Source organism: Manis javanica, chromosome 5, assembly GCF_040802235.1.
Source record: "Manis javanica isolate MJ-LG chromosome 5, MJ_LKY, whole genome shotgun sequence".
Lineage (NCBI taxonomy): Eukaryota > Metazoa > Chordata > Mammalia > Pholidota > Manidae > Manis > Manis javanica.
This window is the reverse complement of record NC_133160.1, coordinates 54,434,539-54,506,627: the sequence shown is the minus strand read 5'-3', so window position 1 is coordinate 54,506,627 and position 72,089 is coordinate 54,434,539. Positions and strand designations below refer to the sequence as shown.

General features: G+C 39.7%; 1 long non-coding RNA gene across 1 annotated transcript; it reads right to left on the bottom strand.

The window, feature by feature from the left end:
• Nucleotides 1-39,077: 39,077 nt before the first annotated feature.
• Nucleotides 39,078-69,881, bottom strand: LOC108384951 (uncharacterized). The gene is made up of 4 exons (XR_005058648.2): nucleotides 69,645-69,881; nucleotides 49,031-49,225; nucleotides 47,408-47,549; nucleotides 39,078-39,151 (listed from the first exon to the last, which is right to left on the bottom strand). It is a non-coding gene; the product is annotated as an uncharacterized lncRNA (long non-coding RNA).
• Between the last annotated feature and the right edge of the window lie 2,208 nt (nucleotides 69,882-72,089).

The window sequence follows — 72,089 nt, the reverse complement described above, 5'->3', positions numbered from 1 at the left end:
GGGTCAGGAACATATGCCCAACATATGCGCTGAACTGCTTGCTCCACTGCTTGCTCTTCAGCTGGGGTCCTCCAAAGCTGGAGCAGGATCAGGAGGAATATGGTCTGCATGACGCACCAGCCTTTCTGGCAACCACCTCGGGCCCTCAGCATCCTGTGGAAAGACACAAACGTGTCCTCACCCCCAAAGAAGGACGGGATCTGGACCTTGCCACACCCCGTCAGAGGATCTTCCCACCGCACCTGTGCAAGGGGCGGACAACCACCAGAGCACCAAAAGTGCTCTGCAGAACTGCATCCCGCAAGGTCTAGAGTTAAAAATTTTAAATATAGAGTGCATGGGATAAATAATTCAAAGGTGTAACGGGGTATAACTCCCCCTTCTTAATTTTATTGAGCTGGGCTTTCAAAGTGCCATGGGCTCTTTCAACAATGCCTTGGCCCTGGGGATTATAGGGGATGCCTGTCTTGTGGGCAATACCCCATTGCGCACAAAATGTGCAAAAGTGGCTACTGGTATAGCCAGATCTATTATCTGTTTTAATCAGCTTGGGAATGCCCATAACAGCAAAGCAAGAGAGGCAATGGTGAATAACTTGTGAAGTGGATTCTCCAGAGAGAGCAAGAAACCTGAATAGGTGTCAATGGTAACATGAACATATTTTAATTTTCCAAATTCAGGGATGTGCATGACATCCATCTGCCACAGGTGATTTGGCAGGCACTGTTGGCATTCTCATAGGCCAACTGTGTGACTAGGGTGGTACTAGCCTCTGATTCTCCAAATGTTCTCCCTGCTGTCTTCAATAGGTGAGCTACAAATTCTTGAAATGGCTCATCAGACCCTTGCCTGATTTTAGAGACCTCCTCTGTTCTACTAGTACTTTCTGGGAGAGCCTTCCATGCTCTTCTAGCTGCCGCATTTGTTTGAGCATATACTGCTAACTGAAAGACCAACTGTTGATCTACCTCAGCATATTGGCCCTCTCCCGCCAACATGTCAACAACAATGGGTATTTGCTGAGAAGCATTAGTCCTAGCTGTTTTCTGACAATTCTCATAAAATTCTGATTTCCATAGCAGATAATCTCCCCCCATAAGACATGCATGTGCTAAGGACTTCCAGTCTCCCGTGGGCAAAGCCTCTGTAGTCATAGCTTCTAAGGTGGTTAATGTAAACGGAGCAGTAGGACCATATTTATTGCAGGCCTCTTTCAGCTCTTTCAACTGTTTGAAAGGAAATGGCACATGTTGTCTGAATACCTCTCCGTTGTCACCTGGACATTCTAACACTGGATAGGCAAAAAATTCTTGTGTGTCCTCTCCCTGATCTTGAGCTTGTTGTAGTACTGCCTCAAGAGGAGTAACCTTTCTCTGTCTCTTCTGCATATTAACTGGGAGCACATGAGGCTTTTCTTCCTTAGACTCTAAGGGCTGTTTTTCTTTCTGTTCTAAACCCTTCTCTGTCTTTCACTCCACTGTTTTCTCTTTAGTTTGTTCTGAGGATATAGGCTGAACAGGATCAAAACCTGCCCTTTCAAGGGGAGCTGTTTCAGCCTTACTCACAGGGAAGTTTCTTCTCTCGGGGTGCGGCTGTCCCATCTTTTGCTGTGCTTCTAAGGCTAAAGTAAGCCGCTTCAGGGTACCCTGAATCTCATTCCACCACTCTTTGAAAGGTATTCCCGATGGGTCTGCGGTGACTGTCTGAGTTGCTGTGAGCAGAGATGGATAAACTTTCTTGCTAGAGCCTATGGAGGCTATCCCTATTGTTTGTATCTCCTTATCACAAAGTTGAACTAAAGCTTCCTCCACTAGAGGGCTCTGTTCCTCCTCCATCTCCTCATCCGAGCCACTGTCCAGTTCACGATAAGATGGCTCCCACCCTTCCGGTGCTTCTAATGGCGGAGCAGATGGGGAGATGGCTGGAGAAGCAAATTGCTTTCGTTTTCCTTAGTGGCTTGACCTGTACCAAGGGCATGCTCTTTCACATTTTCTATCTTAAATCCTTCATGCCTAAGATCTAAAGAATCTCTAATCAAGGTCCACAGTCCAAAAGTATCTACTGGAACCTTCTTTGGTCCATGGGCAGAATAATAAGTTTGTAATCCCTCTCCTACCTTAGTCCATAAATCTATGTCTACTGTCCCATCTCCTGGAAACCACAGGCAGACTTCCTTAATAAAGTCCAAAAATCTTTCTAATTGGGGCTTCCCTACTATAATTCCCCTAATAGCCAATAATTTCTTCAACCCGCAGACATAAAGCTGTTTCCTTCCTGCCTGTCCCATACTGGACTCCCAGAAAAATCACTTACCACATCCACATTGCTTGCGCGCCTCTTCTCTTGTGCATCTTCTCTGGTTACCCTGGCCAGGGCTTTCTCTTCTTGACATGGTGGCCCTCACCTTCTCCCTCTCCTTCAGGTCCCTGTTCGGGTGCCACTTGACGTGGTCCAGCCATGCTGAGTCGAGCACGTCCTGAAGTGCGGAAGGGGGGTGAAGAAAACAAAGAAAGACAGAAAGCACTGGGAGGGCTGATGCTCCTGCGTGTCGCCAACAAAGCTTTATTAGAGTCCAGAGTATTTATACAGCAAAGAAAGCACACTATTCCAGGAAATAGCATTATCCAATAGACAATCAAGCACAGTATTGACGTCAATGGTAGCTGGGCAAAGGTAGCACAGCAGGGCTCCTTCAGTTGCTCATGGAATGCGTAAACAGGATGTTCTTTGTTCCCCATTCCTGCCACATCAGCAAGTGGGGTAAGGGGCATCAGCCTGCTCCCCACAATGGTCCCTGTGCAAGAAAGCTGGAGCACCGTAACCAGATTCCACGATAGCAACAGAGGATAACAACAACTTAGGGATAATAACAAAAATTAAGAAAGAACAAGACTTTGATAAAGGTAACAAAAATTATAATAATCCTCAAACCAGAGGAGGTTCCTAATAACAAAAAAAATCATAATAATCCACAAGCCAGAGGAAGTTCCCAATCCACAAAGACATTAGGGCCAATAAGACACATGTGTTAATGACACCAACATAGGCAAATTTTGTCTATCAGGTAGGATGCATGCAAGAGAATGGTCCTGTGAAATGACTGAAAGAGGGTCCTTCCAGGTCTAGTATACTATACTTTTACTCCTTTCATCTGGGGGTTACTGAAGGTTCCCTGTGCATGCACATGGTCATAATGATAAAACAAAAGTCCCCAGTAAGAAGCTCCTACCTTCTGGCCATTCAGGATATACTACTGTGATCTTCCTGGCCACTCTGCAGTTATTCAAGGAATACACAGGAGGTCAGCTTCCAGGCGTTGTCCCCAAGGTGCCAGGAGAGCCAGCCATCATTGGTCCATGTGTTGAAAGGTCCAAGGCCACATCCACTCAATGGAGTCTCCAGGGTTCAGTGCAGTTGGTACTGGCAGCAAGAGATTACTTTGGTGGCCAAAACTCGGCTTCAGTGATTCTTCCTTAGTTTGTACTTGCAGTTGTATAAAGGAGGCAGCCATATGTGTTAACATGTCTATGGGGCTCAGGGATCCCTTTTGGGGTCTCTCATTCAAATGCTGTAGCACAGTCCATACTGACCATCCCCACAAACTATTGGTATCTAACTTTAGTCCAGATTTTAACAAGCCATTGTGCCTCTCTATCATGCCTGCTGCAGTAGGATTATATGGCACATGAAACTTAAACTTGATTCCCAGCTGTCACACCCATTCTTGAAGTGTATGTCCAGTAAAATGGGTGCCCTGATCACTCTCAGTTACCTGCGGTCAGCCATAGACAATAAAGAGACACTCCAGGCCTCTTTTGGTCATCTGCTGGTCTGCACAATGGACAAGGAAAGTGACCAGAAGTCCAGTAGCTGTGTCCACACAAGTCATAGCATACCAATATCCTTCTGACACAGGTAGAGGCCCAGTATAGTCTATCTGCCACCTGATAAGGGGTATAGATCCCTTAGCTATTGTCCCATGTTGCTGTGGAACTCAGTGTAAGTCCCTTTTGGAGCAAACAATACACTCCTGCCGGGCTCTACTAACTTCTTCAAAGGTCAAAGGCAAGCCCCACTGATGGGCTACAACCCACATTGTCTTTTGCCATGCATGCAACAAATGCTGATGTAGCCATTGTGCTACATCAGAGGCAGGCTTTCCTTCTAACCAACGTATCTGGGCCAATTTATGTGCCTCATCATTTCCTGGGGATGCCACTGGCAAATAACCTGTCACATGGTATACTATAATTATTTTAGTCTGACCCATAAGTTTTGTCCCAATTCTTGCTCCCAAAGGGGTCTGTAACCAACCAGGCAGTTGGCGTGGTACCAGATTGGTAGCCACAGGGTCAAGCTCCAATAGACAGCCCAACCATCAGTGCTGACAACTATATGGGAGGGCTCCATGCTGATCACAGGCCATACAGCCTGCAACTCTGCCCACTGGCTGCTCTTCCCCTCACCATCTTCCAGCTCTTCCCCTCACCATCTTCCATCCATATTATCTCAGTCTCATGGGGTGGGGCCCAGTCCTCTAGGAGGCAAGCCATCTCAGACCACATGCCAATTGAGGGACAATTCACTGTCACCCCATTCACAGGGGCAGCCTACTGAAGCACCCCTCCAATAAGGGCAGCCTGTCTTTTTCCTTGGTCAACAATGAACCCTGCCGACTTTTACCAACTGCCTTGCTGATAGGTTTGGGCCCCAGGCAAGTGCACTTTGGATTCGTGTGACCAAAAAATTGACAGCAAAATGTTCTTTGGGGTGAAAGGGTTTATTACCCATCTTGTTCTCCCAGTGGCAGGTCGAGCACTTGCGTCTCTGGCTCCCCCCAGAGCACCTGGAGGAGCTCTCTATACCTGTCCCACATGGGATAAAGTTGGGAAGTTGCCACTCTGTCCTAACAAGAAGTGAAAAGTTGAACAAACTGAACAACCAACGATTGTTATATCATTAAGAAAAGTGAGCACACAGAGCAATCTGCGGTCACCAAATTCACTGACAGAGAATCACAACCTACCAGAGCCAAAACACAGAAGTTGAACCTCTGTAAAAACCAGTACTGGAGTAAGACATTCTTAACTGTAGTTGACTGATTACTTTTCAGTGTGGATAAGTCTACAAGATTAAAAACTCCAGGCAGACCCAGTCATAAGGAGGAACCCACAGTTTTGTGAGTTTTAACTTGTGGAGTTTTACCAGATTCTGAGAGCAAATGTCTGAGAAAATTCCTCTCATGCTTATAGCAGAGAGGAGGAAAAGACACCACCTTGAAATATAGCAGAATATTCTGCTATAAATAAGGCGTGCCCTCAGGATAAACTACATAACCAGAGCCTAACTTGCTCATTTTATCAGGGTCAAACTGACCTGAGGGAAGATAAATACCTAATTCCAGGCCACTCTATCCAGCCTGTTCCACTTGAGGGAGGTGAAGATGGGAGCCAGTGATAACTGGTTTGTAACCCAATTCAGAGACAGAGGCTCAATAAAAAACTTAGACCTAGTCAAAGGACCATAGAATACTTCCCCTCTTCCAACACGTCACCACACTTTACTAATGGCCTATTTACAACAGTACCTTTTACCCAACTGTGGGGAAGTTGGGGTTCCCATAGCCAGGATACTCACTGTACTTAAACCACCTGAAGATGTAACTGGCCTGTTGCTAGGCTACCGCTTCCACACCTTTAGGCAATAAGCTATTGTTGCGCTATATAGAGAGCTCAGTTCAGTGCTCTGGGAAGAGGCAGAGTCACTAGTGCTTGACCTACCACCGAGAGAACAAACTGGGTAATAAACCCTTTCACCCCAAAGAACTTTTGCTGTCAATTTCTTTGGTCACATTGAATCTGTAGTGAACTTACCTGGGGTGGAAACCCATTGGAAAGAAATTTGGTGAAAGTCAGCAGGGTTCATTGTTGACCAAGGAAAAAGACTGCCCTTATGGGAGGGGTGCTTCAGCGAGCTGCCCCTGTGAATGGGGAGACAGTGAATTGCACTCCAATTGGCATGTGGTCTGAGGTGGCTTGCCTCCTAGAGGACTGGGCCCCACCCTAGGACTGGAGGCAAGTGGTGGTGACACCTGAGGCTGTAGGGGTGGCCCTTGGTATAGTAAGTAGGTCTTTTGAGAAACAGAGTGTCCGTGAGGCAGCAGGAACTGTTGGTAGACTGCTTCTCACAGTATTAAAAATGTCTACAGAAGAGACCCCAGAAATGGCGGCACGAGAACTTGATCTGTAAACTTCGGTGGATTCCCTGAGGAAGGAAATGGCTTTGATGTGAGAGGAGGCAGCACGAGAACACTGGCAGCAAGGTGCCACTGAAGAGGTAAACTATTCCTTACAGAATGAGATGGCAGCACTGCCAGGTGCTCTGAAGGAGGAAGAGGCCATCAAGGAAAAAGATGAACTCCTGAGGGAAGCACAGGTGGAGGTGGCACGAGAACGTCAGCTGCAAAGCATTGAGGTGAAGGTAAGAGAGCTTCTGAAGACTGAGGTAGCATTGCTGTGCAGCACAGTAGAAAAGGTAAAGGTTGTAGCAGAGGAGGCACTTGGGGGAGGAGAGAGAAAGGTGCCATCAGCCCCAGAAATGGAGGAACTAGGGAAGGATGAAAGGGTGGTGCTGGAGGCACTGGCCCCTCCCCAGTGAAAGCACACCCACTGGTTGTAAAGAAAATAAAGACCCAGCAGCTGAAAGTTCCCAAGGAGAGGAGCAGCCCCCTCCCCAGGTCGTGGAGCACTCTATGGTCCACCTGTACACTCAGCCTGAGCTGGTGTATTTGGGCTCCCGGTTTAGGCAGAGTTGTGGGCTGTGAGGCTAGTGATCAGCCAGTAACCCTCCCCAATAGTTGTCTTCACTGACAGCTGGACTGTTTATCGGGGCTTGATCCTGTGGCTACCAACCTGGTACCATGCCAACTGGCTGGTTGGTCACCAACCCCTTTGGGAGCAAGAACTGTGGCAAGACATACGGGCCTGTGGTCAGACTAACATAACTACAGTATACCATGTGACAGTTCATTTGCCACTGGCATCACCAGGAAATGATGAAGGACATAAATTGGCCTAGATACATTGGTTAGAAGGAAAGCCTGCCTCTGATGTACCCCAATGATTATATCTGCATTTGTTGCATGTGGGGCAAAAGACAGTGTCGGCTGTACCCCGTCAGTGGGGCTTGTCTTTGACCTTGGAAGAAGTTAGTAGAACCTGGCAGGAGTGTGTCGTGTGCTCCAAAAGGGACTTACACCGAGTTCTACAGCAATATGGGACAATAGCTGTGGGGTCTATACCCCTCATTAGGTGGCAGATAGACTATATTGGGCCTGTACCTGTGTCAGAAGGATATTGGTATGCTATGACTTCTAAGGACACAGCTACTGGACTTCTGATTGCTTTCCCTATCCATTGTGCAGACCAGCAGATGACCAAAAGAGGCCCGGAGTGTCTCTCTGCTGCCTATGGCTGACCACAGGTAATTGAGAGTGATCAGGGCACCCATTTTACTGGACATACACTGCAAGAATGAGTGCGACAACTGCGAATCAAGTTTAAGTTTCATGTGCCATACAATCCAACTGCAGCAGGCATGATAGAGAGGCACAATGGCTTGTTAAAATCTGGACTAAAGTCAGATACCAATAGTCTGCAGGGATGGTCAGTCCACTTATGGACCGTGCTACAGCATTTGAATGAGAGACCCTGAAAGGGAGCCCTGAGCCTCATAGACATGTTAACACATATGGCTGCCTCCCCTATACAACTGTAAGCACAAACCAAGGAAGAATCATTGAAGCTGAGGTTTGGCCACCAGAACATCTTGCTGCAGCACCAACTGCACTGAACCCCAGAGACCCCATTGAGTGCATCTGGCCTTGGACCTTTTGACACATGGACCAACAATGGCTGGCTCTCCTGGCACCTTGGGGATAATGCCTGAATGCTGGCCTCCTGTGTACTCCTGGAATAACAGCAAAGTGGCCACCAAAGATCACAGTAGTTATATCCTGAATGGCCAGAGGGTAGGAGCATCTTACCAGGGAGTTTTGTTTTATCATTATGGCCAGTGCATGCACCTCCAGTGGCACTATATATAGAACCTTCAGTAACCCCCACAGGGAAAGGAGTAGAAGTATGATATACTAGACGTGGAAGGGCCCCCCTTCCTGCTACAGTCTTATCACAGGGCCACTCTCTTGCTTGCCTCCTACCTGATGGACAAGATTTGCTTATGTTGGTGTTATTAAAACATGTGTCTTATCGCCCATGAAGTCTTTGTGGATTGGGAACTTCCACTGGCTTGAGAACTATTATAATTTTTTGTTACCTGTATCAAAATCTTGTTGTATCTTAATTTTGTTATTATCTCTAAGTTGTTGTTTTCCTTTGTTGCTATTGTGGAATCTGGTTACAGTGCTCCAGCTGTCTCACAAAGGGACCATTGTGGAAGATTGAAAACATGTAGATTGTAATGCAAGAATCCTGGAGGGGTGGAATGTGGGGAAGTTTTGGTTCCTATGACCAGGATTCTCACTGAGCTGAAACCACCTGATGATGTAACTGGCCTGTTGTTAGGCTACTGCTTCCCCACCTTTAGGCAGTAAGTTATTATTGCGCTATATAGAGAGCTCCACCCAGTGCTCTGGGAGGAGGCAGAGACACTAGTGCTCAACTTACTGCTGGGAGAACAAGCCAGGTAATAAACTCTTTCACCCCAAAGAATGTTTGCTGTCAATTTCTTTGGTCACATTGAATCCATAGTGAACTTGCCTGGGCATGAAACCCATTGGCAAGACACCAGCACATGACATTGGGCTACCAAAACTATTATCAGACAAACTTCAAGGTAAAAACAGACTTTGAAGAGGCAGAACCAGCATTAAAAGCAGATATGGCAGGGATATTGGAATTATCATACCAGAACTGAAAATAATTATCGAAATGCTAAAAGCTCTTAAGGGCAATGTAGACAACATACAAGACAGATGTGTAATATAAGCAGAGATGGAAACCCTAAGAAACAGACAGAAAGAAATGCTAGATCAAAACTACTGTATTGAAAACTACTTCAGAAATGAAGGATGGCATGGGTATGCTTACTAGTAGATTGGATGCCCCTAGGGAGAGAGTGGCTGCACTTGAAGATATCTCAGTGGAAGTTTCCAAAGCTGAAAAACAAACAGTAAAAAGACTGGAAAAAAAAAAAGAAAGAAAACAGAATAGAAAAATCCATGATCTGCGGAATAGCTATAAAAGGTGTAACATACACATAATACACATAATAGAAATACCAGAAGAAGAGATAAATGAACAGAAGAAATATTTGAGATGATCATGACTGAGAATTTCTGCAAATTAATATCAGACACCAAACTACAGACCCAGAAATCTCCAAGCAGGATGAATGCCAAAAATCCTACATCTAGGCATATTATTTTCAAACTACAGAAAAATAAGATAAAGAAAATATCCTGAAAGAAACCACAGAGATAAACATGTCACCAAAAGAGGAACAAATATAAGAATTATATCCATCTTGCCAGAAACTAGCAAGTTGTAAAAGAGTGGAGTAAAATATTTAAATTATTGAGACATGTAGCAATGACCCACATCTGTAATCTGTACTCTGCAAAATTATCTTCCAAAAATGAATGACAAACGAAGACTCAGAAAAACCCTAAGGTGATTGATCTATGGACTCTGGGTGATAATGATGTATCAATGCGGGTTCATCAACTAATAAATCTACCGCTATGATGGAAGGTGGAAGGTGTTTCTAACATTGGAGGCTGTGAATGTGTAGGGGCAGGGGCTATATGGGGTATCTCTGTACCTACCACCCAATTTTTCTGTGAACTCAAATTCCTCTATGAAGTCTATTTTTAAGAAATGTAATCTAGGCTTCTGCAGGTAACTCTAAAACATTGTCTTTGGTGTAAATATTCAATTAATAAGATATCAATGATCTGAACTCCTCTTGACCTGATTCTCCATGGGAAAGCTTTTGAGAGCTAGAAGTTGCTGGCAGGTCACCACAATAAAGGGAATGGAGGAATGTGTTTTACAAGAGCACTCCTCGGGTTCCAAAGACTATATCACCCTCCCTATTAATCTTTTAAAACTGCCCTTGTTCTCTGTATCCACAGCTGATGTAAGTGTTCCCATCTGGCTTTTATGGATGAGCAAGCACCCTTGCTCATGACCAGAGACACTAGCACAGTCTTGATGTCTTTGTACTCTCTTTCCTCTTTATCACAATCCCAGGCCTCCTATGGTCGTCTAATCTTTGCAATCATATGTTACCTATTAGAGCACCATAGAATTTCTGGATTTTCTCCACAGCATGTCTTTCAGAACTCAGATGCCGCAGAAGTTGTAATCCAAGCTTTCTTCTGCATGAAAATGCAAAACCTTCATATAAAATGCTTTGGTCATCCCAGTTTGGGAGCATTTTAAACTCTTGCCTCCCAGATGGGAACAAAGACAATGCTCCAACTCCCTGAAATTACCAAAGATATGGGAGAAGGCTTCCCTTTGAAACCTTAATGCATTCTTCTTTCTCTTGCTCACCTAGTTGAGGAAGGATTTTTATCTAATCCCTGTCTAGCAGGAAATTGCTTCTAAATCATCCTTCCTATTTCACAGTAAAAACTTTATGTTCAATCCTCCAAACTTTTGTTCCTGATGTTTCAAGGGAAAGTTTTAGAATTTAGCAAACTGTTTTCAAGTGTTTGTCCTTTGCCATTGAAAGCCCAGTTTTAATCATGTAATCTATGAATTAGATTTCAAGAACCTATTTTAAAGTGCAATGGGTTGACCTTGACTATCTTGTCCTCCTCATTCCAGCTGTAACTATCTAAATGTGGTATTATTCTGATCTGCAGCAGATTTCTTACTGAATACTTGCATGCATTATCTATTTTACCTTCATATTATTGAACAAATGACTACTGAAATACAGGGAGATTAGGACACTCACTCAAGACTGCACAACTGGTGATGGAATCAGGAATTGAAGCCAGACATCTTGCATCCAGAGCACACAGTCTTTGCCCTCTGCCCTCTATGTTGTACCATTTAAAGACAGTTTAATCTAGTCCAATAAGGGATTGCCCACATACAAAGTGAAAAAAAAGAAATCCCATGTCAAAATATCATCTGTATATATACATATTTATTAATGTCTAATTTAATGTGTAGTAAAATTTCTAGTTCTAATTCTGATTGAGCTTTCAATCATTCTCAACCAATCTTTCAGTCATCTTCAGAAAGTCTGGGATTAAAGAACTTCCCTATACAATTACCTATTATTTCCAGATAAGGAGAACTTTCCTAGGACTGCACCAGAATACCCAAAACTACGTAAGCATATCCTCTTATGTCAGTCATCTTGCTTTCACCTGGCGTATTTCTCTCTTGGTGTTTCACATGTTTCACTGATAATGTTCCTAAAAATTTAGCTTTTCTCCTATGACTAAAATTATGTTTCCACTTTTATATGTATTGTTTTTCTCTGTAATTATGTGAACAATTCAAAGGTATACATAATCACATCATATCCTTGAAACTTCAATGGAGACATAGGCTATTATAATGCAAACACAATCAGGAAACAATACTTGTTAATATGTACATTGTGACAAGTCATAAACAATCAAAATTTGAAACTTGGATTCTAATGAGTAATATTAGAAGAGATTTCTAGTCTAAAAGTATAATCATATTTTCTTCTCCATATCTACCAAATAAAGAACTTCTAGGAGAAACGAAGAAACATTTACTTATCATATAATTCCTATCTTGATCTAAGTTATTATTTATCCCCCATGTATCAAATTCCAGGAGAACTTCGTGCATTTTGATACATTAAAAAATACAGAATTTAGTATTTTTTCCTGATTTAATATTATTTCTACTTGATATGTTTTACTATGCAATGCTTATGTATTTGTTTATATGCTATGTATTAAATCAATGAGAGGATTTGTTCTATATATGTAAATTTAAAAATACATAATACTAAATTAAATTAAATATAAATAAATGTAGACCAAAAAAATCAAAGGAAAAACTGATTTGGTCTCTTCATTATTGTACTTCTATCGTGTGTCCACTATCATTCACTGTCCTACCTACCAGAAAGGTGTTGGTGTGGAGAAGTTGTGGTTCCCGTGGCCAGAATCCTCACTGAACATTAACCACCTGATGATGTAACTGGCCGGTTGCTAGGCTAACGCTTCCACACCTTTAGGCAATAAGCTATTATTGCACTATATAGAGAGCTCAGTCCAGTGCTCTGGGAAGAGGTAGAGATGCTAGTGCTCGACCTACCACTGGGAGAACAGGCCAGGTAATAAACCCTTTTGCCCCAAAGAACTTTTGCTGTCAATTTCTTTGGTCACATTGAATCTGTAGTGAATTTACCTGGCATGGAAACCCATTGGCAAGACAGTTGGGTTTTGGCTTTCTCTTCCTGCCTTCCACTCACCTTCCAGTGCTTCTGCCACATTGTCAGAGCCTAACAGAAGTCAGCTTGCCAAGAAATCTCTGTAAAGTCATTTTCAAGAATCCAGCTCTCTCTGATGCAGAGCAGCTCACGAAAGATCAGAATGAGCAGAAAGCAAATGGACAAATGACCATATCCCAGCTCCTAAGTCATTGCTAAATGTATCCTTTTCTTATTGCCACTCTTAGCAGTTCCACAGATTTCTTACATGGTTTTATGTTCTTTCTCTTCTACTAATTTTGAAAGTAGAAAATATATTTCTATTCTTTTAGCAGTTTCTGTAAAATTTAAAATTCTTCATTGTTATATAAAATAAAATGCATAAATGTAAAGTTCTATCCAACAATCTTGCTAAACTCATTGATTTATTTTAATAACTTACAGATTCTTTTAGGTACCATGTATACAATAAAATCTTTAATGAGTAAAGGGCAACTTTTCTACCTTCCAACATAGAATTTCTTATGTATGTATTTGTGTATTTACATTTCCTTTACTGCACTGGCTATATTGTATCTCAAGCACAATAACAAATAGAAGTAATAGAGGGCATCTTTATATTCTTTTCCTCATATAAGAAGAAAAGATTTCAATATTTCACCATTAATATGATGCACGCCATAAAATTTTCTCTTCTAGAAGCATTATACAGAATAAGGAAATTTAATTCTTTTTTTTTAGTTTCCCAATGATTTTTATCATAAATGGTTGTTTAATTTACCTATTTTTTCAGTACCAATTATGAATATTGTAATTTTCTCTTATTCTGAGGATGTATCAATTAATTTATTTCCAAATAATTAATCTAAATGAACACACCTTCAGGAAAGACTAGGAAGTGAACTCACTTCCTCTGATAGAAGCATAGACTTCAGCAATCCATACTGAATATAGAAAAAATAGGATAATCCCACACATAGATCATAATTATTAATTCAGTCCATTTAATGTTACTTAATATGAGGTTGCACAGTACCAGTCATTTTTGGTCGTTTGTGTCTTTCTAAAAATGTATGCATTTCATTTGTTATCTTCTGTTCTTTTTTCTTTATTCCTTTTTCTCTATTTTATTTGGAACACAAAATCCCTATCAGTCTATCATAAAGTTGAGATTCTTTATTTTGCCAGTTTAAATCTGCTGTTCAGCTCTTCTACTGAATTTCTCATGCATCTATTATACTTTTCAACTCCTGAATTTCTTAGGTTCTCCTGTTTTTTAATTTCTTTAACTATACTGATATTGTCTATTTGATGATGCATTTTCTTACCTTCTTTTACTTATTCAAGCCATTCCTTTATTTTTTAAACATATTATTAAGGCTTCTTTTAAGTCTTTGTTTAACCGGACATCTACTCCCTCTCATAGGCAGTAAATGTTTCCTTCCTTTTTCCTGTATGTGGATCACATTTTCCTGTTTCTTTGATGGTATCATAACTTTTTATTGAAAAATAGGCATTTTAGGCAATGTAACAATTCTGGATAGTGATACATATCCTCCCCCTGAACCCCTCTGCAAAAGCCTGTGTTTATTGTTTGCATATTTATATTTTGGTGACTTGGTTTGACTCTTGCAGTGAAATTGGTTTCTATCTCTGTTACCACTGGTTGGGAGCAGCTCTGGGTGGGGCACAGTCACCCTGGGATAACAGTTTGAATAGGGCTCACTTTGTCTCCTCCCACGATGTCCTTGGTAAGCTGTTGGATTCATTTGGTGTTAGACCCTACGCATTGGACTTGTTGATTATTGTTTTTTTTAATATCCTCAAGACATTAGCAGTATAATCCAATTGCATGTGGTCTCCTTTGTAGGGGTATTTTTTAAGGTCAGTCTTTGAGCTTTCCTTCTTATCTTTGGAGGGTTCTTTGGTGTCTCTTGTCTGTTGAGCCAGGTGGCCTATGGTTTAGTGTGTTTTTCTTAATTGAAGGGAACTATTGTTTTCAGTGGCCCTTCTTCACACTCCATTTCAAATGAATTCCATTCCTTTGGGAAGAGCTACAGAGCTTTCTTTTCCTGAGCTGACTCTCCCACTGGGCAAATTCTCTGAGCCACTATTCTGAGCACAGGGCATGGGGCTAACCTCTAGTTTTCTCAGCTTCCTGTCCCATCATGGAACCATTGTCCTGTAAGTGAGCTGGATGAGGTCAACCTTGGTCCAGGTATTCTCAACATAGGGTAGAGGTTTCACCCTATGGATAGGGACAAGGGGGAGGAAGGTAGCCCCTGACCTCAGTCATATCACCAGGAATTCAGCCTCTCCAGCTAATAGTTGGAGGGAATGAGAAATGCTGGTGACTTTCCCTCTCAGTGCCATAGAGGAAGCTTTGTTGGGAGTTGAGCAGAAAGGGAGGCCCATCTTATGGCCACAACCACCCAGGGTGAAGCTTTTGTCAATCTGAATTCAAATGGGGGAGAAAGAGGAAGTGAGCTGTGGCACAAGTACCAAGGGATCACATTTCTTACTGCATTTTAGTAGATTTTATTGAATGAATGTTTCTTCCTTTCCTGTCTTGCTGTATGGCCTTAGGGCTTTTCCAAAAACTTTAAATGTTTATTTGTTTGTTTTGTATAGTTTTCTCTAGTTTTATTTGCTTTACTGGAGATTAGGTCCATAGAACTCTTACTCTGGCATCTTGAAAGTAGAACTCTCCGCAGTTTCAGTTTTAACCATAAGATGATATAATGATGATCTGAATGATGATCTGAAATTATTTATGGTCTTTATATAGAAGCCATATTTTTCATCCCTAATTTATTGACATATCCCTGGTATTAAGAGCATTATGGCTAAGGGTATTGATATTTCTCTGATACTCATTTAAGATAAAAAAATTATAAATATGTTTTTGCATCAGGACTAACTGTCTTAATACTCTATCACTACATTTCCAACATAATAACAGAAGAGTGTTACCAGAAATGAAACAAAACTTCAAATTGCAGAAGACACCAAGTAAAAGGAACATTTATGCTGATAAATAGCTGTGTGATCTTGGGTTTATGATGAGAATTACATGATTTTAAATAGCATCAATCCAATTCTCTAAGCCCAGGTAATTATTTCTATCAATTAAAATAATCCAGAAGAATCTTTGGACAGACCAGGATCATATAATTGTAAAGTTAGAATAGATTTTACTGGTCTTTGCCCTAACCATTTCTTGATAGCAGCAAATATGGGGGGTTGCTTCTAAGTGCCAGAGATGAAACCAAATTCACATCTTTTGATCAACAATCATTATAATTTCTTCTACCCTGCTGCCTTTTCTATTATCCTCAATTTAATGGCTGTCCTAATATAATGTGGCTAAAAAATTAATTTTAATTTGGTTATGAATGAGGATACACCTCCCTGCTCCTATGATTTATGTTTAACATACAATCTGAAAAATCTCATTTAATATCTGCAACTTCTAATTTGATATATCTCTTATATCTTCATTACTATTTTCTAAATCCCTGTCTTTTGGATGTTGTATGTTATATATCTTTTTCAAGTAGAATTTAACATTTAATTTTACCCTTTTTAATATAGTGTCATTACTGATTTATCCTAATTGGTATGATTTATCCTAATTTGCACAACAATTTATGGAATTCCTCAAGTCTGTTGTCACAATTTTTTCTCTCCTTTCCCAACTAAAGATGAATGAGTAAGGCATATAACATTTCCTTTATTATATTTTTCTAGTTGGTTGTATAGCCCTTTCTCATTACGTTTCAGTTTATAGGCATTCAGTCTCACCCAAACTAAAAGACTGCCAAGTAATATTACACAAATAAAATTTCAGATTAAAACAAAGTTGCATTTTATAGACAAATAAAGTGCGCATATTTCAGCTATAACTTTCCCTTTTTAAAATAATGTCACTGTATGAGGTCAAAGTATAGTAGCCTCAATTAAAATGTTTTAATTTATTGCCTACTTAAAGCTATAACCCATCTCATTCCCCTTCATGATTCCTTTTTCTTGCTCTACTTCTTCCTCATTACATTGATCCTTTTCTAATAAAGTGTATTTTCTTCTTTTTTGTAATGATTGTGGTTTATTTTTTTTCTTCCTATCCTTCTACACAAATGTAATCTCCACAAGGGTAGGGATCTCTATATAATCTGTTGACTGAGGTATTGTATGTGATTAAGACAGTGCTTGACTTTGATGACTGATTGAATAATGTCTATTTACTGCCATCTACATTTAAGGCATGGGCTAAGCTAGTAAGGCACTGAGTTACAGCCCTCAAGACATACACATATAAAACATAGTTGATAAAATTAGCCTTTATAATAGCACTATACCAAAATATTAGCATTGGTAGCAAACCTGGGTACTTCATCTTCAAATTAATTAAAGGGGATTTGTAAGAGCCTGCATCATTATAAGAGCCAATATCTCTTGGAAATGAGATCAAAGTTATGTTAACAAGAGGAATAGGATTATCTAACAGAGGAAATTAATCTCCATAGTGTAGGATGTTAGATTTTAAAAAGTATTTTTGGGTGGGGGAAGGGTGTCTCCAAGTTGGATCATCTGACCATCTCTTCTCCACCCAGGGATCATTCCATTCCCCAAACAGGTTCAGAAATCTGGCAGGACTGGAAGCACTTCAACCCATGGCTTATTCTGGAGCATGAATTCATTCATTTATTTATTCATTCACTTGGCCAATTTTTCTTAATTCTTATCTATGTTTTGGGAACTGTTCTAGGTTTAGGGGATATAGTAGTGAACAAAACAGATGATATTATTTGTCTGGAATTTATGAGACACAAGAGTGGATTGGGGACTGAATGGTTTCCAAAAATGTGTGCATGATTATTTTGCACAGAGAGAGAGACAGGACCATAGGACACTCAAAGACCACTTAAAAAATATAACACAAAAGAGATACTGAGGAAAGAGGGAAGAGGTACAAAAGAAAGAGGGTTTGTTCACACAGCAAACCTCTGGAAGCTTGTGAATCATTCTTGGGGGGCTCTCTTAGAAGATAGAGGCCAGCATCTCCTAATAGCAACTGGTGATATGTGGGCACTGAGCACTTAAAATGTGGCTAATGTGGCAAAGGCCTAGGCAGTAAGGGCAAGAAATACTAATATATGAGTCACCAGATCACTAACTTTTCCCCATTACACATTTATCCAATTCTGATTTATCGCTGTAAGTCATAAGAGCTTCCAGGGATTGCAAAAGTCAACAATTTTTAGAGAATGAAATATAACAGGATTTAGTGAACTTGTTGCAGATTCTCTTGTCCACCATTGATTATACCTTCAAAAGCATTAAAATTCAAAAAAGTCCAAAATTTTATTAGCAAATTAAAAATATGCTATAATTATGCAGGGATGCATAGTTTGGCCTCTGGTTTAATGATTCTCAGATTATGAAAACATGCTCATGTTTGTGTATAAGTAGCTCCCAACATACCTGACACAGGCAAGTTCCACAGAGCCTCCCTCATCCAGCCCTACCAGGCAGCAGCAGGGACACTTTCATCTTGAGGTAAGGAAGGAGCAGTACAGGAACCCCTTGTTAAAACACCAACTTGAACAAATCATACAGTTGACAAGTCCTCGCCTAATAACTACCACCATCTTGTCACTTTATTTCAGAAATGCCCAAGAATACTGTCTGATGGAACAAAAGAAAAGAGTATATAATAAAAATAACATATATTAATTTAACCTGAATAAAAGCATCTTTACAGACATATTAGTCAAACTCCAAATCTGTCCTTACTCTTAACAGGTGGTGGTATGATCATTCAACTGCCAGTCAGCACAACTCTCAGCCTCACAAATCTGGCCAGGCAAATCTGCTCTGAATATTTTGTAGTCCTAACATCTTCCTCACTCAGAGCTCCACTCTATCAACCTGAAGCTTCCGCATTAGCTCCAAAGGTTTCACTGAATCGCTGTGAAACGACATCAAATACATCTAACTTATCTCCCATAAGAAAATACTTCAAATATGTCACATGTTATGAACACTCTCTCTCCTGATCCCTTCCATATCTACAACAACCATCTTCTAAAATTTAAATATTCTTCATTCTGTTAACACTTCTTACCTGGTTTTAACTTAGAAGTGTCTAATGTTTAGCAAATTGATTTGAATTTCTTAGTTTTGCTTCTGGTCTTCTCTGAATCCAAAATTGTAGTTTGGAATTTTAGTTTTTTTGTATCTAAATGCTAGGTTTATTTATTCCTATTGATTTTACCACACTTAGAAAAATAGATGCTCCCAAATTCTTCAGTATCACATTTTGAATACTGCTTTTATCATACAATAGTTTAGCTATACCTACAGTTTTTGCAACACCTGTAGACTTTATGCATCTGCTTTCCCCATATCGCTGAGCTGTTGAAAACATGCTGAGTAATATGTCAATAACTAAGAACCTAGATAAAGCATTCCACCAGAAATCTTTCATTATGATTAACAAGGATACATTATCCTCTCCTGATAAGCTGTTAAAATTTGGATGATAAAATATTTAACAGACATGTCCAGACTATTTGCTATGTTCTAAGTATGCTTCTAAGAATATGGTTACTAATATGAATAAGATAGAAATAACAAGCTAATCTTATAGTACAGACTTCACCATGGTGTCAATATATAAGTAGGAAATGAGATCAGTGTCAGTTTTATAATATCTAGAAATACATAACACTGTATTTCATTTAGGATCTTATTAAGCTGCAGGTAATAAAAACCCAACTATAATGGCTTAACCAATTAAAAGTCGGTTTTTGTTTTGATACATATGTAAGTATAGTAGGAGTTCCTTGCTAGGCTGCTTCTTAAGCTTAAGAATAAAAGAAAACAGGTCTTTGTGAGTCTCTTGTCATTTCCACAGTGCTCACAGGAATGCCAGTGTAGTTCTAACGATTATGCCTATGTTGAATGCCAGAAGAAGAATAGTGTGAGGAAAAGGAAGACCTCTGTTTCAAGAAAACAAAACTTCCTCCACATTAAAATGCAGTTTATGTATCACTGGCAAGAATCACATCATAAGGCCATGACTGACTAGAGGTATTAAGGAAGAAGGGGGTTGAAGTGGGGGTTGGCTAAACTTAGCAACAGAATCTTCTAAATTATGGGCATGTAAGTTGTGGTATCCAACTCCAGCTAAATGACAGGCAGGGGTTAGAGAAGACTTCTTAGAGTTATTAAACTGAATCATGGAAAAATGAATGGGAATTTTAGGTGCCCAGTAGAGAGAGATGAGATGAGCAAAGATTATTGTAGAAGAAAAAATAATATTTATAATTTTGGAAAGGTTTGAGACACTATGATGCATTAAAATAAGAGAAGATGACAGGATGGCAGGTTATAAGCCTGTGTTATCATCCTTCCTCATTCTGCACATGGCCGTGTCTTTTGAGATTTAATGTCAGTCATAGAGAGTGCAAGGGGATTGCCCTTGATCCCACTGCCTTGCCAATGGGTTTCAGCCCCCAGCAAGTTCACTATGGATTCAGTGTGACAAAAGAAAATGACATTAAATCGTCCTTGGGGTGAAAGGATGTATTGCCTGGCTTGTTCTCCCGGCAGGAGGTCAAGCACTAACATCTCTGCCGCTGCGCAGAGCACTGGCCTGAGCTCTCCATACAGTGCAATAACAGCTTATTACCTAAAGGTGTGGAATCAGTAGCCTAGCAACAGGCCACTTACATCATCAGATGGTTTAAGTTCAGTGAGGATCCTGGCCATGATACATGGCAGCCAGTTGTTTTTCTATCAAAGTGTACTGTACCTCTGCCCCTTTCCAGAGTTGTGACCAGAATACAATAGGTTGGCAAGTTTGTTCAAGCCACTGCCAGAGACCACAGCCATAACTGGCCATAACTGTCTTCAGTCACGTGAACACCCATCTCAGAGGGCCTTGATGTGTTTATCACACTCAAGGTCCACATGGCCTTGACTGCCATTTTGCTGTAGTAAAGGCAGATGCACATGTCTCATCCCAGTCCCACTTGACACCCTTTTGTACCAACCAGTATAAGGGCTTCAGAATTTGTGTCAAGTGCAGGATAAACACTCTCCAATAGCCTAGAAGACCCAAAAACTCCTGTAATAATGATACAGTTGTAGGGGTAGGAAAGGCCAGGATTTATCTATAATTTCTTCTGGTATAACTTTGGTTTTACCTGAGCAGACGACCCCCAAGAATCTGATAGACAAATCAGGTTTCTGAACCTTGGTGCTGTTCACAGCCCATCCTTTCTCCCATAGATGTTGCAGCAGTCTAGGTGCTGCACTTTCTAGATCTGAAAGAGAATCGAATGTGAGCATGACATTATCAATATAATGGTACGGCCACACCATTGGTGGTTTCTCCCATGTAGCCAAGTCCTGGACTACAAGTCCATGATAGATGATGGGGCTGCAGAGGCATCCCTGTAGAAGGATGGTGAAAGTCCATTGCCATCCTTCCCACATGAAGGTGAAGTGTTCCTGACTTTCCTGCTCAATGTCAATGGAAAAGAAAGCATTAGCAAGATCTACCACATAATGGTATGTTCCTAGTTCATGGCTGAGGGTATCCATCAGGCCTGCAATAGAGGGGACCACAGCATGCATAGGGGGTATGACTTTATTCAGTTCTCTGTAATCCATGGTCATATTCCAGGAGCCATCTGGCTTTTTTAATGGCCATACTGGGAAATTGAAAGGACTATGGGTGGGCTTTATAATACCCACCTTTTCCACCTCCTGAAGATTTTCTCCAATCTCTTTATGCCCTCCAGGAAGTTTGTATTGTTTAGTATTAGTCACCTGCCGAGGCAGAGGCAAAGCTACAGGCAGGTGCCTAGCATGTCCCCTCAGAACTACCTTCACCACATGTATTCTGAGTCTGAACTCACCTGCAGTGGTCTGCAATGATAAATGCTGCATGATATAAAAACCCCAAAATATACTCAGGGATATAAGATATATACACAGTATACTCTTTTGGGCTTGTTTCACTCTGATAGCTTTACCCCCATATCCATCTATGATAGTTGGATCATGGGGAACTGCTCAGGGTTATCATGAATCAGTGAATATTCAGCCCCTGTGTCCCCCAGAGCCAGAACACAATATATGTTCATGGGGACCAATGGATAGCTCTTTCAAAATGTAGCCTCCGGTCCCCATTGATCCCTCAGGACATATACCTTGACCTTCCCCTCAGTTAAGCCACATTCACCAATCATCTTCCTGTGTGGGCTTGAGTGAGGCTGGCTCACTCTCCAGCAGGTAGTCTTGCAAACAAACAGGCCAGACTTGTGGTTCTGTCTCTGACCTCTGCCTTTTCAGTCTTAATGTCTGGAACTGCTGCTCTGGTTTCAATTTTTGCCATAGCTCTAGTAAGATCCTATTTGACTTTCTATCTAATTTCTTTCCATCTGCTCCTGCCTGTATTAAATCAACCCACATTTGGGTCCTCATATCCTTCATGGGGCCCTTTAAATTCTTCTTGTGAATAACAGATCTTATTTCTTTCTGGGTTCTCATTGCTTCAGCCTCTCCTAAGTCTGCAGCTGTACTTGTCACCTCGCTTAGGGGATGCCCTAAGTGAGGGAAAGAATGGCCAATAGAGACCCAAAGAGGGATGTGGGAGCCATTTGAAGTACAATATTTTTCATCCAAGTAGTGCAAATCTCTTCATCTGGGCCAGTTCTCTGGACTATAGATGGCATTTCTTATGCCTAGCTCTGATAACACCTGTTGTATATCAGCATACATCTGACATCTACAGGAAAGGATGGTAGATCACCCCGATTGGACTAAACAGCACAACCTGAAGCCATAAGCCAATCAAGGAGGGAGTGACTCCCCGGGTGTCTGATGTGCATTTTGTAATTGCTGCCTCAAGGTGGGCTGCACTTGCACTGTCAGGGAAGCCAGCTTTCCCATCTCTGATCCTGACAGAACAATTCCATCCACCCTTAAGTCCCACAGATGCAGGAGTCAAGCTGATACTGACTCCAAGTGCTTCTGCCTAAACCGGGTGCCCAAATCCACCAGCACAACCTGAGTATGGGGGCAGATCATAGAGTGCTCCACGACCTGGGAAGGGGGCTGCTCCTGTCCTTGGGAAATTTTCAGCTTCTGTGTCTTTATTCTCTTTACAACCACTGGACATGCTTTCAATACAGGAGAGGCTATCGTCTCCGGCACCACCCCTACGTACTTTCCCAGCTTCTCCAATTCCAGGGCTGATGGCACCTTTCTCTCCCCTCCCCCGAGTGCCTCCTCTGCTACAACCTTTACCTTTTCTACAGTGCCTTGCAGCAATGCCAGATCAGTCTTCAGCAGCTCTCTTACCTTCACCTCAATGCTTTGCAGCTGGCGTTCGCATGGCACTTCTGCCTGTGCTTCCCTCAGGAGTTCATCTTTTTCCTTTTCCTTGATGGCCTTTTCCTCCTTCAGAGCAACTGGCAGCACTGCAGTCTCATTCTTTAAGGAATCTTTTACCTTTTCAACAGCACCTCATTGCCGGCACTCTCGTGGTACCTGCTCTCGCATCAGTGCTATTTCCTTCTTCATTGAATCCACAGCAGTTTTCAGGTCACGTTCTTATGCTGCCATTTCTTGGGTCTTTTTGAGGAGTGTGTCCTTCTCTTCTGTAGACATTATTAATACTGTGAGAAGCAGCCAACCCACAGTCCCCACTGCCTCACAGACCCTCTGTCTCTCAAAAGACCTAGTTACCATACCAAAGACTAACCTTACTGCCTTAGATATCACCTCCAATTGCCTCCAGTCCTAAGGTGGGACACAGCCCTCTAGGAGGCACATCCTTTCTCCTGTAGATGTTGCAGTACCTGCTGAAACACCCCTCCCATAAGGGCAGCCTGTCTTTTTCCTTGGTCAACAATGAACCCTGCCGGCTTCACCAATTGTCTTGCCAATGGATTTCAACCACCGGCAAGTTCACTGTGGATTCAGTGTGACCAAAGAAATGACATTAGAATGTTTCTTTAGGGTGAAAGGGTTTATTACCCAGCTTGTTCTCCCAACAGTAGATCGAGCACTAGCATCTCTGCCTCCATGCAGAGCATTGGGCTAAGCTCTCCATATAGTGCAATAATAGCTTATTGCCTATGGGTGTGGAGGCAGTAGCCTAGCAACAGGCCAGTTACATGATCAGGTGATTTACATTCAATGAGGATCCTGGCCATAGGAACCCCAACTTCCCACACCAACCCTAGCACATCCCATCTTATGGCTAATGCCAATATCAGATCTTTCTCCAAGTTCTTTCCAATGCTTATAACTTCCCATTCCTGATATGCCCTTTAATTTACCATATCAAGGCTTTACCTAAGCAGAAATATTCTAAATCCTCATTGGATGTTGTCCAGTCCTCTACCTAATTTTCAGATCTATGAACAAATAAAATTATTTTTTTGTCATTCATTGTCTTATGATGATTTGAATCTGTTTTTTGGGTACTTCTGTTTTGTTACTTTAAAAAGATTCTCGATTAATACAGACTTCCTAACAACCTATGGAAGCAGTCTTCAATGAAACATCCTTTGGGAAATATTGATTATGGTAGGAAGAATTCTAGAATGACCCCCCAGGATCTCCACTCCTTTATATTATACTCTGCATTGGCTCCTCCCTTTGAGTGTGTGAAGAACCTGTAACTTTCTTCTAACCCATTGCATATAGCAAAGATAATGGGTTATCCATACTTTGGTTTTCATTATATAACAAATTAATGGCATGTTGCCTCTATGATTACCTTATGTTACATAAGACTCTTTCTTAGCAGACTGATATCTGACAGCTCTGCTGGCCTCACAGAAGCAAACAGCAATATTTTAAACTATCTGTGGGGAGGACCATATGGCAGAAAATCACAGGTAACTCCTAAGAGCTAAGAACAGAGTCCAACTGACAGTCAGTAAAAAGCCAGGGCCCTAGTCATACAGTAACATGGAAATGCATTCTGCCAACAACCTAAATGAACATAATTTTACTCTTCCCCAGTCAAGTTTCCAGTTGAGAATGAAGCCCAGTGAAACCTTGAGTGCAGCTTATGGATTCAGATTACAGAAGCCTATGGGTTCTTCACATATACAAAAGTTAAGCCACACATTTGTCTTTGAGCTTCCTCTCAGATAATGTGAAAAGAATAAACATTTATTTACTTCATTCTTATTGTATAAATATACTATTTCTTTTTCACATGAATTATTGTAGAACGTGAATCAAAGTACCTTTGAAGTCAGAATTTGTGCAAGCTCCTGACCCTTAGGGAACTCTGGCAAAGTCTGAGCTGGAGCACATAGCTTCTATGGTCCAAGCAGGGGCCCTTAATTCCATGAATATAAAGTCCTGAGAACACTATATTCATTCATAACTGAGAAAAGATGAGGAGGAGAGGAACAGAGAGGGTGAAACAGCAGGAGAGAGTACCATGACCCAAGAAGAGACTTCACACAAACAGACCCACATGGTGGCATGGAACCAGGAAGCAGAAAAGAGAGAAGCTGCACTCGAATGTGTGCAGGGTTTCATTGCCCAGCAACTCCACCCACAAATCAAGGCTACCTGCCATCTACCTGGCTACCTGCTCTGCACATGACTAATCAAACTAGGATGTCTGCCTCCCTTGGTGGAGCTATGAATGGTATTGGCACAGGTGAGCATGGCCTGCGTAGAGCCTACCAGTCCCACCTCTGTCTCATACTTTCTCATTTTTATTCTCTTTTAATCTATCCAATAATAGCTAAGTCAAGTTTCAACCAGGGAAGTGTTGTTTCTCTTAAGGGAGAGATGTTTGTAGACTCCAAGGCCCAGTGGAGTGGGATATTAAGTTTTTGCCCACTAAGTTCCTGAAGTAGGTCAGAACAGACATCAAGCATTAATTCAGAAACACATTTGCTACTAATTGAAATTATCTCCTTATTCTACTTCTCATCTCAATTTATGCAAAGCTACATGGTCCAACATCGTTCACCAGAAAAAATTATACAGTGAGCACCATGTGTTCATCAGAACTCTTTCCATTACAGGTGACAGAACACCATCTCAAATGAAATCTATGCAAAGAAAGGAATTTATTGTTTCACATAATTGAAAAATCCAGATGTGGAACAGTTTCAGACATGTGCTGAAAAGTATGACCACGACTTGGGTACTGTACATTTCTCAGTTCTTCTACCTTTGTATTGACTTAATCTGCAGGCAGTCTCTTTCCATGTCATTGGAAAGATAATCAATATGTCTCTATGTACATATCCTTCCATTTTACTAATCTTGAGAGATGGTCTGAAGGCTTACAACATTATCTATTCTCGAAACAATAATCCTATGACTCTGGCCAGGACTTGGAATTGCCTCAGCCCTGGAGTCAGGATGACTGGAGAAGCCACTGGAGAAGCCACTGGAGAAGGATGAATCAATAAGGCAAAACATAAGTGTTTTATTAGTAAAGGGAGAATGGATACCAGTAGGTCAAAAATAACAGATGTCTGAGGCACAAATTTGGCATCACATTCCAAATATGAGAATAGAACATTTTCCCAAATTTTAACATAATGAACAATATTCCACCATAATTTTATCACAAAGAAATTAAAATGCCATATTAAAAAGTCCTGTTTCCTTGTAAATTCAATCTGTAAAATATTAAAGTCCAATATTCTTCCCTCACAATTTTCTCTTGCAGCTTAGTTCAGCTCCAGAGATTTCATTCAGAAGTCAGAGCAAATAGAACACTTTTATCTGGCATTATGAGGCTTGAAAAAATATCATGCACTGAAATAAGTGTAAATCTTTAAACATTTCCAAAATTTAACTATTCCATAAAAGTTTCTTATATGTCAAGAGACAAATTAGAACACAATAGTCCCTACCTTTTAATATTTAGAGAACACAAACCATTCCTAGTAGTTAGGCACATCACCGCATTGAATAAAATTGGAATTCTGTTATTGAGGAAAAAAGGAGAGTGGATATTATGGAAAAGTCTTTGCCACAGGCCATCATATTTTCCTACAGGGTCAGTAGAAGGAAAAAATGAATAATAATAATAAAAACTCAAAGTCCAAGGTATCCTTCTCACTAACAAGAAATTTACACAACCTATATATTGATAAGTTAAATAAAGACAAGACCATGAGGTCATAGCCCATGGGTAAATTATCACAATGTTGCTGAGAAAATTCAATTACCAGTGACAAATATAGTCTATAAATGTAAGTGAACAAATAAAATTTCCTAACATACATGTTTTATAAACCTTTCTTCTAATAATAGCTTACAGTTTGAAGGTTAAATTTTACGGGAGAGCAACAGAACCTTTGTAGCTAACAGCTAAACATGAAAGGAGAATTCTGCTCTTCTTGATAAAAGATGCAAATTCGTAATGATAAATCACAGCAACCATAAGGATTCAATCAACAAAGCCTGTGTGCTTCTTGGGCAATTCTCTAACAAACTTGTAGTTATTGTTTGGATACTATTTGCAAATGCACTTTTATTCCCTCTAAGATTTTTTTATCAACCATTATAAGTATTTTAATTTCAACCAGGCAGGAATTAAAGTTTCTTTAAATTTATAATTTTTACTTCCACTGGAGGTTAGTTGTGCTCCCATTCACTCTTCCACAAACTTTGAGGAAGCTCCACGGTACCTTATCTTTGTGCCCTTCCCCTTGACACTTCCCATATCTGAACTATTAGCAACCAATAAGCAACTATCAGATGCTGCCCTGATCTTGCCTTTCCTCAGTATTTAATTCCATAGATCTTGGCTAACCTTCATTCACTATGCTGGTATCAACATAAAAATTCTTTCCCATCTTTGATTTTGTTGCTTCAGTAGGACCTGATTTCACCATTTTCTCAGGAAAGCCTAAGGAACAGGATAAAATGTGAAAGGCTAACAAAATTCTTGTGAAGAAGATAAAGATGGGTGAAATCTTTAGCAGCCAGTCTCATACCTACCAAGATTCAGAACCAAAAATCCAAATCCAAAATCTTCCAACAAAAGAAATCTCAGTATTTATCCTGGCCTTGTGATAAAACTTTCCTGACTCTAGCTAAAGATTTTTCCATGTCCCTGTGGACCTCTAAGCTCTAAGAGATGGCCTTCCAGTCATAGTCTATATAAGCATGCTGGTCCTGAACCCCAAGTAGAGAATCTCCATCCTTGGCTCCATTATTCTGTCTGAAGTTACCACATAGCCTCTCCACCACCAATCTCTAGCTACTCTTTTTAACAACACCACAGCTATGCATGGTAAAAAAAAAAAAAAAAAAAAACTCACATAAGCCAAGTCTGTTAAATCTGCCAGTGTATTAACCATTGCCATGGATAGAATATTGTCTCAAATGATTGTCCTTCTTCTTTGACCCTCACAACATCATATGGGATTGTAACTCTGGGGAGAAAATCTGGGGCAAAATACCTTTGAAACCGAAATCAGTCAGAGAGAAATAAAGTTCAAGACAACCATTTATTTCTTACAAGCAGTCATCCCGTATCTTTCTCAACCAGGGTGAAGCAGAAGAGAGCTCCATCCAACCTGTCATAAACCTGTCCATAAACCTTTGTAATTACCTATTGATATGTAGATGGACTACTTCTCTCCATCCCTTGAAACACCTATTAATACGGAGATGCACTAAAGCCAGGTGAAAGAGTCTGTAAATATTGCAGTTTTACCCACAGGGATGCTATTAATTTAGGGATGATTTTCATGCTCTGTATTAAACCAAACTGTTAGTATTACCTAGCATCATAGAACAAGAAAATGGAAAAGAGAAACAAGTCTTTTGACTAAGTCTAGCAATTAAATACATTTCTGTAATTAGGTACATTCCTTTTAGAGCACTTACAGTCATATTTTTGCATTTATTTGTTTTATTACTTGACTGTATGCCCAGCTCCTTCACTAGATTCCTTACTCTTTTAATGTAAAGAAAAATGTCTGGTTTTAGCAGCTCAAGCATTGTGTCCACCCAGACTTAGGCCACTACAGAAGCCAGAGAGAAAGGCATCCTGCCCACAACATGCCAATAGCTGGGGCTCCTGCAAAATAGAACCAAGCACTAGAAAGTAAAGAATCTTGAGTTTCTGAGAACGACAGCACACCTTCTTCATAAAGCTATTACTCTTCAGATATAAAGCAGAGTAGAGACATGTAATACACAGAAAGAAACATAAAATCCCTGACAAAATGAGCAGGCAGAGTAATTTGACCCAAACAAAACTACAAAACAGAAACCCAGAAACAAACAAAATACCAGATCCAGAGAGCTTCACAGCTAAATTCTACAAAATATTTAAAGAAGAGCTCATACCAATCCTTCTAATAGAATTCCAAAATGGAGAAGACTAGAAAATACTGACAAACTCATTCTATTAGGCCAGCATCACTCTAATACTAAAACCAAAGAAACTACAAAAAAATAAAATTACAGACCAATATTCCTGATGAACATAGATGCAAAAATCACCAACAAAATATTAGAAAAATGAATTACATAAGCATCAAAATACATCAAAAGGATCATCCATCATGACTGAGTGGGATTTATTCCAAGGATGCAAGGATGGAACAATATTTGTAAATCAATCAATATCACATACCACATTAACAAAAAGGAGGATAAATCCACACAATCATCTCAAGAGATGCTGAAAAGCATTTGACAAAATTTAGCATCCATTCATGATAAAAACTCTCAACAAAATGGGTTTAGAGGGTACGTATCTCAACTTAATAAAGACCATATATGACATCATAATCAACAGCAAAAGGCTGAAAGGTTTTCCTCTAGGATCAGAACCAAGGCAAGGATGTTCACTCTCATCACTTTTATTCAATATAGTACTGGAGACCCTAGCTATAGCAGTCAGGCAAGATAAAGAGTTAAAACGCATCCAAATTGGTAAGGAAGAAGCTAAACTGTCACTATTTGCAGATGACATGATATTATACATAAAAAACCCTAAAGAATCCACCAAAAATTATTAAATCTAATAACTGGATTTGACAAAATTGCAATATAAAAAATTAATACACAGAACTATGTTGCATTCCTTTATACTAACAATGAACTAGCAAAAGGAGAAATCAGGAAAACCAGTTCCATTTACAATTTCATTGTAAAGAATAAAATATCTCAGAATAAATCTAACCAAGGAGATGAAAGACCTGTACTCAGAAAACTATAAAACACTCATGAGAGAAATTAAAGAAGAACAAATAAATGAAAATCAATCTCATGCTCATAGATAGGAAGAATTAATATTATCAAAATGTCCATCCTGCCTAATACAATTTACAGATTCAATGCAATCCTTATTAAAATACCAATGGCATTTTTCAATGAATTAGCACAACTTATCCTAAAATTCATGTGTAACCACAAAAGACACCAAATAACAAAAGCAAAAAAGAACAAAGCTGGGTGTACTACAATCCCTGACCTCAAGCTATACTACAAAGCTAAAGTCATCAAAACAGTATGGTATTGGCACAAGAACAGCCAATAGATCAATGGAAGAGTATAGAGAGCTTAGATATATACCCATGCATATATGGTTTATTAATACATAATAAAGGATCCATGAATGTACAATAGGTAAAAGATAGTCTTTTCAATAACTGGTGTTAGAAAACTGGACAGTTACATGTAAGGGAATGAAACTGGATTACTGCCTAACTCCATACACAAAAGTAAACTTGAAATGGATCAAAGACTGAAATGTCAGACATGAAATCATAAAACTCTTAGGAGAAAACACAGGGAAAAATCTCTTAAAGATAATTATAAGCAATTTTTTCCTGGACACAACTCCTAGGGCAAAGAAAACAAAATAAAAAATGAACAAATGAGACTATATCAAACTAAAAAGCCTCTGTACAGTAAAGGATACCATTAGCAAAACAAAAGTCAATCTACAGTATAGGGGAATATATCCATAAATGATATATCAGATAGGGGTTAACTTCTAAAATATATAAAGAACTCTTATGCCTCAACAACAAGAAAAAAAGTAACCCAATTAAAATATGAGCAGAGGACCTGAAAAGACATTTCTCCTAAGAAAAACAGATGGATGGCCAACAGGCACATGAGAAGATGCTCCACATCACTGATCATCAGGGAATTTCATATCAAAATCACAATGAGATATCACCTCACACCAGTTAGAATGGCTACTATCCAAAAGACAAGATCCTGCTGGAGAGGATGCAGAGAAATAGGAGCCCTCCTACTCTGTTGGTGGGACTGCAAATTGGTGGAACCACTGTGGAAATCAATATGAAGCTTCCTTAAAGAAACTAAAATTGTAAATAACATATGACATAGTAATCCCACTTCAAGGAATTAACCAAAAAATATCCCTGATTTGAAAAGATATATGCGCCCTTACGTTTATCACCACATTATTTACGATAGCCAAGTTATGGAAGCAACCTAAGTGACCACCAAAAGATGCATGGAAAAAGAAGAGATGGTACATATACACAAGAGAATATTGTTCAGCCATAAAAAAAGGCATTTTGCATTTGCAAGAATATTGATGGACCTAGAGGGTATTATGCTAAGTGAAATAAGCCAGGTAGAGAAAGACAAATACCATATGATTTCCCTATTTATGACATACAAAAACAAAACAAAACAAAATGAACAAAATAGCAGTAGACCTACTAGACGCTAAGAAGTGACAGGTGATTACCATGGGGGAGGAATTAGGGTTGGGTTGACCAAGTCTAGAAAAACCAACAATAACAGAAAAAAAAGGAATGAAAATTGAGGCAATTACATCACATTTCTTTATAGAGGAATGTTTTTCAGATTTTCTAAAAAATATATGGAAAGTGAGTGTGGGGAAGTTGGGGTTCCTATGGCCAGGATCCTCACTGAACTTAAACTACCTGATGATGTAACTGGCCTGTTGCTAGGCTACTGCCTACACACCTTTAGGCAACAAGGTATTATTACACTATGAAGAGAGCTCAACCCAGTGCTCTGGGCAGAGGCAGAGGCTCTAGAGCTCCACCTACTGCCAGGAGAACAAGCAGGATAATAAACCCTTTCACCCCAAAGAATGTTTTGCTGTCAATATCTTTGGTCACATTGAATTCATAGTGAACTTGCCTGGGGATGAAACCCATTGGCAAGACAATTGGTGAAAGTCAGCATGGTTCATTGTTGACCAAGGAAAAGGACAGGCTGCCCTTATGGGAGGGGTGCTTCAGCAGGCTGCCCCTGTGAATGGGGAGACAGTGGATTGTTCCCCAATGGCTATGTGGTCTGAGGTAGTTTACCTCTTAGAGGACTGGGCCCCAACCCAGAACTGGAGGCAAGTGGAGGTGATACCTGACGCTGTAGGGGTGGCCCTTGGTATAGTAAGTAGATCTGTTGAGAGACAGGGTGCCTGTGAGGCAATGGGGACAGTGGATTGGCTGCTTCTCACAGTATTGAAAAAGTATACAGAAGAGAAGGACATGCTCCTGAAAAAAAGACAAGAAATGGCAGCATGAGAACACAAGCTGAAAAATTCTGTGGATTCCCTGAAGAAGGAAATGGCATTGATGTGAGAGGAGGCAGCATGAGAATACCAGCAGCAAAGTGCCATTGAAGAGGTAAAAAATTTCTTACAGAACGAGATGGCAGTGATGCCAGGTGATCTGAAGGAGGAAAATTCATCAAGGAAAAAGATAAACTCCTGAGGGAAGTACAGGCAGATGTGGCATGAGAAGCGAGCTGCGAAGCATTGAGGTAAAGGTAAGAGAGCCTCCGAAGACTGAGCTAGCATTGCTGTGAGGCATAGTAGAAAAGGTAAAGGTTATAGCAGAGCAGGCACTTGAGGAATGGGAGAGAAAGGTGCCATAGCCCCAGAAATGGAGGAGCTAGGGAAGGATGTAAGGGTGGTGCCAGAGGCACTAGCCCTTCCTGTACTGGAAGCATGCCCAGTGGTTGTAATGAAAATAAAGACCCAGCAGCTGAAAGTTCCCCAAGGAGAGGAGCAGCCCCCTCCCCAGGTCATGGATGGTCCACCCCTATAGTCAGGCTGAGCTGGTGGATTTGGGCTCCTGGTTTAGGCAGAAGCCCTTGTAGTCAATATTAGCTTGGCTTTTGCTTTTATGGAACTTAGGAGTGGATGGAATTGTTCTGTCCAGATCAGACATGGGAAAGCTGGCTTCCCTGTCAGTGCAACCCCCCTTGAGGCAGCAATTACAAAATGCACATCAGACCCCAGGGAGTCACTCCCCCATCGATTGCCTTATGGCAGCACTTCGTGCTGTGTGTCCCAATTGGGGTGATCTACCATCCTCTCCTGCCAGATGGCAGATGTATGCTGAGTTCCAACAGGTGTTATGAGAGCTAGGCATAAAAATGCCATCTACAGTCCAGAGAATTATGGCCCAGATGAGGAGATTTTTACTCCTGGGATAAGAAATCTTGTGCTTCACATGGCTCCCATATCCCTCTTTGGGTCTCTAGTGACCATTCTTTCCCCTCACTTTGGGCAGTCCATAAGTGAGGTGACACATACAGTAGCAGACTTAAGGAAGGCTGAAGCAACGAGAATATGGAAAGAAATAAGGTCTGCTACTCACAAGAAGAATTTAAAGGGGCCCATAAAGGTTACGAGGACCAAGATGTGGGTTGATTTAATATGGGCAGGAGTAGATGGAAGGAAATTAGATGGGAGGTCAAATAGGATCTTACTAGAGCTATGGCAACAGTTGAAACCAGAGCAGCAGTTCCAGCCATTAAGACCAAAGAGGCAGAGGTCAGAGACAGAACCACAAGTCTGGCCTGTTTGTTTGCAAGACTTCTAGCTGGAGAGTGATCCAACATCACTTAAGACCACGTAGGAAGATGACTGAGGAACATGCTTTGACTGAGGGAAAAGTCAAGTTATCTACCCTGAGGGAGCAGGGGGGTACTGGAGACCACATGTTGAAATAGCTATCTATTGGTCAACAGTGGGCATACAACGTGTCTTGGCTCTGATGGACACAGGGGTTGAATGTTCACTGATTCATGGTAACCCTGAGCAATTTCCTGGGACCCTCACTATCACAGATGGATACAGAGGTAATACTATCAGAATGAAACAAGCCCACATCCCTTTGGGAATAGAGCATCTACCCCCAAAAGAGTATACTGTGTATATGTCTCCTATCCCTGAGTATATTTTGGGGATTGATATCATGCAGGGTCTATCATTGCAGACCAGTGCAGGTGAGTTCAGACTGAGTGTGTGTGTGGTGAAAGCAGTACTGAGGGGACTTGCTAGGCACCCACCTGTAGCTTTGCCTGTGCCACAGTGGGTAACTTATACCAAATAATACAAACTGCCTGGAGGGCATAAAGAGATTGTAGAAACTCCCCAGGAGCTGAAAATGTGGGTATTATAAACCCACCCATAGTCCTTTCAATTCCCCAGTGTGGCCAGTAAAAGAGCTAGATGGCTCCTGGAATATGACTGTGGATTACAGAGAACTGAATAAAGTCATACCCCCTATGCATGCTGCTGTCCCCTCTATTGCAGGCCTGATGGATACCCTCAGCCATGAACTGGGAACATACCATTATATGGTAGATCTTGCTAATGCTTTCTTTTCCATTGACATTGAGCAGGAAAGTCACGAACACTTTGCCTTCATGTGGGAAGGATGGCAATGGACTTTCACTGTCCTTCCACAGGTGTACCTCCACAGCCCTATCATCTGTCATGGACTTGTAGCCCAGGACTTGTTTACATGGGAGAAACCGCCAAGGGTGCAGCTGCACCATTATATTGATGATGTCATGATCACATCCAATTCTATTTCAGATCTAGAAGATGCAGCACCTAGACTGCTGCAACATCTATGGGAGAAAGGATGGGCTGTGAACAGCACCAAGGTTCAGGGACCTGGTTTGTCTGTCAAATTCTTGGGGGTCTACTCGGGTTTGACTAAAGTTATACCAGAAGAAATTATAGATAAATTCCAGGCCTTTCCTGCCCCTACAACTGTAGCATTGCTATCGGAGTTCTTGGGTCTTCTAGGCTACTGGAGAGTTTATCCTGCACTTGACACAAATTCTGAAGCCCTTATACTGGTCGGTATGAATGGGCTGCAGGTGTGACTTGGATGAGACATGTGCATCTGCCTTTACTACAGCAAAATTGGCAGTCAAGACCATGCAGGCATTGAGTGTGATAGACCATCAAGGCCCTGTGAGCTGGATGTTCATGTCACTGAAGACAGTTATGGCTGTGGTCTCTGGCAGCATCTTGAACAAACTCAGCAACCTATTGGATACTGGTCACAACTCTGGAAAGGGGGAGAGGTATAATACACTTTGATAGAGAAACAACTAGCTGCCATGTATCATGCCTTGCTAGCTACAGAACCCATCACTGAAATGTCCCCAGTAAATTTAATAACCACCTATCCCATCTTGGGGTGGGTAGGAGACTGGACCAAAAAGTCAAGGAGTGGTATGGCACAAACGCCCACACTAGCTAAGTGTAGTGCTTACTTACAGCAGTATAGTGCCCTCTCTAGTGGCCCCTTGTGTGAAGAACTCCAACACACATTGGGGCCAGTGACATACACTTATGCAAAGCAGAAAGAACTTGCTTTTGAACCATTAGTAGCAGAGAGTCCCTATTCAGGGAAGAGCCCCAATACGGAAGAGGCAAGGTACACAGATGGCTCCAGCCATGGGAAGCCCCCAAAAAGGAGGGCCATAGCTTACCATTCTAAGACTGAGACCATATGGATGTAAAATGGTGAGGGGAAGTGCAGCCAATGGGCAGAGTTGTGGGCTGTGTGGCTTGTGATCAGCATGGATATAGTTGTCTGCACGGACAGCTGGGCTGTCTATCGGGGCCTGACCCTGTGGCTACCAACCTGGTACCATGCCTACTGGCTGGTTGGTCACTGACCCCTTTGGGGGCCATAATTGTGGCAAGACTTATGGGTCTGGGGTCAGACTAAAATAATTGCAGTATACCATGTGACAGGTCATTCACCACTGGTATCCCCAGGATATGATGAAGTAGATAAATTGGCCCAGATACATTGGTTAGAAGGAAAGCTTGCCTCTGATGTAGCCCAGTGATTACATCAGCATTTGTTGCATGCAGGGTAAAAGACAATGCGGGCTGTAGCCCATCAGTGGGGCTTGACTTTGACCTTTGAAGAAGTTAGTAAAGCCTGGTGGAGTGTGTCGTGTGCTCCAAAAGGGACTTACACCGAGTGGCACAGCAACATGAGAAAATAGCTAAGGGGCCTATAACCCTTGTCAGGTGGCAGATAGACTATATTGGGCCTCTACCTGTGTCAGAAGGATATTGGTATGCTATGACTTCTGAGGACACAGCTACTGGACTTCTGGTTGCTTTTCCTACCCATTGTGCAAAACAGCAGATAACCATGAGAAGCCTGGTCATCTCTTTGCTGCCCATGGCTGACCACAGGTAATTGAGAGTGATTAGTGCATCCATTTTACTGTACATACACTGCAAGAATGGGTGTGACAGCTGGGAATCAAGTGAAAGTTTCATGTGCCATACACTCCTACCACAGCAGGCATGATAGAGAGGCACAGTGGCATGTTAAAATCCAGACTAAAATAAGATACCACTAGTATGCAGGGATGATCAGTCTGCCTATGGACTGTGCTACAGCATTTGAATGAGCGCCCGAAAGGGAGCCCTGAGCCTTGTAGACACGTTAACACATACGGTTGCCTCCCCTATACAACTGCAAGTACAAACCAAGGAAGAATCACTGAAGCCAAGGTTCGGCCACAAGAATATCTTGCTGCAGCACCAACTGCACTGAACCCCAGAGACTCCATTGAGTGGATGTTGCCTTGGGCCTTTTGACACATGGACCAACAATGGCTGGCTCTCCTGGCACCTTAGGGACAAGGCCTGGATGCTGGCCTCTTATGTATTCCTGGAATAACAGCAGAGTGGCAGCCAAATGTCACAGTAGTTATATCCTGAACGGCCAGAGGGTAGGAGCATCTTACCAGGGGGTTTTGTTTTATCATTATAGCCAGTGCATGCACCTCTAGTAGCACTATATATAGACCCTTCAGTAACCTACACGGGGAAAGAAGTAAAAGTATGGTATACTAGACCTGGAAGGGACTCCCTTCCTGCTACAGTGCCATCACAGGACCACTCTCTTGCATGCATCCTATCTAAAGGACAAGATTTGCTGATGTTGGTGTCATTAAAATATGTGTCTTATTGCCCCTAAGTGTTTGTGGATTAGGAACCTCCTCTGGCTTGGGGAATATTATAATTTTTGTTACCTGTATCAAAATCTTGTTGTATCTTAATTTTTGTTATTATCTCTAAGTTGTTGTTATCCTGTATTGCTATTGTGGAATCTGGTTACAGTGCTCCAGCTTTCTTGCATAGGGACCTTTGTGGAAGATTGAAAGCATGTAGATTGTAAGGCGAGAATCCTGGAGGGGTGGAGTGTGGGGAAGTTGGGATTCCTATGGCCAGGATCCTCACTGAAGTTAAACCACCTGATGATGTAACTGGCCTGTTGGTAGGCTACTGCTTCCCCACCTTTAGGCAATAAGCTATTATTGCTCTATATAGAGAGCTTGGCCTAGTGGTCTGGGCAGAGGCAGAGACTCTAGTGCTCCACCTACCACCAGAGAACAAGTCAGGTAATAAACCCTTTCACCCCAAAGAACGTTTTGCTATCAATTTCTTTGGTCACATTGAATCTGTAGCAAACTTGTCCAGGGCTGAAACCCATTGGCAAGACAGTGAGGTTAAAGTTCAATAAGTCTTGAAATAGAATTTAAAATGAAATCGATTCAGACATCTCAAAAATGTTATTTAATTTGTCCTGAAAGCATTTCTCCCAACCAACTTTCTAATGGTTCTGGCTGATAATTTGTAGAAGTGACATTGACCAGGAGTTCATATTGAGTTTTTGGGACAATAACCAACAAAAATGTCCCCATCCACATGGAGTCCAGGTCTGAGCTAAAAAGGGTCTTCACATGTTCTTACTATAAGTTCTCTGGAGAGTAACAGTAATGAGGGTCAATATTTGAATAGGCTCAGTAGCCTTAAAGCTCCTTGCTCTTCATGCAACATAATACTGGGAAAACTCATACCTGTAATTTGTTAGAGGAAACTCACAAGGTGTAGGTGCAGTGCTTGAAAATTTAATAGAGTTAAGAGTCAGAAAAATTTGCATGAAAAATTTGCAGAATATGGGATATAACATATTCTGTTTCTCAGGAGAGAAAGGAACTTAGGAAGGGTTTAAATCATACTGTTCTCATGTTTCTATTTTTTAAAATCTTCAGTAAACAAATAACTGAAGATCCAAGTTCTAGCGTTAATCAACAATTTTTTAGTCAACAGCACTATATGAATCAGTTGAAATGTTCCAACAAAAGTGGATCTATACTGTACAAAATTTAGACAGTTTTCCCATCATTATTGAGGTAGAAAATCAACTATAATCTTAAATACAGCTCATTGAAAGGACAAGCCCAGTAACTACTCTCTGAGCCTATTATATTTTAAGCATTTGGAAACAATATACAAAAGGTTAAATAGGATAAGAATTTAAGGAGGCCCTTTTGCGATTCTCACTAGCCTTGCTGATTTTCTTTTTGCTGTTGTGTTTTTCTCCTTTTCACACAGCTTGTCAAACCAGGAATTTTGACCCGCATTTTTCCGAACATGAAATAGATAAGATTTTATCAATTATTGTTGATAGGAAAAAAATAATTTTCATTTTTAAGACTCATGGCAGTTTGGAACCTTCTAAAAAATAGACTATAGTCAAATAAACACTTTCCTTCTTCTTTCTCTTTCCATAATTGTCATCTCACTAGTCTACATGAGGATATAGGGAGGCTGAAGAAGACCTATAATCATGTCAGATACCAAGATATTTTCTCTAAGGCTGGAACAAAGTAAATATTGAATTCATTATGATGTAATCAGTTAGATTGTCTTGGGTTAAAATATACGTGAACTATTCTTAAATATAAGGTGATTTGTTTCTCAAATTTTCCTCATAGGCTTCCATTTAATGAATACAAATTCATGAGTAAATACTTTTAGAAATAAGATTTCCATTGAATTGACACAGCTCTCTGTCAAGAAATGTATCATCTTAGAAGTTTTTCCCTAAACCAGCTTTTTGTTTCTTCCGTGGACACCCACAAAAGTCTTCACAAATAATTATTTCTGGTATATATGAATATAATATATAACTTAATATATAATAATATATAATACATAATCAAATTAAAAGTTTAAAAATATGAACAGGAATCCTCTATCTTGGTGGGAGGGATATATGCATAGAATAAATCATATAGAAAACCAAATCAGGGGTAAAAACTTTTTCAGGGGTGAAAACTTTTTCAGAGAGTTGAATAATTTTCCCTCTGTCATTCCCTCCCCTTTACAGATAAAAAGAATGAGGGCTCAAAACTTGGCAGTTAAGGAAAGCTATTTTATAACATTCCAGGTTGTCTCTATATCTATAGTATTAAAATCCATCAAAAAAAACAAACCTACACATGAAGATAGTACATTTATTTTCCTGCCAAGCCACAGTTCTGGAAACAAATCTTGCAATTTGGAAGAAGATCTCCATAGAATCTGCCAAATATGAGAAAACAGAGTCATTATCTTTATGAAGCTTAAAGTAAAATCCATTGGCGCCAAATGGACGATGTAACTCACTCAAAGCTAAGGACTTCAGGAATCTAGCAAGCTCTCTTTCTGGAAAAGATCACATACCCAGGTCCTAGGCTAGCTGGAAAGGAAATCAAATGTTCTTTCAAACTGTTTCTAAGAAGAGCAGAACAGGATGCTGATGGGCACAGCCTGTGGGTTCAGTCTTCCTATTTTATATCATTCTAGTTAATTGGTATTGATCAATTTGTCTTGAAACAAAATCTGTAAGCTTCTAAGAGAGTTTTAATTTATGCTCTTTTTATTAAATCTAACCTAAACCTAATACTTTGCTTAGCATGGTGCTGTTTATAGAGCATGCCCTGCTGAACTGTGGTTAAACTTAAGTGTACACATGCTAATCTCAGAAAAAGACAGTTTTTGTAATCATAAACAGTCATGCCAAAGACTATTAAATCTTGCAGATCACTTAACATAATAGGAATTTTAAGTCAAACTTCTATTTTGGGGAGCTGTTGTTAATATTTCTTCTACATTCCCACTTCTACAAAGACATTCTTCAGGTCCTGTTGGAGCCCAGTCAGTGTGTGCAGTTTACACTGGAGCCCAGCCAAGGTCCTCCACACTCTCCAGGCATTTCTTTGTATAATGACCCCCATTCCCCAAACTCAATCTCTGTTGTTAATTTCCTGAGGATTGTATAGAATGCTGCCTAAATGAGAAACATCAGTTCTAAGGATGTAGGCAATGCCTTAATTGATCAGATAAACATGGTCCATTTAGTTTTGCTTTAACTCAGACTTCAAAGTACCAAGCTGTATGTTTGCTTCATTTTGGCAGAAGCAAAAAGGCTGAAACTCTTCAGGAGGTAAGGAAGCAGTGGAAATTAGGCATCTGCCCAAAACCTAGGATGAAGAATAAACACTTAAAACCCATTTTAATTTCTGCTTTGAACTAAAAAGAAAAGGACTCATGACAACATTTGAAGACAGGAAAAGGATGGTTTTCAAGGCTGTGAATTGAACCCATTTGACAGCAGAGGATGTGGTCTCAGGGCCACAGAAGGGTGGTCTTTCTCATTAATGTCCCATCAGTCCTATCAAGATGAAACATGAGCTCTAAAATCTCCTCTCCTCCACCTGCCGAGTGTTAGTCCAAGGTATGGATTGCCTGGGGAGGACTTCTAATAGAGTCTCTCTTTTGAGTAACCATTTAAAAGAAGATTAAATTTAATTTGACTGTATCTTTTTCCTGTGACATGCTGACTTCAAAGTCCATTTCATTACCTTCTTCTACCCCAGCAGCAGTACTAACACTGGCTGGCACAGAGCCCCTTCAGACACAGGAGCAAGGGAAAGAGATAGTCGCTTGATCCCCTGGGAATATTTTGGAAATGGCTGGCACCTGACATCCATGACTGCCCAGCATCACATACGAGCCAATATTGTTCTGGGATCAACTGGGACATAAGACAGTTGGAGGAGTTACCTAAGTCCTCCATGCCCCCTGCCCTGGTGAGGAGCTTCTATCATCTACTTACTCCCTATTTATTTGTTTTGTGATTGTGGATAAAATGAAGGTTCCTGTGGCCAGGATTCTCACCTGGCCCTGGTTAGATAGCTCACTACACACGTGTGGACAATGCATTGTTATTAACTCTATATAAAGAACCCTTCCCGGTGCTCTGGGCGACACGGTGGCATGGTTGCAAGGATGTATGCAGGAGAACAGAGCAGAGGCTGGAGTGGTGGCAGCCCTGACGACAGAGACCCAGAGGGCGTCTGGGCAGGTAGAGGCCCAGAGGCAGAGACCGGCTTGCTGCATGCAGACTCGCTCTGAGTGAAATGGGATTTTAGAGATTAACCTGCCACCGTGGAAATAAAGTTGGGTATAACCCTTTCACCCCAAGAACATTCCATTATTGTTCCCAGGTCTCATTGAATCCATAGTGAACTTGCCTGGGGCTGAAACCCATTGGCAAGACAGTGATGTTGCCTCATTCTCTGATAATCACTACAGTAGTTGTCCTCAACCCACTTACAGAGAAGCATTGCTTTTATCCTGAAAGCAGGTATGACTTATTAATGTTTATTTACATCTAATTTGCTCCCAAAACTATGTTTATACATTTACTATAAATATTATTTAAACAGAAACAGTGTATGTGGCATTAAAGGGATTAACAGGTAATAAATACCTCAATCCCTGTTCAACAATTAGATCATGTAGGAATCACTGGATGTAAGATTCCGTCATTTTTATTTGTATTGATAGGTTTTTAAGAGAAAGGAAAGAAATATGACAGAAGTAAACATGACAAAAAGAGATAAAAGTCAGCATTTTCAACATGGTGATAAAGACTCATTCCTCTTAAAGGGGAAAAGAAGCGCCCGCTCTACAGCGCCTGTGGCCCTGGCAACGCGGTGGAGCCGCCCAGGGGAGCATGTTTTATCCCTTCGTGGTTGTGTCCTTGCTTCAGCCAGAACGCTGTAGCATTTTACCAGCCTTTCCGTGCACACATTTTTTTACAGAGATAAAGAAGAAAGAAGGCGAACAATTTTAAAAGCAATTTCTTCTTCATTTTGGTGTGTTTTTCAGCAATGCTGGAGTGTCCCCGCAGCCCTGGCAGCCGGCTTGCTGCTCACTTCCTGGGCTTGGATGGAGGAGGGTGAGGGGCGGGACAGAAGGGGTGGTTGTGATTTTTCAGTTTTTGTTTTTTTCACTGACTTGACAGTGCACAGCGGTCTAGTCTATTCCTTCATTTTCCACTGGTGCACAGTCATTCAGCAAAACAAACCACTGGAAGTTAAAGGGAGCAGAGGGAAAAAAGGAGCCGTCTGGCCTGGCCTTTCTTTGGGGCCTGAAACCACCTGAAGTTAATTGCTCGCGTAAGAAATGTAACTGGTGGCGCCGTAATTGAATTTTTATGGAAATAAACAGGTGGCAGATTTACTATAGCTGTGGGGATACTAGAGGGCAAAATGCTGTAGCCATATTAACCTGTTTAATTTAATAGCTTCAGTATTTCTACAAAAAAAAAAAAGGCAATGTTGCTCCTTTAGTCAGTGTAAATAACTACAATTATCCTCACAGGTCCATGTGGTTGAGCAAAAAAAGAAAAAGAAAAGCGGGGAGCGGGGGTGGGGGCGCATTGTGCCAGCTTTGACTTGGTTTTCATGTTTATTAAGCTTTTCGCAGTTTCAAAATAAAAGTTTTAAGCCACAAAGAACCCTGGAAAAAGAAGAAGAGGAAAGAATTTGACAAAGGGAAAACAGACTGATAAGGGCTCTGCTCACGTTAAAGGCATAGCCCAAGTCAGACTGAAAAGCTTTTTGGAGTTTGTACCCGGCACCGAAAGGATGAACTAAACGCTAACTTTGCACTATGCTTCCCCCTAGTGGCATAGTTTTGGAAATGCAGTATCATTAAGAAAATTAAAAAGGGGCTCGTCTGCTGAAATGTGCAAAGACCTTATTAATGTACCCAATGTTTACTTTAAAGCCAAATAATAAAAGAGAGTCTGTGTTTAATTCTTGCCTATTTGTCTTCAGGCAAAAGCAATATGAACTATTCACTTTTATTTTTACATCAGGGAATGAAAGGTATTTAAATGAAATAAATACATGTTTATAAAAGACAAAACACCATCAGGGAGACACCACACCAGCACCGTGAACAAAAAGGTAAATGAAACGTGGGCATCCTCTGCCAAATTTCCCAGGGGTGAGGGTGGACAGACCCAGATAAGTAATTTAAATATAAAGCAGAGTTTGCTAAGTGCTGAAAAAGGCGCCCAAAGAGCAATGGGGACGAGAGTGAAGTAGAGAATATTTGGAAAGTCATTTTACAAATGAGAATTATTTTACACTTTATTTGATTACCAGATCAAATACAAAACAGCTGACATTATCAGAATCAGAGAACTCTAGCCAAACATTACAATCCCACCTGAAATGTTTTGGGCTTGTTTTTACTATTTTAGAGTGAGCTAGTAAAAAACAAGAGGGCCTGAAAGGGTGCTCTTTTCTACTCTTTTCTTTTTTAAATCTGTAAACCTTCAGTGAATTCTTGCTGAGTGCACATGCGGCGCTGACTGCATTCCTGGGGGAGCTGTCCTCGCCTGCCAGCGTCCCTCAGCCCGTGGTCCAGGCTTCTCTCTCCTCGCTGCGCAATCTTCCAGATCTCTAGCCTCATATCCCATGTTTGGACCACTGACTCCCATATCTATTATTTCATCACCAAACCGGTTCTCATCCCTCACATTCTAATTTTTCACTCTACATCTTCAGTGTAAATACATCAGTTCCTCAATCTCTACAGGCCCAAGAATTGCCCCAGTTTTATTCTTATTTTATATACTTATATATATATTTATTCTCATTTTATATATCATTGAGATCCATACATATTCCACTGAATTCAGATTAGAGTGAAGCAAATGAGTCAAGAATCAGACTCACTCCAGCCAGCTCACATTTCATATTTCATATGTGTCTCCTGCTCCACAAGCCAGAAATGTGAGAATATTGCTTCACATTTTCTACTGCCACATGCTGTATAGTCGATACATCAGTAGCCCATCACCAATCCTTTTAATATCACCTTCTAGGTATTTCATATCTCATACCTAATTCTATGTCCATACAACAGACTCTTACTTGGAATGCTGCAACAGATCAATAACAAACTTTGGCACTCTCTGATCAAACTGATTGATCTGTGATCAGAGGAATCTTTTAAATATCTGATCGTGACATATTCCTTAATTAAGACCATGCACACTTGACTTTACATTGCTCAAGACAGGAATGGATCCTGCAAGTGTAGCCTCTGTCTACTACTGCAACCGCCTCTCACCACTTTCCTCTCACACTCAGCCACTCCACACTGTATTTCATTCAGTTCCTCAAGCACATTCGTCTCTCCTGCTGTCTGTGGTGTGTTGGCCCTTCCCTTTAACTAAATAATACCTACCTCTGCCTCAGAGCTCATCTGAATGTCACTGGCTGAAAACTTCCTTCACCTTCCCTGCCTCTTCTCCAAAAACCCTTGTACACAAAAACACCAGGACAATACAGGGCTCCCCTGTAACTCAAGCTCATATTATTATCTTGGGCAATGCCTATCTTCCCCACTAAAATATCTGTGTCACAGAAGCAAATACCATGTCAATATTTGTGCATAAGTGTATCTCTGACACCTAGCACAGAGCATGAATCTTGGTGCTGAATAAATATCTGTTAAATGGAAATGGGGTACAATTTATAAACACTCAATAATTGTCTTTCAAGCCTGTGCATTTTCTACATAGGCCTCAATAGAGACGTGAAAAGGATCATCATCTTTCATGCATTTGATGTTTCTTTAATTTTCTTGATTCACCTATGGATGCAGTATTACTTTAGATTTTTGTACTTTAGAAGGTAGGGGCAACTCCAGAAACTTGGTATTCCAATTGTAATAGCCCAATTCATAGTACACGGACCCAGTGGGGGATTCTGCCAATTGCTTGAGAGACCTATTCCAGTTCAATACTCAGAAAAATAACCACAAAACTGAACCACCTAGAAGTGAACTCAGATCAAAACTCAATTTATAACCTGAAGTACAATTTGTCCCTTTGATTATTAGACTACAGTGGTATTCTCAGTCTCCAGGTATTAGGTAGTTCAGAATCACTGTTTAACAATATCCCAAAACTCAGGTTATTTCCCTTTCTTAAGGCTTGTTTATTATATGTATTTTTGCTATATGGAATCTTACAGCTTCTTTGTATTCTTTTCTCATATAAACAATACCTGGCATGAAATGTCTGTGGAGCCCGATTCCAGGATATGTTTGTATCAGCATGACGTGAAATGCAAGCAGTCTATTTTTGTGACAAAATCAAAACAATAACATTTGGTACCTGAAAATGTTTATGTGAATGCTGACCCCAAAAAGCATATCACCCTTAGACTGTTATGTTGCTATTCTTAATGCTTGCTGGACCATTGGTATAAAAGAGCAATAGTTCTTCAGCATTCTTTCTCCAAAGAGACAGCATTTCCCAGCCATTCTGAATTAACCCAGAACAAAGAACAGGCTGACCAGATTAAGGGCTATTTATCTGCACTACATAGTCAATGGCCATAGACCCTTCCATGAAGGCTAAGGAAGAGCCTCACTGCACATACAAGCGATGTTACTGCAGACTCCATAACCAAGTAATTTTTGACCATGGCACTAACTCCAGTCTGAGAATTGGGTAAGAATGAGCAACTCGCTGCAATGGTGGCCTGCGTCAGACCTCTGCTTCCAGTGGTGGAGTGTTTTCCATAACACAAATCAAGAAGGATTAATGGGCTGTATCACCTGTTTCAGTTAAGGAACCCAGTGATCAGCCAGCCACTCACAGAGATTTCTGTAGTGCAGACCATTATGGCCAATGAACTTGCTCTGCTGCCTGCCTTGGTACCCACAACAACTGGGCCTTTTACCTTTGAATATTGCACTTGGCCTCTGCTGCCCTACAATAATTTCTTTTCCGAGAAACCATTTCAACTGAGGCATCTGCCACCCACAGCCTTAGCCTAGAAAGAACAGTAACATAGACTCTTGTCAAATCTACTGCCACTTCCCTCACCAACATATTTCTTAAGACCTTAGTAATGATGTAGACCCTCTGGGGGAGCAAATTAGGGTGAAGGCTATTTGTATGTGGTAATTTCACCCCAGAGTATCTGCTACCCTTCTCTGTGTTATTTAAGGGATTGCTAGACTCTCAACTTCACAATCCTAAACCTCAACTGAATCCAGATAATAATGAAATGAGCCAAGACCCAGGCCCACTATAGCCCACTCAGATTGATTCAGTCTGAAGTCATTATCCTTCTTACATAGGGTCCCAAGTTTTGTCACCACAAAATAGAAGGAAAAACTTCTCCACCCAGTATGTGCAATGCAAATGACTCCCTTCAATGTGCCAGCATCCAGCAGTGAGAGATTTGGAGATAATGGGATTGTAGGTTTTAGAAGGGAGCGGAATATGCCACCCCAAAATATGCCACCTTGGCATATTGACATTTCAAATTAAAGTTACTTAAGAACAACCATTAGTAGTACATTCTGACCCTCCTGTCCCCTTGACAGCAGGAAATAAATTCCCATGTGAAGGATACCTTCAACCATAAGGATAAGGCATCCTTATCATCAGAGACGGGGAATCCAGGGTGCAGAGGGCTGCATTAACAAACCTTGCTGCAATTTTTTCACTAATGAGCTCCGCTAAGCCCAAACCCCTTTGTTTTGTCAGTCCTTCACAGATTTGTTTCTTTTTATAAAAGGTATAAAAGCTGCTGGCTTTGGTCACTTTTGAGTCTCATATTTTTATGAGCCTCCATACATACAAAATTTAATTAAATATGTTTTCCTCCTGTTAATCTTGTCTTATGTCAATTTAATTATTAGGCCAGCCAAAGAACCTAGAAGGGAAAAGCTTTCTTCCAATAAAGTTTCAAGTCATGAATTTGCTGTCCGTTGCAAAGTTAGCCCCTGACAAAAAGGAGTACCATCTCTGAGCAAGAAGGGATGGCCCCACCAAACAAGGAAAGAAGTACCCCTGACGTCTCAAGGACAGGAATGTGCTGAGAAATGTTTAACAGCCCACTTTCCAGCAAGGAGGGGAGGGAAAATCCCGATTTGTAGCTTTAAAATAGTTCCACCATAGCTGACTTCAAGTTGCCAACATGACATCACTGAACACAGAGTCAGAAAGAGATAAACACATCAGCCTTCATGAGCCATAAAGAGTTGCTCCAACACACCACTGTAACAATCCGGGGAAAGAAAGGTTGGAAGTTCAAGGAATTGCAAGTCTTTAGAACCAGCTCATATGGTCCAATTCTGAGGCTTAGGATCCTACATTTTTCTAATCAGTGCTCTCACTTTCACATAAAAAGGTCAGCAAGCTCTAAAGTTAATTGATATTATAATTCAGCAACTATAACAAACCCTGAGTTTCATTTTCAAGTACATGGAAGTTGAAAGAAGCTGACAGAATAAAGAGACTCTTTCAGCTTTGTTAGAGTTCCTGAGATTCTGTCTTGGCCATAATCAAGAATTTAAGGACAGAAACTTACCATTTACCATTGTCAGCTATTCAATGCCTTAAAACATTCCTAGTATCCCTGTAGCCTTTTATTTTATCTATTTAATGACAGTGTTCCCCCAAAGACTTACCTTGAATAGGCATTTGATTCCAAGGGAGTCTTTCATTCCAGAGCCCCGAGGCTGTGTGTAATTAGCTCTTCCACCACCGCAGGCCCCAGGCTGCCAGAGCCCTGCCCCAAAGATGGATGGGGTCCACCGCTTTAGTCCCAATCTGAAAATCAGTTCACATTCTCACCCCCAGCCCAACTTTCCCTAAGGCTCCGTTACATAAACCCATTCCTTAGTACTGTTTCCTGTATCTGTGAGGTTTTTAACTCAAAGGAAAACAAGCTAAATATGTTTCAATTAAGAGATGAAAGGTTCTCCTGGTAAAGATCCTAGTTAGCTCTCAGAATTATGTGAAACTTGGAAATAGAAGCTTGGAAAGTAGAAAGGACCCAAGGGCGATAGTGAGCAGCAAACACCTCAGAGAGAAGGTCTAGTTTAGGGCACCACAGACTGTGGCCACACCACCACATCTGTGCCAGGCTCTGCTGCTGTCCCTCTGAATTCTCCTCTGACTGCCAAGCCAAAATTACATTTCTCTGCCCTAGCCTCTTTGAGAGTACAAAGACAACATCTGATCTCTTCATCCCTTGAGAATTTATCCCAAGTAGAAAGAGTACTCAGATGAGTGTGTCTAAAATCATATCAGTTTTACTCACTTGATAGAAATTGCACATTTCCATAGACTAGTTTCAAAGAATGGGGGAGTAGAAAATAAGATTGCAATAAAGAAAGGAGTAGAGTCTATTAGGAGCAATGAAAACAGGAACTGTAGACTGATTTTTCAACAAGTTTTGTAGGACTAGAAGAAATAGCAGCTTACAGGGCAGTTACTTTTGATAGTAATGCTTTATTTCTTTTCCTTTTTGTAAGTACAGGTCAGAGGATGCATTTAAGGGAAAAGGGCTGAATATTTCAGTAACTAAGGGATTAATTGGAGAATGAATGGACCTTGGTAAAATTAAGAACATGAATGTTTGGATTAACTTCATAAAGGAGAAGGTAAATTCCTCCCTAAAACCAGAGAAAAGGAGAGAATTAATGAAAACAAGAATATTGTCAGTTGGAAGGGTCACAGTTGTTTTTAACAGGAGTTCTCTCAAACAACCTTAACCTTTTTACTTAAATAGGAGAAGAGCAGCTTTCAATATTGAAGGAATGAGGCAGAGTTAGGAGTCTAGGGTGAGTGGAAGACTGAGAAAAGCTGCTATGAAAAGTGATAGTGAGAGAGGCATGCATAAATGATCCCCTGGTGGAAATGAGGACTGGTTCTGATCTGACTGCCTAAAAAGTTGTTTTGTAGTAGTCACTGAAGTTAGGCTGATAGGCCATTAGGTAAAAAAAGTAGGTACTAAATCCAACCTCCCAACCCTAGTGACAGCTGTCCATCTGATTATGCAAACAACAGATGCAGATGATTTCAGACACATACCCACACACCTAAAATGCACAAATACCTTCTTGTAGTTACAATAAGTAGAATAAAATATTGCAAGAGGATGAAGTGATTGTGGCAGATGGAAACTAAGTACCACATGTCAGTGCCTGGGGCAGCTTTATCTTTGGCTTTGTGGTATCTTTGATTACTATTTAAAGGAGCTGGAATTTAACCACCCATTAAGAGTACACATCAGGCCTCAGATTTACCTTGGTCTTCTGAGGTTTGTCACTTTTACAGAGAATCTTCCAGATGCATTCTGCAATGGTACTCTATCAAGCCACTGAGATCAATCGGCAAAGTCCAATCTGCTACAGGAATCTTCCTAGAACAGCATGCTTCATCAGTGGCCGCGATGGTAGTCATTCATCCTAGCCCACACCTCGCCTGCTTCTGATCTTCCACTGTTAAAAACATAACACACTGGAAGAAGATTGTGCTATATTTCATGAGTGCTCTGTGCCGCCACCAAGGGACAGTCCCATCTGTTATTTGCTCTCAGCTTTGCTTACTGATAAAACAGGAAGGACAGCTTGCTGATGGGCTCTTTGAAGCAAATGGCTCTTCTCTTTCCTGCAATTAATGTTTATAAATTATTTCTACAGTAGACAGTATGTATGGTACCATGAGTTCAAAATTAGTTTCAATAAATTAAGGGCCCACATTCATTATAAGAGCAGCTCGATTATAATGCAGCCAGTAGAGTTTAGTGTTGTTCTACCTTTTGTGAAATTTGCTGCATGAAATCAAACACTGTCATTAATTCTGTTGATTATCAACCCCTCATAAGAAGCTCTTAAGATCATATGTTCAGTTGTTAAAATTTCATTTTGAATGGTATATAAGACAGTTTTAGTTGTTCATGGAAAACAGGATTCAGGGTACTTCATATATTCAGAGACTAGGTTAATAGCCCATTGGCTGTAGCAAAGGGAAGTGAATTATGAGGACTAAGCACAAATATAACTAAAGTGATTTTTCCCCCAAATTATTCTGTCGCTTCAACCATACACCATTATTAGGGTAAAGAAATAATTGTACATTTTCTGGCCTCTGCACTATTTTAAAAGGGATTTCCACAGAGTATGAATAGCTTTTTTCTACACTGGAAAACATTCTTTTACCTAAATTTGTAATGTTTCTTTTATTTTCTTGTTTCAGTATCTATAACTAAATTTGTCTATGTTTTCTTTATAGATAAATTATTTCTCCAATTTATATAGTGGTATATCTTCTAGGAAATAGTGACTATGGTATTTATATTAGGCTTGTCCCTTAAAATTTTAGACCAGAAATTTTAACTTTCTAAGCAACACCTGTCAATTCAAATTACAAAGAAGAAAAATGGAATCATTATTTCTAAAGACTATAGTGTGAGGAGAGAAGCCATTGACCAATATGAGTCCTTAGAAGATTTTGAAAAGCTTGAGGAGGTACCCATCTCTTCATCCTGGTCTGAGATCAGGTGAGAAATAGAGCCACAAGGAAGGAGAATCAGGGGACACAGAAATACTAAGACTCCTGGTTAAATAGGATAACACAGTGCACTACCCGAGAGTATGACTCCTTTGTACATGTTAAGAACAGCAAAACGACTATCGTAATACAAATTAGTCATGGGAATGAAAGTGCAGCGTGGATATAGACAACCAGTGGTTCTGTAACATCTTCCTGTGTTGACAGATAATAACTACACTAGTTGGGTGAGAATTTAATAATGTGTGTAATGTTGAATCACTATGTTGTATATTTGAAACTAATATCATATTATATATCAATTATACTTAAATCAAAAACAAATTTTTAAAAATTATCTAAGCAAGAGGGGAAGAGCCAAGATGGCAGCATGAGTAGAGCAGCGGAAATCTCCTCCCAAAACCAAATATATCTATGAAAATATAACAAAGACAACTCTTCCTAGAATAGAGACCAGAGGACACAGGACAACATCCAGACCACATCCACACCTGCGAGAACCCAGTGCCTCACGAAGCAGGTAAGATACAAGGCCCAGACCTGGGGGACCCAAGCGCCTCTCTCCCCAACTCCCGGAGGGAGGAGAGGAGTCGGAGCGGAGAAGGAAAGGGAGCCCAGGACGGCTGAACAACCAGCCCCAGCCATCCACACCAGAGTACAGACACAGTGCATGCGTGAGGTGCTGGATACTAGGGAAACAAGCCAGCAAGAACAGTGAGTGGGTAACGGAGGCTGGTGCTGGAGAACAAACGAAAGCGAGCGGCCATTTTTTTTCTTTTTTTGGCAAGTGCTGTTTGGAAGACTTAAAGGGACAGGGACCCCAATACTAGGGAAACAGGGCAGCAGAACCGATGAGCGGGTGCCTGAGGCTGGCGCTGGAGAAAAAAGAAACACGAGCAGCCATTTTTTTTCTTTTCTTTTTTTGGCGAGTGCTTTCTGGAAGTCTTAAAGGGCAGGGTGGGACACTTAGTCCAGAGGTAGGGAATCTGGGGATCTCTGGGCACTCTAATCCCCTGGGAAGAAGGGAGCATGGATGCTCATTACTGAGACAAACAGCCTCCCGGCCGCTCCCCCTACAACGGGGCTCTACAATTTTGAAGCAGCAGCATGAGCCAGGCCATGCCCACAGTAGCAGCAGAGATAAAGTCCATAGCAGCCAGGCAGGAAGCAGAAGCCCTATCTGTGCACAGCTGTGCAGCACAAGCCACTAGAGGTCGATGTTCTTCAAGGAGAGGAAGGCCACAAACCAACAAGAAGGGAACTTCACCCAGCCGTCACTGGTTCCAGCTCTGCAAACTATTTCTATCACCATGAAAAGGCAAAATTACAGGCAAACCAAGATCACAGAGGCAACACAAGAGAAGGAGAGAAACCTAACCAGTCTCCCTGAAAAAGAATTCAAAATAAAAACCATAAACATGCTGATGGACATGGAGAGAAAAATGCAAGAGTAATGGGATGAAGTCCGGAGGGAGATCACAGATGCCAGTAAGGAGATTACGGAAGTGAAACAAACTCTGGAAAGATTTATAAGCAGAATGGATAAGATGCAAGAGGCCATAGAAGGAATAGAAACCAGAAAACAGAAATGCATAGAAGCTGACATAGAGAAAGATAAAAGGATCTCCAGGAATGAAACAATATTAAGAAAACTGTGTGACCAATCCAAAAGGAACAATATCCAAATAATAGGGGTACCAGAAGAAGAAGAGAGAGGAAATGGGATAGAAAGTGTCTTTAAAGAAATAATTGCTGAAAACTTCCCCAAACTGGGGGAGCAAATAATCGAACAGACCATGGAAATACACAGAACCCCCAAAAGAAAGGAACCAAGGAGGACAACAGCAAGACACATAATAATTAAAATGGCAAAGATCAAGGACAAGGAAAGAGTTTTAAAGGCAGCTAGAGAGAAAAAGGTCACCTATAAAGGAAAACCCATCAGGCTATCATCAGACTTCTCAACAGAAACCCTACAGGCCAGAAGAGAATGGCATGATATATTTAATGCAATGAAACAGAAGGGCCTTGAACCAAGGATACTGTATCCAGCATGACTATCATTTAAATATGATGGAGGGATTAAAAAATTCCCAGACAAGCAAAAGCTGAGGGAATTTGCTTCCAACAGACCACCTCTACAGGGCATCTTACAGGGACTGCTCTAGATGGGAGCACTCCTAAAAAGAGCACAGAACAAAACACCCAAAATATGAAGAGTGGAGGAGGAGGAATAAGAAGGGAGAGAAGAAAAGAATCTCCAGACAGTGTATATGACAGCTCAATAAGCAAGCTAAGTGAGGCAGTAAGATACTAAAGAGGCTAACCTTGAACCTGTGGTAACCATGAATTTAAAGCCTGCAATGGCAATAAGTACATATCTCTCAATAGTCACCCTAAATGTAAATGGACTGAATGCACCAATCAAAAGACAGAGAGTAATAGAATGGATAAAAAAGCAAGACCCATCTATATGCTCCCTGCAAGAAACTCACCTCAAACCCAAAGACATGTACAGACTAAAAGTCAAGGGATGGAAAATATTTTCCAGGCACACAACAGTGAGAAGAAAGCAGGGGTTGCAGTACTAATAACAGACAAAATAGACTTTAAAACAAAGAAAGTAACAAGAGATAAAGAAGGACACTACATAATGATAAAGGGCTCAGTCCAAAAGAGGATATAACCATTTAAATATATATGGACCCAATAGAGGAGCACCAGCATATGTGAAACAAATAGACTGCAATGCATTCATTTTAGAGACTTCAACACATCATGCACCCCAAAGGATAGATCCACTGGGAAGAAAATAAGTAAGGACACAGAGGCACTGAACAACACAGTAGAACAGATGGACCTAACAGACATCTATAGAACTCTACATCCAAAAGCAACAGGATATACATTCTTCTCAAGTGCACATGGAACATTCTCCAGAATAGACCACATACTAGCCCACAAAAAGAGCCTCAGTAAATTCCAAAATACTGAAATTCTACCAACCAATTTTTCACACCACAAAGGTATAAAACTTGAAATAAATTCTATGAAGAAGACAAAAAGGATCACAAACACATGGAGGCTTAACAAATGCTCCTAAATAATCAATGGATCAACAAACAAATCAAAATAGAGATAAAGGAATATATAGAAACAAATGACAACAACTACACAAAGCCCCAAATTCTGTGGGACGCAGTGAAAAGTATATAGCGATCCAGGCACACTTGAAGAAGGAAGAACAATCCCAAATGAATAGTCAAACATCACAATTATCAAAACTGGAAAAAGAAGAACAAATGAGGCCTAAAGTCAGCAGAAGGAGGGACATAATAAAGATCAGAGAAGAAATAAACAAAATTGAGGAGAAAAAAACAATAGCAAAAATCAACAAAACCAAGAGCTGGTTCTTTGAGAAAATAAACAACATAGATAAGCCTCTAGTCAAACTTATTAAGAGAAAAAGAGAATCAACACAAATCAACATAATCAGAAATGAGAATGGAAAAATCACGACAGACTCCACAGAAATACAAAGAATTATTAAAGACTACTATGAAAACCTATATGCCAACAAGCTGGAAAACCTAGAAGAAATGGACAACTTCTTAGAAAAATACAACCTTCCAAGACTGACCAAGGAAGAAATACAAAAGTTAAAAAAAAACCAATTACGAGCAAAGAAATTGAAATGATAATCAAAAACCTACCCAAGAACAAAACCCCCGGGCCAGACAGATTTACCTCGGAATTTTATCAGAAACACAGAGAAGACATAATACCCATTCTCCTTAATGTTTTCCACAAAACAGAAGAGGAGGGAATACTCCCAAACTCATTCTATGAAGCCAACATCACCCTAATACCAAAATCAGGCAAAGACAACACCAAAAAAGAAAATTACAGACCAATATCCCTGATGAATGTAGATGCAAAAATACTCAATAAAATATTAGCAAACCAAATTCAAAAGTATATCAAAAGGATCATACACCAAGACCAAGTGGGATTCATTCAAGGGATTCAAGGATGGTACAACATTAGAAAATGCATCAACATCATCCACCACATCAACAAAAAGGAAGACAAAAACCACATGATCATCTCCATAGATGCTGAAAAAGCATTTGACAAAATTCAGTATCCATTCATGATAAAATAGAGGGCAAGTACCTCAACATGATAAAGGCTATATATGATAAACCCACAGCCAACATTATACTGAACAGCAAGAAGCTGAAAGCTTTTCCTCTGAGATCGGAAACTAGACAGGGATGCCCACTCTCCCCACTGTTATTTAACATAGGACTTGAGGTCCTAGCCATGGCAATCAGACAAAACAAAGAAATACCAGGAATCCAGTTTGGTAAAGAAGAAGTTAAACTGTCACTATTTGCAGATGACATGATATTGTACATAAAAAACCCTAAAGACTCCACTCCAAAACTACTAGAACTGACATCGGAATACAGCAAATTTGCAGGATACAAAATTAACACACAGAAATCTGTAGCTTTCCTAAATACTAGCAATGAACCAATAGAAAGAGAAATCAGGAAAACAATTCCATTCACAACTGCATCAAAAAGGAATAAACCTAACCAACGAAGTGAAAGACCTATACCCTGAAAAATACAAGTCACTCTTAAGAGAAATTAAAGGGGACACTAACAAATAGAAACTCATCCCATGCTCATGACTAGGAAGAATTAATATCATCAAAATGACCATCTGCCCTAAGCAATATACAGATTTGATGCAATCCCTATCAAATTACCAGCAACATTCTTCAACGAACAGGAACAAATAATTCAAAAATTCATATGGAAACACCAAAGACCCTGAGTAGCCAAAGTAATCCTGAGAAAGAAGAATAAAGTAGTGGGGGTCTCACTTCCCAACTTCAAGCTCTACTACAAAGCCGTAGTAATCAAGACAATTTGGTACTGGCACAAGAACAGAGCCACAGACCAGTGGAACAGATTAGAGACTCCAGACATTAACCCAAACATATATGATCAATTAATATTTGATAAAGGAGCCATGGACATACAATGGCGAAATGACAGTCTCTTCAACAGATGGTGCTGACAAAACTGGACAGCTACATGTAGGAGAATGAAACTGAACCATTGTCTAACTCCATACACAAAAGTAAATTCAAAATGGATCAAAGACCTGAATGTAAGTCATGAAACCATAAAACTCTTAGAAAAAAACATATTCAAAAATCTCTTAGACATAAACATGAGTGACCTCTTCTTGAACATATCTCCCCGGGCAAGGAAAACAACAGCAAAAATGAACAAGTGGGACTATATTAAACTGAAAAGCTTCTGTACAGCAAAAGACACCATCAATAGAACAAAAGAGAACCCTACAGTATGGGAAAATATATTGGAAAATGACAGTACCGATAAAGACTTGACGTCCAAAATATATAAAGAGCTCACCCACTTCAACAAACAATCCACTTAAAAAATGGTCAGAGGAACTGAACAGACAGTTGTCCAAAAAAGAAATACTGATGGCCAACAGACACATGAAAAGATGTTCCACATCACTGATTATCAGAGAAATGCAAATTAAAAGTACAATGAGATATCACCTCACACCAGTAAGGATGGCTACCATCCAGACGACAAACAACAACTAAGGTTGGCGAGGCTGTGGAGAAAGGGAAGCCCTCCTACACAGCTGGTGGGAATGTAAATTAGTTCAACCATTGTGGAAAGCAGTATGGAGGTTCCTCAAAATGCTCAAAATAGACTTATCATTTGACCCAGGAATACCACTCCTAGGAATTTACCCTAAGAACGTAGCCCCCAAGTTTGAAAAACACAGATGCACCCATATGTTTATCACAGCACTATTTACAATAGCCAAGAATTGGAAGCAACCTAAGTGTCCATCAGTAGTAGAATGTATAAAGAATATATGGTACATATACACAATGGAATATTACTCAGCCATAAGAAGAAAACAAATCCTACCATTTGCAACAACATGGATGAAGCTAGAGGGTATTATGCTCAGTGAAATAAGCCAAGTGGAGAAAGAGAAATACCAAATCATTTCACTCATCTGTGGAGTATAAGAACAAAGGAAAAACTGAAGGAACAAAAGAGGAGCAGAATCACAGAACCCAAGAATGGACTAACAGGTACCAAAGGGAAAGGGACTGGGGAGGATGGGTGGGTAGGGAGGGATAAGGCAGGAAGAAGATGAAGGGGGGTATTAAGATTAGCATGCATAAAGGGGGTGTGGGAGAAAGGGGAGGGCTGTACAACATAGAGAAGACAAGTAGTGATTCTACAGCATTTTTCTATGCTGATGGACAGTGACTGTAAAGGTGTTTATAGGGGGGACCTGGTATAGAGGTGAGCCTAGCAAACATAATATTCTTCATGTAATTGTAGATTAATGATAACAAAAAAAGAAAAAAGAAAGAAAAGGGGATTACTCCTTGATAGGATAAAACTACCTGTAAATCAATGATTAATGCATGCTTTAAATATCCTTAATTTTGATCATTTAAAGGTGTCAGATGATCAGCTATGGAAGTATATTTTTCTGATAATGTTCCTTTCTCTTTAAAAAAAAAAAAGCAGTTCCTGTGTGGTGACCTCCAATAAGTTCTTCACAATGGTATAAAGGGCATATCAAAGTGTGTGCAAAGGGTCTGTTTGTGTTTATACAGAGGATCAAAGCCTAATTTGGCTACCCAGAAAATGAACTAAGATACAATATGAAGAAGAAGTTCCAACATCAACATTCTCTGGAAGAGTCATTCCAGAAGATGATCATCAAAAAACATCAACAAATATCCTGGCGCTGTTACAGTTGTAGCTGCATTCATCCCACTGATTCCTGGAATTGCCATTGGAATGAAGAAGGAGATATCTAAGCTGGTCTCTGCATACAGTAAAATAACAAATTTGACTCGATCTATACTGTTGGAACTCAATGAAGGATTAGGAGAAGTGCAAGTTACAGTGCTCCAAAATCTTGAGTCTACAGACTATCTACTGTTAAAAGAACATATGGGATGGAAACAGTTCCCAGGGATGTGTTGTTTTATTTAAATTGTCTGATTTTTCTCAAACTATTCAAATTCAGTTAGACAATATCCATCATATCACTGATAAGTTTTCACAAATGCCTAGGGTGCCTGACTGGTTTTCTTGGTTTCACTGGAGATGGCTGGTAATTGCAGGTCTGCTTTGGTTATGTAACTGTATTCCTATTATGTTAATGCATGTGAGCAATTTAATTAGTAGTTTAAAACCTATGCATGCTTAAGTTACTCTACAAGAAGATATGTCAAAGAAATAAGCAATCTTCCTATGTTTTCTTCCGTCTGCTACTTCTATAGCTTTTTTTCTTCCTTCCTAATTACAACCCTTAAATAAAATTCGTGCCTCATATCGAATTTACTGAGTATCATAATTCTTCCAAGTGGTAAAGATACCTCAAGACAAATGCTGGGCATAGAAGCCACAGGGCATAAATCTGCAAAGAAGTAAAAAGCTAACCTTTTCAAACAATATGGCTTCTCTCTCACTTACCAACTTTACATTTCCCTGTATGACCCCGGAAGATGACTGGTTAGCCAGAGACGGGTAATATTCCTCAAGGGAGGAACAACCTAAGACAGGCACAGTCGCAGGGGGGCCATCAGGTGAGAAATTGGGGATCAACAGAGGTGAGGCTTAGAACCCCACTCCCCCTGTTTTGAGAGACATCTTCTGTATCCATGGATGTTTTGTTGCCCTTGTCTAGCTTGGGTTAACACATAGTCTACAGGCACACACCTGATCATCTACATTTGCTTTCTTACAGCACTAAATTCTGTTTTCTACCTTTATCTTGCATCTACCTACCACTTCAACATTTTATTAAAAGTAATAATAATAATAAAATAATAAGGAAGAGATGTGGGATTCACATATAAATCAAGTATAAAAATCCAACGAATATTCATATTTCACCTGATTGTTTATAGTTCATAATGCGTGATCAAAACCAAAAGCTTCTGTGGCGACTGCCCTTGTACTGTTCACCGTGTAAGAACTTATTCACTATGTAAGAATTTGTACACCATGTAAGAACTGTTCTTTGTGCTTCAGAAGATCCGAGACTGATGAGAATTAGGCTTGGGGTTGATTAATGATTGTGCATTGAGTCCCCTGTACAGAATTTTATTGTTGTTAACTGTTAACAACCATTTGATCAATAAATATGACAGATGCCTTCTAAAAAAAATTATCTAAGCAAAAAATTAATAAAAGCAAAGTGAAAGAAAAATTGCTGGAACTTGAAAAAAGAAAAATAGGCAAGAAGCACCCTCCTACCATAACGAGATGTATTAATAGAAGGAGTTTTATAAAAATTCAGGCCAGTGGTATTGCATACTCTATAACCATTTCATTTTACTTCATAGTAACCCGCAGAAGACGTGATCTGTGTTGCTGTGCTCATGACACCCTGAGAGTAAATTAGAAAGTATGGCAGAGCTCTTAAGACTAAAACTAATTGCACAAAATAAAATTTGTGAATTTTTTTAAAGATTAACTTTATTGGAATTTGAATTACCACGTTTTTTATCAAACCCATAATTCAATGACTGATAAGACAAAATCCGTTTAAAATGGGACCATACACATTAATGAAGAAGAGAAAGAATAAAATATTCAGGAAGGTTTTGTTTATCCTTAAATCTACTTCACTCATTTTTTTCCCTAACTTTCCAAGTACCCAGCCATTCTTAGTAGATTGAAGTGGTATTCAGAACAGCATTGATTAAATGCAGAAATGATCAGAAACTAGTAGAACAGTTATGAAGAGAGATAGGGTACAATTAGTTTTTTTTTAATGCCTTTTGGTAAGATTCAAAGAAATAATTACCAACAACATAATGTTCTTGTTTAAATAAAAGCAAGAACATTACTGGCTTATGTGTGATGGATCAGAGTGATGCAATAATTTCCATACTAAATAAGTCATCTCGCTTTGGGGAAATTTAGATAATCCAGTAGTCATTGGAGTGATTACACATTTGACAAAACACTAGCCAGTTTATATTCCTCAAGTCATCAGGGAGATAGAACATTCTCAGAGGATAGAAAGAATAGATTAAGTTATATGATATTTAAAAAAATAAAAAAGGAATAGCATGCATTGAACCCAGAGAGTCTTCTCTCATGTAACAGACTTCAGCAAGAAATGGTAACTGTGTGTTTTTCATAGTACCTAACAGCGCATAATAAAAAAAATAAGAGAATGTAATGCAATATGAAAGGTTGAAGTTAAATAGGGAAACATACACAGAAACTGAAAGATCAGCCTTTCTTCTGAGTCATTCATAAATACAGGGACAGTCGTGTTTCCAATAGTTTAACACCATCCTTCTTACTGGCCTGTTCATGATCATCAGTCCCTTTATGATTCCCTAGGATACAGTTAGAAAATGAACTTGTGCACTTAGTAAATGGACTGAATCATAAGCTACTGCCTTTTGCTCCAGAGTTGGCTGCTTTGAAAATTAGTTGTACACTTAACTACTCAACTTTAGGGGAAAAAAATATTTGTTTCCCACTGAAGGAAATTAAATGCCTATTTTTAGAGAACTACAAACAATCAAGACATCCACTGTGCTATTTTCCTATGAAAGTTGACTGATATTTTAGGGTGACTAGGATAACATAATATCTAGCTACTAGTAGTAACAAATGGTTTTCTTATGGTGGACTCTAAAAGAGTTTTTATTTCAGGATTTCCAGTTTTCCAGTGAAATGACATAGGGAAGATGGGTAGCACAAGTATTCAGGTGGAAGACTAGAGTCTTAAATAAAAGCAACATGGTAAAGAAACAAAACTGTCCAAGCATTAAGTCTATTTCCCATTCAAATGAATATTTTTTCAAAATTAACTCCACAAGAAGCTATTATCCTAATGCTCACTTTGTTCTAAGTGTTTTGAAGCCACACTTTTAGAATTGACGTTGCACACAATTCCAACCATACAAGAAGGCAGGCAAAATAGCTTTTTCATATCCTACATAATAGTTTGAATTCCACGGCTTCCCCCAATATACCAAATATTCTACACTCAGGGTATTTGTTGCCTCCCCATTTTATTGTCAGAGCCAGACAATTAAATTGAAGAATTAAAAAGAGACCCTTCATTGTTAGAACTGTTAATTTAAATACAGATCCATGGTCCTTAAAATTTTTGCCTCAGAATGTACTAAGCAGACTATGTGAATGGTCATCAACCAACTCCCTAATCCACTCCTATCTTACTATTGATTTGATTACATGAGGCTACACTGTATCACTAGATAAACATTTAGGAAGAAAAGTTGTCTACACAGTCTGGCCCAAATGTCACAAGCTAGTTCATATATTTGGCCCTCAGTTGCCACTTTAAACCAGTTCAATACTAGTGCAAATTCTGCAGCCAGCTTGGGACTATTGCTCATTCCTGGCACAGTCATTTACAATCCTAAGAATGGTCATGTTTCTCCATTAGAAAGGCAACAGTCTAAGAATCATAACTCCTTAAATCATAATCTCCAATTTAAACAAAGACTCTCAATTCTTATCATGTTAGAATTATTTTCTCCTAAAAATTGTTAAAATTCTGATAGAACACAGCGGTCTGCCAGAATTTTTACAGGAAAATAATAGCAAATACCAATACCAGGCAGTGCAAAAAAGGACGATTCCTGTCTTACAAACATTTATCAAACAAAATGGCAATATTTAGTACAATAATCCCCCTCCAAGGTATCATTGCATTCTTGTCATTATTATTTTCAATAAAACAACTTGCCTTGGAAAGGATGGTGGCAAACATGACTAAAAAAAAGTTTGTAGGTTAATTGCAAATCTCGCATGTCTACTGTGTGCTCTATTCACATAAAAACTGTCAATCATTTCTAGAGAATTTACTGTGATCCAGACACTATGCTTCAAGATTATATAATCCTCATTGCAGGTCTGCAAGGGAACCATTGTCAGCCCTGCTTTAAGATGAGGGGACTGAAGTTCAGAGAAGTTAATAACTTACTCCCGGTTTCATCTCTAAGAAGCAGTAGAGCCAAAATTTAAACTCAGATCTCTCTCCAAAGTTTGCATTTTTATTGACTATATCTAAGAGTTTATATTTGACTCATCCTAGCTGTTGAGGTTTTAGTAGGAAATATCTAAGTCTCTAGGAACTGAAATACATAACTGCTGTATATGGAAATATTGTGAGCTGAAGAAACATAATTTAAACAATATGTAAACCTGACACTAAAATCCATGTTCTAGTTTTCATTTCAAAAGTGATTAAACAAATTTCCTTCCCTGCTGGATTATCACTCGAATGGCATATGATGTACCTGGAATCTACCTTCCAGTCCCAAGTGGCCAGAGGACAAAAGCTGCCTTTGCGAAAAATTTCTAAGCAGAAGATGCAAGGCCCAAAAATCACTAGAAAAATGTGCTTCGTGAGATTTTTCAGTTCAATTTTACTCTCCCTTGAGATTCAAACAAACTTCAGATAATCATCTTGAACTTGATGATGAACCAAACTCAGATTCAGACTATGGCTTTTCAGAGGGTCAGCCCTTCCATTTAGAATAAGGCACAGCTTAGAGAGAGGAGCCAAATGGGTCAGATGTTCAACACTTGGCAAAAGCCTCAGCTGTCATATTGAAACAATGTTAACAAGATGGCAGGCTTTAAAATAAATCCCTGTGGAGGCTACTGATAGCATTCAGCTTTTTCTTCTGTCTCCTATCCAGCCTCACAACTTTCCAGAGCACATGCCGATCATGCACAGCATGAACTGGGAACGCAAGGGCTGCTCAACATGCTGATACTTATTTGGCAACAGGAGCCAGTCCTGGGCTTATATGTAAGGGGACTTCGACTCCGCAGCAGGAGATAAAGCACGCTGCCACACACATCTGTCTGTATCAGAAGCAGCCAGAGCCACCACGAGCCTCACTCACCGGAAAGCAACACTTTCCAGTCAGTTTTAGTGAACAGCGTGGGCGTTGAGCGCCATGAGTTCTTCTCCTAAACAATCCGTTTTTGAAAATGTTCTGAGAAGGTTGACTAATTTCTGTTAGGCACCATCAATCCCTCTTTCTGGTTAGCAAGAAACTGGCTTCCCAAGTCTTGAGTTAAATCCCGTATGAGGGCTAGGAATATGGATCAATTGACGGTTTTGGATGGTGCCATTTCTCTATAATAAACTAATTTGGACTGCTGCAAGTATAGACTAAAGTTTAGCCCATATCAGGGCAACACTGAAGCACTGGATTTCACGACCTTTCTTGTGCATGTGTCATAATCAGATATAAATAGAAAGCTAGCCATGCTGTGAAGAAAACTAATTTTTTGTTACATAATTTCTCTATTCTAAATTCATTGTTCATCCAGTAGATACAAGAGAATAGGAGAACCAATGTAGTGGACAAGAAAAATATAAGTACATTTTGATATTAAGGTGAGAATGTTTAAAATGGATTATACTGTCTTAGCCCTTGGGGCCTTTCTAACAAATAATTCCCAGCCCATGTATCTTTCAATGACAAGATTCTGAAGTTGTTATGTAGGTATCTCAGTAAGGTACCTAGGCTCTATTAAAGGTACCAGTATCGGCCTAAGCCACCATGATACCCATATGAATAGCCTTATTACAATGAAAATTTGAAAAATTACTAAAATGATCAAGGGTAACACTGAGAAAAGTTCCCTTAGCATATCCCACTCTTAGGCTCTTCACGTATTAATGCTCTCAGAGTATTAAAGCTATAGGCAAGTACAAAGCTAGAAGCTGAAGAAGCCATAGGATGATCTGATTTGGGTATTTATAAATGAGTTACAATGCTTCACACAGAGGCTGCCTGGAGGATGTTCAGGAGAGCACAGCCACAGCCCACGCCTGTGTCCTCCAGGGCAGTCCCCACCTGTCTACCTGTAGGTCTGTTTAAGCAGGGATTCTCTTGGCAAAATACAATCGCACTGCCAAGGGAAAAATTAAAAACATGGATCTTTTCCATACTTCTCATTTTATAAATGAGGAAATCGAAGTTGAGAAAGGTGAAATAAGCAGGGCTAATGCCGCCCCCTGGCTCGCGACCAGGTCAGAACTGCAGCCTGCCCCTGTGAGAACCTGCCAGGCCCTGCCAGAAGGCTACCGTTCTGCCCGTGTGGTGTCTTCTGTCTACGCTATCCAGTCCTGACGCGGTCCAGCTGCACTGAGTCAAGCAGGTCCTGAAGTGCGGAAGGGGAGCAAAGAAAAGAAAGACAGAAAGAGCTGGGAGGGCTGACGCTCCCGTGCGTCACCAGCTAAACTTTAATGAAAGTCCAGGGTTTATATGGGGTTACATGATTCCAGGATATAGCATTATCCAATAGACAATCAAGCACAGTATTGACATCAGCGGTAGCTGAGCAAAGGTAGGCTCAGCAGGGTTCCAGTTAGTTGCTCATGGAATGTGTAAACAGAATGTTCTTTGTTCTCTATTCCCGCCACATCAGCAAGTGGGGGAAGGCCATAGCCCACTCCCCACGTCTCCCCCATTTTTATTTTATAAGAGGGTGATAGTGCCTGTCTTAGGTGTTCCTGGATGACTCATCTGGACTTACCCGTCATTGGTACCCACATTCCATCATGAGGGCCCTGTCTTAGGTTGCCAGAGGTCTCCAAGACACTTACCCATCATTGACTATCCTGTCCCCTTCTCAATATCCAGCATCGGGGGGTGACTTTTCAGCTGAGACATATGTAGCTCTGCACCAAGGTGCAGAAATGCTTTTAAACTCATTTTTAGGAAACAAGGCAACAAGAACACAATGAGAAACATACACACAATGGCTGCACATAATGATAACAGAAAATGAGGCAAGACTTTAGAACTTATGATTTACAAGTTGGGGGGCCATCTGCAATTTCAAATGATGCAGGTCTCTTAAGGCTTGCTGAATGAGTTTCCACATGCTGCGAAGGACACAAGGCCCTAGTAACATCAACAAAAGCCATAAAATGCTTAGGGCTAAGAGAAGTGCAACAGCATGCCAGAGACTATTCAGGGGGTCCCTGAACACGTCTTTTATCTGATTTAATATATCAGATGCAGTTTTGGCTGTAAATAAGATATGATTTAAATAGTTCTGTGGTGGCCAGGGGTATAACTCCTCCTTTTTTGTTTTTTCCAAATGAGCTTTAAGGGTGTCATGGGCACGTTTTATAGTGCTTTGCTTTGTGGATTATATGGTATCTTAGTTTTGTGGGAAATATGCATTACATGGCTGACATCGAACATGTTGAAAGACAGACATAACTTGAATATATATATATATATATATATGTATATATATATATATATATGTTTTAACAAACTACTAGTTAAATTGCTTACATATATTAACAGAATAGGAATACAGATACATAACAAAGGTAGACTTACAATTACTAGTTATCTCTAATGAAACTAAAAATCTAGTTAAATAGCTTAGGCATTTGTAAAAACTTATTGACAATATGAGGGATATCATCTAATTGATTTTGGGTAGTTTGAGAAATTGAAACAGCACATTCTTGGAAACTGATCACATCTTACATGCTCTTTTAACATCAGACAGTCCACAGCAGCGTGATTCTGAAGCACTGCAGCTCGCAATTCTCTCAGTTTTTGGTTGAGTTCAGATAATACAGAAGCAATCAAGTTTGTTGTTTTGCTATATGCACAGGCCAGCTTAGATATCTCTTTCTGCATTCCAATGACAAGTCCAGGAACTGGCAGGAGGAACGCAGCTGCAACTGCAACAGCAGCAGGATCTCAAAGTTTCAAGTTTTCATGACAATCAGATGGCAGAGCTAGGAGAAGCTTCTTGTGCTTATATTCAGGTGGTCTATTAGAGCAGGAAGAATGCGTCCCACCTCACAAACACCTTGATAGTGTAAAGAAAGGGCTTGATATGTTTTGTTATTACACAAAATACCCAACCATTTGGAAGTCTATATCTAGAAGACTATTTTACAACGATTGAAGAATTACAATAAGAGGGTACACGAGTACAATTAATACATACACAATCAGTAATTATAGTAGTATTAACAGGTAAATTTAATTGGGCATCAGGAGCAAGCACTTTAGGGGGAAGAGCGATGTTTATGCCTGAGATATTAATAAACACCATAGGAGAAAGTCTTATGCCTATTAAATTCTTCTTCAACAGTTCACTGATAGAGGAATTTCTTGCTACACAAAAAGATAACATGCAACTTTTGGCTCACGAGTTGTTGTAACTACAAGTTAGGTGAGGAAAAATTATTTTCTGGAATGAGTGATATATTTAAATACACCTAATTACTCTTATATAATATAACAGGAGTTCTTTTTTGAAACTTTTCACAAGTATAACTGCCAATATCTTCTCAGGACTAAACTGCTTTATAAATATCATAATGATCACCATCTCTAACAGACCAATCAGTAATATAATTCTATCTAAGTTTTCCTCTATCATGTGTCTATAAATTTCATCTGTAGTATGTACATATATAAGTGCCATTATTGGAAATAAAAAAAAAATACTATTATTTAGTGGGCTTCAGTTTTCCGTGTTTGACATGCAGACTTTTGTTGAGGTTTTTTGATGGTCACCTTCTGGGATGACTCTTCCAGAGGATGTTGATGTTGGAAGTTCTCCTTCATATCGTATCTGAATTCATTTTCTGGGCGGCCAGATCAAGCATTGATCCTCTTTAAAAACACAAGCAAACCCCTTGCCCCACATCTTGATATGATCTTTATGCCATAGTGAAGAACTCATTGGAGACTACCACACAGGAAGTGTTGTTGTTTCAGGAAAGGAAATGTTATCAGAAAAATGTACCTCTACCACTGACCATCTATCACCCTCCAGAAGATAAAAATTAAGGATATGTAAAGCATGCACCAATCATCAAATTGCAACTAATTTTATCATATCAGGGAGTAATCCCCCCTCTTTGTATTAATAAATAATGTTTAAGAATAAGGTGACAATATTCAATGAGAACTTCACTTGTAGAATTGTATGAAATGCCTGTGTTATGAGTGATGTTATATAGCTGAAAAAATGTATGTAACACAGAGGAGAGGTAAACTGGAGCGTTGTCAGTCAGCTTAAGAGATAAAGCTTAAAACATTTTATCAGCAACACTTGAAACTAGAAGCTACAAAATCATTTTTCTTTAGTTTACTTAATTTTAAGTAACTAGTACTCATTTGCTGAAATCTAGTTCTTTACTAGTTTAGTAGTAATTAAACAGTGATTATAAACCTGAAAAGATTTACAAATGACAATGGTTAAAGATTTGATGAGAACTTACTGTAAGATAGTTGATATATGGAAGTTTGGATATTTCTGTAACATAAAACACTCAGTAGTAAAATCGAGCATTATTCCTTTTGACAGCACTTTTTAGGTAAGTATATATCAGGTAAATAAGCCAAATTAGTCAAATATTTTCTTTGATGAGGAGAAGAAATTCTACTGATATGTTCCAGGGGCCCTCTGGAAAATATCAGAGTTAATTGAGAGGTAAAAATACCTTTTTAAATTTTGGTTTTGGGAAGCTGTCAAAAGTTTTTAAGGCACTTGCCTAAATAGAATTATAATTATTAAATAACACATTATTTAACTGGAATGATAATAAGAAAGTTTAAAAGCAAATGCAGGTTACATAGTTGTTAACACTTAGCTTAGTCTTTTTAATATTAAGATCTTATTTTCTTAAATACTCAGACAATTCATTAAGACTTAAGCATAAGAAACTGTTTTAATAAAACAATTAGAGAACCCTATGCAATCTTTCAATATTAAGAGCAGACTAACAGTTAAAGAATACTTTGTCTTTCCAACTGAAAACAAAAGTCCAATTTTGCTGTGTTCTCGATATTAAGACTCACTTTCTTTAATTTCACATAGCATGATTATATCTGTAAGAATGTAGTAATTTATTCTTCATTTGCTTTATGATCCCAAGCACACAAGCTGGTGAGAATTATGCCTGGGCTTGCCTGGGGCTTGACTGGGTTTATCCCGACTTATCTCTAAACATCCTGACCCTCCCCCAAAGCAACAGGCTGAGCGATCCTCCACAACAAAGGGCACCACTCTGCTGCACCACACTGCTCTCTCTCTTTGTCTCTGTCTCTCTGTCTCCCTTTAAATAAATAGCTGTACTTTAGAACAATTAACTTTCTTTTACTCTCAACAAAACGAATTTCCATTCTTTATACTTTCTCTTATTAAAACACACATCTTTAACATACCAAAATATTTTCCTCATTATATTAAGTAGTTTTCATTAGAACTAAAACCATTTGATACTTTAACCTTCAGTGAACACTGAAAAATAGGCCACTGTAAACTGTTACACCAGCATTCTTCAGATTGATACATTTATGAACATATTTTATCATTTTTGGAAATGTGCCTTATAGCACAATTTCTCATTAAGTACAAAATATGTCTATATAACTTAGCAAACTTTAAGAACTTTGGTTACCACAAAAATTCTCAGGCTGTTTGCAGATATATACATTGTTATAGATTAATACAGTATTATTATTAAAAAGTTTATTTGCTACACTTGTTTACTTATTTTTAGCAACCATGCTAAATTACTTATAAAACTTTCACCACACATCAAAGTCAAGCCTTTCTTTAAGCATTTTCTTGAAATATTTAATAGGTAACATTAACTTAAATGACTTTAAGTAAACTTTGGCAGCTAATAACTATAAGGACATGTCCATTTCAGTTAAGCTTAAATTAGCATTAATGCATGATATTTTTTTTATTAGATTTTCTGGAAGTTTTAGAATGCCCAATTTTCACAAGCACTTGTTTTTAAATCAATTTTATTAATACCTTCCAGAGGTAGAAAACATTTTTTTGTTACACACTTAGACACACATACATACAGACCGAGACATAATGACTACAGTTAGCAACACTTTTCATATAAATACATATACACAGACAAACTGACATAAAGATTTGAGTTTCTAATACTCAATGGTCTTCTTTCTTCTTAGTTTATTTGATTAAAAGTACTTCAGTTTTCAAGAATACACTCTAAAGGCAAGCAGTTTACATAACTGGGTTAAGGTTTAGACGGCCCCAGACTAACAGGGCCGATGAAGGCTCTGAACTAATAGGGACTGTGTGTGTCCAGGGGGCTGGAAATGAAATGCAAGTACAATTCTAGCTCCAGTCATTTAAAGCCAGGTTGTATTGCAGAAGATAAATTTCTTCTATCTCAGGGAGTTTAGTTTAAGACTTCTCAATTCTCAAAGATAATGATGAACTTAATAAATAGAATAGATGTTCACTAAAAGAATTTGGAAAACTAGCTCCATATTGTAGTAGTTCATGGAACTTTTGACTATTTTCTTCCCTTGTGGCAAAATATATTTAGCTGCATAACATTATATTGCATACTTCTTTCAGGGGCCAAGCCTCTCTAATCAGAGAGTTTGTACTGGGGCCAGGTTTGCGTGCAGAAGATAAGATACTTCTTTTTAAAGTTTAGGGATCGAATTGCTCTCAGTTAGTTCTCCTAGTTTTTTCTGCCCGAGCTTTAGTCATTCCTCAAGAGGCCCCTGCCTGTCTGATAAATGCAGGGACTGTGTGACTTTTCGCTACTAGAGCCCTGATCTGAGTCACAAGCTTGTTTGGCTTCCCTGGGGCTGCTGAGCTCCAGGGTGACTGCCTCTAAGGAAAGCAGTTAATAGAATGGAGCTATTTACATGTTGATCTGAGGGTTCAGCTTAATCACAGGCTCTATTTACATTACACAGGAGGAAGTAACACAGGCATAAGAGTTTGAATGGCATAAGAGTCTGGCTTTGAATGGGGAACAAGGTGAAAAAGCAATCTTTAAGGTCAATGATAGCCATATTCCAGTCTTTTGGAATCATAGCCAGAAAAGGGAGGCCTTGTTGTAAAGGTTCCATAGGTTTAAGAACTGCATTAATTTGCCGTAAGTCATGTAAGAGTCTCTAATTAAGGTCCACAGGCCAAATGTGTCCACCGGAACCTTTTTTGGGCCATGGGTAGAATAATAAGATTGAAGTCCCTTTCCTACCTCATTCCACAATTCTATGTCTACTGTCCCTTCTTCTGGGAACTAAGGGCACACTTTCTCAATAAAATCTAAAAATCTTTCTAATTGGGGTTTCCCTACTTTAATTCCTCTGGCAGCTAACAACCTCTTTAGCCCACAAACATATAACTGTTTGCTCCCCGCCTGTCTCGTATTGGACTCCCAGAAAAATTCACTTACCACATCCACGTTTCTTGCATGCTTCTTCTCTCGCGCGTCTTCTCTGATTACCCTGGCCAGGGCTTTCTCTTCTCTATTGGCCTCATGGTAGCCCTCACCTTTTCCCTCTCCTTCAGGTCCCTGTTCAGGCACCACTTGACGCTGTCCAGCCACGCCGAGTCAAGCAGGTCCTGAAGTGCGGAAGGGGGGCGAAGAAAAGAAAGAAAGACAGAAAGAGCGGGAGGGCTGACACTCCTGTGCATCGCCAGCAAAACTTTAATGAAGGTCCAGGGTTTATATAATGCAGTGGGGTTACATGATTCTAGGATATAGCATTATCCAATAGACAATCAAGCACAGTATTGACGTCAGCGGTAGCCGGGCAAAGGTAGGCTCAGCAGGGTTCCAGTTAGTTGCTCATGGAATGTGTAAACAGAATGTTCTTTGTTCTCTGTTCCCGCCATATCGGCAAGTGGGGGAAGGGCATAGCCCACTCCCCACATAGTCCCCTCTTTTTTCCTGATAAGACCTGCTCATTTTCCTAGCACAGATCTATGAAGCCCTTTGGAACCCCAGCCAATTTTATTCATTTAACCACATAGCTGAGGACTTACCCAAAGTCTGAAGGAAAGCACAGGGAGGAACTAGCTTAGGCAGGAAGGAAAGCCCAAAGTTAGGGTAAAAATTTCATTTCATCTCAGGATCCTCACTATTATTATGATCACCATGACTGTGTCACCATCACCCCTTATGTTTATATTGTAGTCTCTAATGGTTTATTAACATGCACGTTACTTCATTTGTTGACCAATCTTAATAAACTGAGGGCTGGAAAAGTCAATAATGTGTTGGTACTACTTTGTACTTTCAGATATACTGCTCTGTGGCCAACCACACGTTGCTGGTGTATGCCATCACTCTCACTAAATAGATTTTTGAAATTTTGCAGTCATCTGTTATGCCTCCTGTTACATTTTTATTACACAGGTGTCTAACCAAGAGACATGTTTATTGAAAACAATCTGCATATTAATGGGTAATGAACCTAGAAATAAAACCAACCTCTTTAACAATAAAGTCCAATGGCAAAAAGCTAAGAGCTGAAAGTGGAATCAACTGCAGAGGAACGGCAGGAGGCAATAGCCTCAAGTGACCTCCCTGCAGATCTTGATGTTAATGATCATGCTCTCCTTCCTGAACCTTCCGCTCCCTTTGTTTTATATATCACTGGTCTCTTCTCAGCACTTTGAAGCTTCCTTCTCAGTGCCACTTTATGACTTTGCTGACCCTCCCCATATTTTCTTACTTTTGTGTATTTGCCCATGATATTTTTTTCTTTCTTCCTCTCTGCTTGAATTTATCTTCCAAGATTCACCTCAAATATCACTTCCTTTCTAAAAATCCCTCCTGACCATGCAGGCTGAAATTATTTGTTCATTCCTCTTTTATTTTATGTATTTAGTTTTTTAAACAGTAATGCATTCAATGTGGTTCAAAAACCTAAAATAAAAATAGGCATACAGTGAAGTCTCCTTTATACTGTTGGTGTCTACCACTCGTTTTCCCTCCTATCATTTGGTTTTTGTGTTTCTAAGGATACTTATGCATAAAAAAAAGAAAAACATAATTTTCCTGATTTTACACATTGGTGGCATAATATGCAGTATGTTCTGCACATTACCTTTTATTCACTTGATGTGTTTTGGAGAGAAGTGTTTTTGTATTAATACATAGAGTATAGCATCATTCCCTTATAGCTATGTAGTATTTTATTGCAGGGTTATAGCATAGTGCATTTAGTCAGTCTCCTACTGATAGAACTTCAAGTTGTTTCTTATTTTTGCTGTTATGAGCAATGATGCAATTAATAGTGTGATAATATGTCATTTTGCAAATATGTCCTATTATGCCTACAGAATTGGAATTGTTCTTTCAGAGAGTATTAAATTTTCATAAACATTTCCAAATGTCCTGCATATATGTGTTGTAGCACTTTACACATTCCCAAGCAATATGTGAAATGTTTATTTGCCCCCCATTCTTGATAATGGTATTATCAAGCTTATATATCTTTGTCAATATTAATAGGTAGCAGATGTTATTTAAGTGCAATCTTAATTTGAATTTCATTTATGATGATTAAGGTTGAGTACCTTTTTGTAGTTTTAAGGATTATGTTTACCTTGTTTTTTAATGAATTATTTGTTTCTTCATCTCTACATTTTTCTATTGGTAATCTCATTCATTTATTGATACTCTTTATTTACATATTAGGGAAATTAGATCTTTCTTCTGTTATATGGCAAATTTTTCCAGTTTGTAATGTTTGCTTTGGACTCTGTTTATAGTAACTCTCATTTTTTAGCTTCCTGTTAACTATTCATTTATTATTGAACTCAGATGATGTCATCAATGTTTCTACATTTGGATTTATACAGCAACAAATATGATTGCTATGAGACTTTG